The sequence below is a fragment of the Neltuma alba genome, unplaced genomic scaffold (assembly GCF_004799145.2).
Source record: "Neltuma alba isolate B1F8T4 unplaced genomic scaffold, ASM479914v2 tig00004701_pilon, whole genome shotgun sequence".
Lineage (NCBI taxonomy): Eukaryota > Viridiplantae > Streptophyta > Magnoliopsida > Fabales > Fabaceae > Neltuma > Neltuma alba.
Window position 1 is genome coordinate 67,488 of NW_021633826.1, and position 72,089 is coordinate 139,576.

At 32.3% G+C, this 72,089-nt stretch overlaps 3 protein-coding genes and 1 pseudogene across 3 annotated transcripts; 1 reads left to right on the forward strand and 3 right to left on the reverse strand.

The window, feature by feature from the left end:
* The first annotated feature begins 23,404 nt into the window (after positions 1 to 23,404).
* LOC114745516 (probable glutathione S-transferase parC) lies at positions 23,405 to 24,122 on the forward strand (annotated as a pseudogene).
* A 1,704-nt stretch (positions 24,123 to 25,826) lies between these two features.
* Positions 25,827 to 28,574, reverse strand: LOC114745520 (receptor-like protein EIX2). The gene has a single exon (XM_028933680.1). It carries the CDS (start codon positions 28,572 to 28,574, stop codon positions 25,827 to 25,829), a length of 2,748 nt encoding a protein of 915 aa, XP_028789513.1.
* A 19,142-nt stretch (positions 28,575 to 47,716) lies between these two features.
* On the reverse strand, positions 47,717 to 50,401 carry LOC114745522 (receptor-like protein EIX2). The gene has a single exon (XM_028933681.1). The coding sequence runs from the start codon at positions 50,399 to 50,401 to the stop codon at positions 47,717 to 47,719; it is 2,685 nt and encodes an 894-aa protein (XP_028789514.1).
* A 12,245-nt stretch (positions 50,402 to 62,646) lies between these two features.
* Positions 62,647 to 65,483, reverse strand: LOC114745523 (uncharacterized). Its single transcript, XM_028933682.1, has 4 exons — positions 65,252 to 65,483; positions 65,122 to 65,170; positions 62,775 to 64,593; positions 62,647 to 62,664 (listed from the first exon to the last, which is right to left on the reverse strand). Exons 1-4 carry the CDS (start codon positions 65,481 to 65,483, stop codon positions 62,647 to 62,649), a joined length of 2,118 nt encoding a protein of 705 aa, XP_028789515.1.
* Between the last annotated feature and the right edge of the window lie 6,606 nt (positions 65,484 to 72,089).

A 72,089-nucleotide genomic window follows, 5' to 3' on the forward strand; every position in this document is an offset into this window, starting at 1 on the left:
CTTGAGCTACCTTGTTTCCCCCCCCCCCCCCCGCCCCCCGTTTCGGAGGATTGTTGGTATTGAGGCCCAAGTAATTTGTATCGTTTTATCCCTATAAATTAAATAAATTTGGCTCCGTAGCCAAAAAAAAAAGGCTCTTATTCCCCCAAAAAAAAACTTCTCCTCCTCCTCGTTATCTTCATCATATTATTATTGTTATTGTTATGTAAACAATCGTAAAAATGAATAAATTTTTAAGGGTTTAGAACAATTTGAGCTACTGAGCACCACGAATATATTATATTCATTTCATATACCTTTTTATTATATTATTGAATAAGTTGATGGGAAAAAATTTAAATAATAATATTTTTAGATATATTTTAAAATAATATTATACTAATCCGCGTAATAAAATGAAAACGAAAAATAATAGTATTTGAAAAATTATATTTTAAAAATATTCAGTATTTAAGTACTTGTTTTTATGAAAAGTATGTCGAATTCAAGCTTCATTGAAATCGGCGTCAGAATATATTTACATAATTATGCGCAATGATATTAAATAATAATGTAATTAGTTTGATTAACATAAAACTCTTTATAAATTGAGACTGTGTATATAAGAATTGACATACTACCTTCGGTCCTTAATATAAAATTTAATTGACTAATTTGAGTAGATTAAGAAAATTAATTTATTTAGTTATTTATGTTCTTATTAATGATGTGTGTTTGAATTACAAATTGATAGTAACTTCTTATAGGGATTACTAGATGAAAAAATGGATCAACATTGGAGAGAAAATGTATTAGAATTTTATATTTAGAACCAAATTAAAAATTAAACTAATTCTTATATTAAAAACTGGAGTTAGTATTTGATAAGCCTGCAGCAAATCCTGCAAGGTTTGGGTCTAAGAGAAGGCACTTAGCGATAATATTCCATGTATGTTTCCAAATTACTGAGCCTTAAATATTCCATGCATGTTTCCAAAACAACAACGGCTATCTTTGTTTACAATGCACCAAATTGTTTACAATGCACCAGAAATAGAGGTGGCAAAATAGGTTGGTCCATCGGTTACACGCCAGCCTGCCACGGGCTTGAGACCATGTGAGCCGGTCCTAAAAAGACCGCCTCCTAGCAGACTCATATTTTGCTAGCCCGTCCCACTAAGGGGTGGGTTACCTGCCAACCTCCATTCCTTTAAAAATTTTTTTTTATACATATATTTAAAATTTTTTAAATTAAATTATAAATTTGTATAGACCAAATTCTTCTTATTCTTATATTTTTATATAATTATATAATTAAATTAATATCAAAAGTTAAAATATAAACGTATAATTCATTGTTAATAATTATTTTATTACTATAAAAATGATAAACAATAAAAATGAGAAATCAAATTTAGAATCAAAGTCTCTAACAAAATACAAAGTTGTATATAAATTAAATAAAAATGATAAAACTTTTTTATTAAAATTAAAATAAAAAATTGTAAAATTTTTTTTTGAAGAAATGAAAAAATGGGCTGCCGAGCTAACCCGCAGGTTGGTGAGTGCAGGCTGAAAAGGACCGCATTAAAATAGTTTCTATTTTTTTTTTTCAACCTAACCTGCCAATTTATGGCGGGTTGGGACTTAACCCATATTACTGGTTCTAACCCGAAAGCATATGAAAACAAAATTACTGAGTTTGTCTATTAATTGTTGTTAATCTCAATAATTGACCTTTTGTTTTGTCGTTCGTATGGAATTCACGAAATTTAGATAACTAACACTCGTCATTATTGCAGCTCATGCAACAACGTGAAACTCAAAGTAGTACCAATATTTGATAATTAAGAGAATCCCGATAAAATCTGGCTAAAATCTGACATGAACAAGCCCAAAGCCTCCTTATGGATCCTGCGGTGAAGGGAAATCTTGGAGTGATTAATTAATTATAAAACATTATAGTACATTTGATTATTGAGAGAATCCCAATAAGATCTTGCAGAAATACCTAAATCTAAATTAAGACTTTTACTTTTAACAAATTCTTAATGAGATCATGAGACTAGTTTAGGATTTTTAAATGTTATCAAATGACTAAAATGCCTCTCTTTAATTGAAGATAAAAATTGGAAATAATCATAAGAGATGAGGAAAAACTTGAAAAGGTATTAATGAGGAGCATTCTAGTTATTTAACAATATTTAGAAATCCTTACTGACATTTCATGGCTTAATTAGAAATTTATTAAAAATATATACTTTTATTTGGATTTAAGTATTTTAGCCGAAATTTTATTGGGATTCCCCCTTGATAATTTTTAGAAAAAATTAATCTTTGGGTCCCTATAATTTTCACTCATTTGTAAGTCAGTTCTTATATTTTGACTCGGTGCAATTCAATCCTTATAGTTTTGACTCGGTTGTAACTCAGTCCCTGAAATTTGACTCGCTGCAGCTCGATCCTTATACTTTTAACTGTCTTATAATTTAGTCCCTCTTTTTATTATATATATAATTTCATTTTTCAAAAACACAATGAGTAAATTATAAAATGGATAAAAATGTAGGGACAGGGTTGTAGCGAGTCAAACTTTAGGGATTGAGTTATAACCGAGTCAAAACTATAAAGACTGGGTTACACCGAGTCAAAGTATAGGGACCAAAAGATTAATTTTCTCTAATTTCTATTTCTTAATTTTTATGCTCATTTATTACTCCATTCTTCATAATACTTCTTTCGATTTTTTTATATAAAAAGTTTTATAATTAATTGAGAATAATAGGTAAAAATAAAACGTGTTATATCATCAAACACTTACGAAATCTTCATAAAAATGGGTATTATTTGTCATTCAACTCATGGATAACAGTAACAAAAATATACAGCTTCTATGGCGTGCTATACTGTCGTCATTGAATCAACTGAACCTCTCATTTACTAATTGCTATCGGGGAAAAAATTCTTTTGCCTATGTCAAAATGTTCTCTTTCTCTCTTTTTTTTTTTAATTCTTAAACATATTAGAGGCTGATAATTCAACTGGATTTATTAGTAATTACAATAATCTTAAACAATTAGTACTTGTAGTTCCAGGCCTGATCGGTTCCCCCCATCATCGGCTGACCATAAAGATAAACTTTGAAATATTTTTATATATAAATGACATAAAATTTGAAAAGCAAAAAAATTTGTAAAGACTAAATATCCATATAATATATAAAAATGTGACGTGAATATATAAAAACTATGAAATCAAATTTATTACGATATAATGTATTTTATAATTTATCAAACTTCTTTTCAATGTTACAGAGTTATTTATTTTGTAAATTTTTGTGTGTGTTAAAATAGTCAAATTTCCAAGTGGTGAGCACTATCTATTGAATATTTGTCATGAAAAATAGCAAAAACGTATATCATGCTGACGTTATTAAAACTAGCTCATCTCTCTTCTTTTTCTTTTGTTTTTGGGGGGTTGATGCCCCCTCTTTTTATGAGATCACCATACTGAACACGGGCTTAATAATATATCAGCACCACGAAATCATTTTTTCCAACTTTCAAGCGTAGTTGCCCTATACTACTTTTATTTTTGGGAAAATGACATTGAGGTCCCATGGAGAAGAAAATACATCAAATAGATCCCATGAAATCTCATAATTATTTTGAAGTCCCAGAGGGACTTAAATGCAATTTTCAAAATCCACAAATTACTTTTTTGCCCTGCCCCTGCCATAAGAAAAAAAGACAGGAGAAGTTCTTTGGGTGAGGATTTCCTGCGCAAAATTATCATGGTGAAGCTTTTGTAAATGCGAGGATTTCCATGGGTGAAGAAGATGTTGAAGCTTTTATAAATGCGAGGAATATGACAAATCTTCAGGTGTGAAACTTTCTTTTCTCTCCTCTCCTACCTTTCTTGACAGATTGTGCATTTGTTTGGGAATGGGAAATCAAAAAATCGTTTTTGCCTTTGGTATTTCAAAGCTTTTGTTTTTGGTTTAGGATTCAGAAGTTAATGAATGGAAAAGCTGTGTTTTTGGTTGGTGTGTGTTGTGATTTAAGTTGGGTGTGTAGAATGATCATGGGTGCTCTGTTTTTGGGTGATTTTCCTCTGTTCTGATGTTAGTTTAGTGGCAAAGGAAGAAAAAGATGAAGGTTAGTGAGGGTAGAAACCCTTAGCACGAAATGGGATTATGTTGTCAATCAAGCTACTATTATTGTCAATGTGTGCCGCGACACTTGTCAATATAGCTCCTTAAGTTGTCAATGACAATTGCGTGCTTCTTGATGTAGGTTTAAGTTACTGATGACGAGTACGTCTGGAAAACATCTATTTTGCTTTGTTCACATGGGGGGAAAGTTTATAAATGATGAAGAAGATGATATGAGATATGTGGGAGGTAGTGTAAGAACAACCAATGTAAAGGAAGGCACAAGTTATGAAGAATTGAAGGAAATTATATCATCAATTGCTGGAAAAGAAAGCAACTCATTTCTTCTGAAATTCTCAGTTGTATGAAGGGAATTTTTTGTAAATGGATACACACCAATAGTTAGTTTTGTAATTATGTGCAACCCCTATGTTTTTTTTTGGGATGGATTGTGAAATAAATGTAGTTTTATGTATATGAAGGTACAAATGAAAGTTGGCTATGAATTGGCATATTAGATTCTGTTATCATTTCAGTTGTCATTACCTGCACCCTGTATTGTCATTAGACTTGTTATGACTTGTCAATAGAGCACTGTGACTTGTCAATTAATTTGCTGATATAAGTTATCAACAATATGAATTCAAGTTACTTAACCTGTTCTAGTATCATATGATATTTTCAATTACTTTATCATATTATATTTTGGTTATATTGTCATATATAATCATTATTAATGAAGTGTCAATGGTGACACTATGACTTATCAATAGTCGCACTGTGACTTGTCAATGGTAGTACTATGACTTGTTAATAGTGGCACTATGACTTATCAATAGTGGCACACTAACTTGTCAATGGTAGCACTGTGACTTGTTGTTCGCTGAATAACTTCTTAAAACGGTTGGGTGCCACGGCGAATAGGGTCAGGAGCCACGACACCTTACACAGAATGACAACTACTTGGGACAGATGGGGGAGCCATGACGGATATGGTCAGACGCCGCTGCGAATTATTAGTTGTCAATGGTGGCACACTGACTTGTCAATGGTAGCATTATGACTTGTCAATGGTGACACTATGACTTGTTAATGGTGGCACACTGACTTATCAATGGTAGCACTGTGACTTGTTGTTCATCGAATAACTTCTTAAAAGGGTTGGGTGCCGCGACGGATATGATCAGGAGCCGCGGCGCCTTACACAGAATGACAGCTCATTGGAACAAATGGGGGAGCCGCGGCGGATATGGTCAGACGCCGCGGTGAATTATCAGTTATCAATGGTGACACATTGACTTGTTAATAGTAGCATTATGACTTGTCAATGGCGGCACTGTGACTTGCCAATGGAGCACTGTGATTTGTTAATGAAGACACTGTCCCTTATCAATTGAATATAAATTTGAGTAACATCTTCTTCTTAATAATTATATTTTAATGCAAAGATTACTTAACATTATAAATAAATGACACGTTCAGTTGTAAAAATTTTGAATATCAATTGTTAATATTCACACATTTATTTGTTTTGAAATTGTTAATATCACTTGTCATTAACTCCTGTTATATTAATTGTTATTTTGGATAACTCAGGTTGTTAATTTTTACGCTGAGTGCTGTTGAGCTATACAGAACTGAGAATTTCAAAAGAAATGATTTACTTTCTTCTCCGGCAATTGATGATATAATTTTCTTCAATTCTTCATAACTTGTGCCATCCTTTATATTTGTTGTTCTTACACTACCTCCCACATATCTCATATCATCTTCTTCATCATTTATAAACTTTTTCCCTATGTGAACAAAGCAAACTAGATGCTTTCCAGATGTACTTGCCATCAGTAATTTAAACCTGCATCAAGAATCACGTAACTGTCATTGACAAGTCAAGGAGCTACGTTGACAACTGTCGTGGCACACATTGACAACTATCGCGGCCTGATTGACAACACAATATCCCATTTCGTGCTAAGGGTTTCTACCCAGACTAACCTTCATTTTTTTCTTCCTTTGCCCTTAAACTAACGTCAGAACAGAGCAAAACCACCCACAAGTAATCCAAAAACAGAGCACCCATGGTCATCTTACACACCCAAGTTAAATCATCAACACACACCAACCAAAAACACAGTTTTTCCATTGATTTACTTGTTCATCTTAGATCAAAAACAAAAACTTTACAGTACCAAAGATAAAAACGATTTTTTGATTTCTCATTCCCAAACACAATCAATCTGTCAAGAAAAATATTCCAGGAGAAGAGACGAAAGAAATTCCAGACCTGAAGATTTGTGAAGATTCAAATGGAACCTCTTTGGACTTCACTAATGGTAATGGGAAAGATACTTCATTATCAATGGCTCCTTCCTTCTTTCTCTATGTCCTCTCTCCCAGCTATAACAGAGCCACACCTCAGCACCTTCTGTCTCTGATATGCTAGGGCAAGGAAGTCATTTTTAACTTTATGAAAATGGCAGCCAAGTCCCTTTGGGACTTCAGAAGAATTATCACATTTCAGGGGACCTTTTTGCTGTATATTTGCTTGTGTGGGACCTTAATGTCATTTTCCCTTTATTTTTTAATATAAGAATTAGTTTAATTTTTATTTTGATCATAAATATAAGATTCTGGTTCACTTTATCTCTCACATTTATCCATTTTTTCTAATATAGTTTTTGTGATAATAGTAGTTCTAGTAAATGCAATTGATTAGCAATTATAATTTAGGAAAGACAACACCTATTTATTATAAATAACTAGTTCAATTAATTTTTTTAGTCTACTCAAATTAGTCAACTAATTCTGATATTAAAGACTGGAGGTAGTATGATGTAACAGTCTTCATTCATTTTGTGAGAAAACGAGATTTGTGGAATATGTATGATAATCTTTGCAATTATTTCTCCTAATTCCACTAATACAGGCACCCCGTATAGCGCTGGGCAATGAGCTTTTCTTATTTTTTGGGACTTTTCATGCAGATAGTGGAGGATACGAAGTTTAGTCAATTACTCAATTACTACCTCCGGTTTTTTAATTGGCTAATTTGAATATATTAAACATATAATTAAATTAGTTATTTGTAATAAATAAGTATTGTCTTTTCTAAAATATCCTTGTTAATTAAGTATATTGGTCATAATTACTATTATTACAAGGATTATTTTAAAAAAATAGACAAATATATGAGGGACAAAGTGGATTAAAGTCTTATGTTTTAGACTAAAATAAAAATAAAATGAGCTCTTATATTAAAAATAGGAGGTAGTACTTATAAAGCCCTCACAATACCTTTTATGACATCTAATTAACCATTTTACGTGACTTAATAAAATTAATTAGTTATTAGTTAAAAATAAGTTTCTTTCTGTAAAATTTAAAAATGATTCTTAATAAAAGTTATTAGGTAGATGATTTTTGTAAATTAGTCAAGAAATTTTATAATGAATAAGAGATGCTAAGTGAAAAAAAGTTAACACTTTGAACCAGACATGTTATGTTACGAATCGCACGGTGAATTCTTAGAATAAAAATAAAGGAGTTAGTGCCAGTATGATTGTATACACACACGTATAGATATAGGCATTATTTTCATTCAAAGTTATGAATAATATATAGTGAGATCACAAGCTTCAATACTGAAGAATCAGTATCCGGCAAAAAAAGAAAAAGTTACTGAAGAATCAGTAAAGAGAAATAAAATAAAACAAGTAAAATATAGTGACAAATCAAATGTTGACGCCCGTATGAACGTCGTTAGTTTGTGAATTAAACATGTAACAATTAAACTATAATAGCCAAGGATATACACAAAATTTCCAAACTTCTGTTTAATGTAATGAAGTGATTTTTTTTTTAATTTTTCAGCCTATTAAAGTAATATTCAATATATGAATGTAATGAAAATGGTGGATATAATATGAATTAAAAATTAATAAATAAATTCGAAAATGTTCACCCTTGACGTATATTACCCAGCACAAAGCACAGAGAATTTTCATGGTGCTGGGCTCTATCTAGAGGCACCATGCTCAATGTCATTAAGGGTGTGTTTGGATGAAACCAAACCGTGGTTTGGAAAAGTGATTATGGAGAATAGATTCTGGGAAGAATAGATTTTATGAAAAAGTGATTTTGAGAAGTGAGAGTGTTTGGATAGTTGTTATCAGAAGCACTTTTTATATATACAAATTACTAAAAAAAAGACATAAGTTAATATAATAATTACAGAAAAATAGATTCTATGATATATTTTAATTTGAAGGAATAAAATTGTTAATAATATATTTTTTATTAACATAATTAATAATACATAAGATAATATAATTAATAAATAATTAATATGTATATATATTTATAAAATATCAGATTAAATATGTTTATAAAAAATATGTTTATAAAAAAAATAACAAAATATATATCCTATAGGCTCTCACACTCTCCTTTTTTCTCCAAAAGCAAAATTATTTTGCTTTTTTCAAAACCATGGTTTTGGAGCCAAAACCATGGTTTTAGTTTTCGGGTGGGTGTTTGGATGATTTATTCCCTAAACCATGGTTTGGGGTGTCACCCAAACACAGCCTTAGGTAGACTTTTTGTGGGGTAAACAATTACGTGGACTTTAATTTGGAAAACATGACAAGAAAAAACCAGTTAAATTTTAAAATGGTCAATAAGTAATACTGAGTCAAAATCTGTCAAGACCATTTATTTATTATTTTAAAATTCAACAAGTATTTTTTTTTTTGGGTTATTTCTCCCTTCCTTCATGTATAATTTCTTCAATTCAAAAAGATTGAACGCGAGTGATACTTGGTCCCAAAAAAAAATAATCCAGTTTAGTCAAAACTTTTATTTGGACTGTAAAAATATAAAGGTCTACTTTCTGGCCGTGGTCATCCCGCGCCTCGGGGTGTGGGGCTGCGGATTTGGAATTAAAACAAAACCACAAAAGATTCCAGGCGACCAGCCGGCCTACAAAATCAAAGTCTGTCTTAAATTTTATAGATACTTTTTTAATATTTTTAAATTAGTTATCTAAATTTAATATTTAGAATCAGACTAATAAAATAATATTTATGGTGTACTGCTATATTTGAATCCGATTGGTATATAATGTATCTTTATCATTTTTCAAACTGCTGTTTAATGGTACAAAGTAATTTTTGTAAGATTTTTTGTGTGCAATATATATGTGATGACTAATGGTGGATATAATCAATATGAATTGAAATTTCATAAATAGAAATCCAAATTATTTTTTTGAGCAATGATAGAAAAATACCTGTTCAATTTTAAAAAGATAAATAGATCTTGGTAACTATTCTTGTAATGGTTTTGACTACTCAAATTCTATCAAAATCGCCTGTCTATTATTTTGAAATTCAATAGATATTTTTCTGTTATTGTTGCTATTTTTTTTTTGAAATTTTTTAATTTAAGAGCTAGTTTGACTTTTAATTTCATTCTAAATTTAAGACATCAATCCATTTTGTTTTTCATATTTATCTTTTTTCTAAGGTAATTCTTAAAATAGTTGCATATGTTAAAGATTTTATTAAATGGTAATTATAATTAATACACATGATTAGTAAAGATATTTTACAAAATTCAGTACCTATTTATTACAAATAATTAACTTAATAATTTTAATTTATAAAAATTAGTTAACTAACTTTTATATTACACTAAAAATAGATCCACATCACGAGGCACTAGTATTTTGTTGGCTAGGAGCTTACGGTGACCGAGCTCAAGCAGGAGGAAAGAAATTTCCAAGTGAAGGCTGCACTGATTAGTCAAAAGTTTGGTTAGACTATATATAATGTTTACTTTTTTTCTATTGGTCAATAATAATCAAAGCACACTCTGCATAATTTTTATTTTTTAATAAAAATATTTAAAAAATAATTTTAAAATTTTAAATTAGCCTTGTTTATTATATTTTAATAGCAATTGACTATATTTGAAAAGTAAATACACATATTTTTATGGTAATTTGTGATTTGAATTTCTAAAATTTAAGAGTTTTTTTTCAGATTTTCTTGTTTTTTAAATATTCTGTAACTACTTTATGAATGGTTCTCCGTGTGGGCTTGCGGGGGACCCTACCATTTCTGAAATTTGAACAATAGACCCCAAGCAATTATCAAAGTCTTCCGGTCCGGCAAATTTTGTTGATGCTTTCAAAGTGATGAAGTTTCATTTATAACCCTTCTATTTTTTTTCACCAAGCATATAATCTTCTATGCATACAATTTGAATCAATAATATTATTTTATGGTATACTCTCATATTAGGAATATGAAAATATTTTGATAAAAATATACCTTTAATTTTTTAATTTTGTGCAAATTTTTGTTTTAATCCCTTCATTTTGTAATGTGTTCTCTATTGGCAAAATAAAATTTTAAAATCCATCTACCCAAACATGTTCATATGTTTAAAATCTTTTGTTTTTCCTTAGATTTGAAATAGCTAGGTTAGGTTTACCGGGAAAAAATAGGTAGGTTAAAATGAGCATCTAAAATTCTAAAAAATTCTAATAATAAAATTTTGTTTGAATTTAGATCGAATTCATATCAATGAAATTTTATCTAGCTACCAAAATAATGAATTCGACCCAAATTCAAAAACCCAATAATCCAAACACAACATATACTTGCTTGATTCGTGTCCACTTGATCACACAGTCGGCTTTTTCACTGTTGTTTTTGTCATTTTTATTAAAAAAAAGAAGAAACCATTATGTCACTGGTTGAGTTCGAGATTGCGTTTTAAAAAAAACCTGAGATTATGTTCACTTCATTCTTTTTGCTTCGAGTCTGTTTGTTCCTATTTCCTACCCTTCCAAATAGAGATGAAATTTCTGATTATTTGATAATAATTTACTTTAAGAAGTCATGTTTTTATTAGAAAGTACATAAAGCTAATTATACCTAGCTAACTTTCTTTCTATCTTTTTGGCCAACAATCGTACCTAGCTTGCCTAATCAGAGATAGAAGAAATTTACAATCAGTCATCATACCCTTTGTCCCTTGTACGCGCAGCTGTATCTCCATTAAGTACAATGGAAAAGGCTCTTCTTATTCCCAGTCAAGATACTGGTTTGACAAGCAGCCTCAGAATTGATATGGCCAATAACTTTTGCTGAGCAAGATCCCACAGGTAACAATGTTTATCAAAAGAATTGGCGTCAAGTGGAATATAATGACACTGTATGATGTTACAAAGTAATTTTTGTAAGATTTTTTGTGTGCATAACATATGTATGTGACGACTAATGGTGGATATAATCAAATATGGATTAAAATTTAATCAATAGAAATCCAAATTATTTTTTTTGAGAAAATAACATAAAAATACTTTTTTTTAAAAAAAAGGGAAAATGACATTGAGGTTCCACAGAAGCAAAAATACAGCAAAAAGGTCCCCTGAAATCCCATAATTTTTCTGAAGTCCCAAAGGGACTTAGATGCAATTTTTAGAATCTAGAAATTACCCTCTTGCCCTGGACCTGTTATCAGAAAAAGAGACGGGAGAAGTTCATTTGGTGAGGATTTCCTGCGCAAAATTATCATGGTGAAGCTTCTGTAAATGCGAGGATTTCCATGGGTGAAGAAGATGTTGAACCTTGACAAATCTTCAGGTGTGGAACTTTCTTTTTTCTCCTCTCCTACCTTTCTTGACAGATTGTGCATTTATTTGGGAATGGAAAATGAAAAAAATCATTTTTGCCTTTGGTATTTCAAAGCTTTTGTTTTTGGTTTAGGATTCAGAAATTAATGAATGGAAAAGCTGTGTTTTTGGTTGGTGTGTGTTGTGATTTAAGTTGAGTGTGTAGAATGATAATGGGTGCTCTGTTTTTGGGTTGTTTTTGGGTGGTTTTCCTCTGTTCTGACGTTAGTTTAGTGGCAAAGAAAGAAAAAGATGAAGGTTAGTGAGGGTAGAAACCCTTAGCACGAAATGGGACTGTGTTGTCAATCAGGCCGTGATTGTTGTCAATGTGTGCCGCTATACTTGTCAATGTAGCTCCTTAAGTTGTCAATGACAGTTGCGTGCTTCTTGATGCAGGTTTAAGTTACTGTTGGTATTTCAAAGCTTTTGTTTTTGGTTTAGGATTCAGAAGTTAATGAATGGAAAAGTTGTGTTTTTTGTTGGTGTGTGTTGTGATTTAAGTTGGGTGAGTAGAATGATAATGGGTGCTCTGTTTTTGGGTTGTTTTTGGGTGGTTTTCCTCTGTTTTGACGTTAGTTTAGTGGCAAAGGAAGAAAAAGATGAAGGTTAATGAGGATAGAAACCCTTAGCACGAAATGGGATTGTGTTGTCAATCAGGCCGCGATTGTTGTCAATGTGTGCCGCTACACTTGTCAATGTAGCTCCTTAAGTTGTCAATGACAGTTGTGTAATTCTTGATGCAGGTTTAAGTTACTGATGGCAAGTGCGTCTGGAAAACATCTATTTTGCTTTGTTCACATAAGGGGAAAGTTTATAAATGATGAAGAAGATAATATGAGATATGTGGGAGGTAGTGGAAGAACAACCAATGTAAAGGAGGGCACAAGTTATGAAGAATTGAAGGAAATTATATCATCAATTGCTGGAAAAGAAAGCAACTCATTTCTTCTGAAATTCTCAGTTGTGCAACCCCTGTGTTTTTTTGGGATGGGTTGTGAAATAGGTGTAATTTCATATATATGAAGGTGTAAATGAAAGTTGACTATGAATTGGCATGTTAGATTCTGCTGTCATTTAAGTTGTCATACCTGCACCCTGTATTGTCATTAGACCTGTTATGACTTATCAATAGAGCACTGTCACTTGTCAATTAATTTGCTGATGTAAGTTGTCAACAATATGAATTCAAGTTACATAACTTGTTTTAGTAACATATGATATTTTCAATCACTCTATCATATTATATTTTTGGTTATTTGTCATATATAATCATTATTAATGAAGTGTCAATGGTAGCATTGTGACTTGTCAATGGTGGTATAGTGACTTGTCAATCATGTCCTTAAGACTTGTTAATGGCAGCATTGTGACTTGTCAATGGTGGCACTGTGACTTGTCGTTGGTGGCACTATGACTTGCCAATGGTGGCACACTGGCTTGTTGTTGGTGGCACTATGACTTGTCATTGGTGGCAAAATGACTTGTCAATCGTCGCACCGTGACTTATCAATGGTGGCACTGTGACTTGCCAATGGAGTACTGTGACTTGTCACTGGTAGCACTGTGACTTGCCAATAGAACAGAGTGACTTGTTAATTGAACATAACTCTGAGTAACACCTTCTGATTAATTATATTTTAATATAAATATTACTTAACATTACAAATAAATAACACCTTCAGTTGTAAAAATTTTGAATATCAATTGTTAATATCCACATATTCATTTGTTATATCACTTGTCATTAACTCATGTTATATTACTTATTAATATTACATAAATTTGTCGATATCAATAAAGATATAAAACAAAAAAAATAAAAATGTGAGTTGTCCCCAAGAAATTGGTATCATAACATCTGATAACAAAGATAATAATATTATAAACATAATTTGATCAGTTTGTTACAAAAGGATATATTGACCATTAAGCTATTGCCACTCATGGCTCACACCCTTAGGTGCCAATCATCTCATAACACATCCTGGCATAACAGAACAAAAAATTAATGGACTCCTCTATCTCTTCCTCTTGCTCTTGTTGAAGTCCGATAGCATTGACATCACTTCATCCCTATGTTCATTTTGTGGATGGGTAACCAACCACCACAAACAGCCAACCTTCAACTCTTGCAATTCATCATTGGAGTATCGTGGCATGGTATATCTTGCAGCATCACGAACAGTGCCATCCCACTCTTGTAGCCAAGAGAGGACATGAACTTCACATGAATCACTGCCAAGCAAATTCAATATGTAAGCAGCATGCAATTTTTATTGTGAACAAACACAACATAACACAATCAAACAGAACAACTACACTCACGTATCATTTTGCACATAAACTTTATCTCATTTCACTTCGTTGTCAATTTTGTCCTCATTGGCAAACAACTCTAGCTTAACAGCACGCAACATCGTATGGAAACAGTTCATCTGCAAAAAAAAAAAACACATAATCAAAAGGTTTTACTAACAACACAGCATCCAGTGACAAGGGACAGAGCATATTGTGACAAGTAACACAGCATCCAGTGACAAGGGACAGAGCATCCAGTAACAAAAAACAGCATCCACTAACAACTAACAGAGCATCCACTGAGAAATGACAGAGCATCCAGTGTGAAGTAACAGCATCCAATGACAAGTAACAGAGCATGCAGTGACAACTAACAGAGCATGCAGTGACAACTAACAGAGCATGCAATGACAACTAACACAGCATGTTGTGACAACTAACACAGCATCTAGTCAACTAAGCATCCACTGACAACTAACAGAGCATGTGATGACAACTAACACAGCATCCAGTGATAACTAACAGGGCACGTGATAACAACTAACACAGCATCCAGTGACAACTAACACAGCATCCAGTGACAACTACGCAGGCTGCTAGTGACAACTATAAGAGTAGTCATTGACAAGTATAACAGCAGCAAATAAATACACACAGTCTGTGTTGCCATAAAGTGTTTGGGATTGAAGTGCCCTTTATTCGTCCTCTTTTTCAGACGCAATCATCAATATGGAAATAGAAATCCCCACAAAAGAATATAGTAACCACTACAGAGCATACAATCTTCACAAATACTTTGAACTCCAAGCAAGGCATATCAACTATTCAGCCTCATTTTTGTAACTTTAACAATCCACCGTGGTGCTCAAAATCCACTCAGTGTGCCACCATTGACAAGTCACAGTGCCACCATTGACAAGTCACATTGCCACCAATGACAAGTCCGTGTGTCACGATTGACAAGTCATAGTGTCACCAACGACAAGTCAGTGTGTCACTATTGGCAAGTCATAATGCCACCAACGACAAGTCACAATGCCACCATTGACAAGTCACAGCGTCGCCATTAACAAGTCTTAAGGACATGATTGACAAGTCACTATGCCACCATTGACAAGTCACAGTGCCACCATTGACACTTCATTAATAATGATTATATATGACAAATAACCAAAAATATAATATGATAGAGTGATTGAAAATATCATATGTTACTAAAATAAGTTATGTAACTTGAATTCATATTGTTGACAACTTACATAAGCAAATTAATTGACAAGTGACAGTGCTCTATTGATAAGTCATAACAGGTCAGGTCTAATGACAATACAGGGTGCAGGTATGACAACTTAAATGACAGCAGAATCTAACATGCCAATTCATAGTCAACTTTCATTTACACCTTCATATATATGAAATTACACCTATTTCACAACCCATCCCAAAAAAACACAGGGGTTGCACAACTGAGAATTTCAGAAGAAATGAGTTGCTTTCTTTTCCAGCAATTGATGATATAATTTCCTTCAATTCTTCATAACTTGTGCCCTCCTTTACATTGGTTGTTCTTACACTACCTCCCACATATCTCATAGTATCTTCTCCATCATTTATAAACTTTCCCCTTATGTGAACAAAGCAAAATAGATGTTTTCCAGACGCACTTGCCATTAGTAACTTAAACCTGCATCAAGAATCACGCAACTGTCATTGACAACTTAAGGAGCTACATTGACAAGTGTAGCGGCACACATTGACAACAATCGCGGCCTGATTGACAACACAATCTCATTTCGTGCTAAGGGTTTCTATCCTCACTAACCTTCATCTTTTTCTTCCTTTGCCACTAAACTAACGTCAGAACAGAGGAAAACCACTCAAAAACAACCCAAAAACAGAGCACCCATTATCATTCTACACACCCAACTTAAATCACAACACACACCAACCAAAAACACAGCTTTTCCATTCATTAACTTTTGAATCCTAAACCAAAAACAAAAGCTTTGAAATACCAAAGGCAAAAACGATTTTTTCATTTCCCATTCCCAAATAAATGCACAATCTGTCAAAAAAGGTAGGAGAGGAGAGAAAAGAAAGTTCCACACCTGAAGATTTGTCAAGCTTCAACATCTTCTTCACCCATGGAAATCCTCGCATTTACAGAAGCTTCACCATGATAATTTTGCGCAGGAAATCCTCACCAAATGAACTTCTCCCGTCTATTTTCTGATAACAGGTCAAGGGCAAGAGGGTAATTTTCAGATTCTGAAAATTGCATTTAAGTCCCTTTGGGACTTCAGAAAAATTATGGGATTTCAGGGGACCTTTTTGCTGTATTTTTGCTTCTGTGGGACCTCAATATCATTTTCCCAAAAAAAAAGGTGTTGTTCACTATTCTTGCAATGATTTTGACCATACCTGTGATGGTTTTTAGTAGTCAAAATTTATCAAAATCATCTGTTTATCATATTAAAATTCAATAGATATTTTTCTGTAATTTTCGCTATTGTTTTCCCCTGAAAATACTTAATATAAGAATTAGTCTAACTTTCAATTTGATTCTAAATATAAAATCCCAATTCATTTTATCTCTCATATTTATTTATTTTTTTAAGATAGTCTTATAATAATCACACATGACAAAAATAATATTTATTTATTATAAATAACTAACTTAATAAATTATTTTAATTTATTAAAATTAATTAACTAGTTTTTATATTAAGATTAGAAAGAAGTAGTACTACTATAATGTTAATTAGGAGTTAGGAGCTTACGGTGACCGAGCACAAGCAAGAAGAAAGAATTTTCCTAGTGGTGGGCCCTATCTATTGAATATTCATCATTTCATGAAGAGCTTTATTTTATTAGTTAAAGTCACAACAGATATGGTGGCCACCAAGTAATCATTTTTTCCCGGTTTCAAGCATAGTTTCCATATATGATGTAATTGCCTTCATTATCGTTTTATGAGAAAACGGGATTTGTGGAATATGTATAAGAATCTTTTGAATTATTTCCCATGATACCTTTTGGGACTTTTCATGCCGATGGTGGAGGATACAAAGTTTAGTCAATTACTCAATTACCTATAAAGCTCCCATGATACCTTTTATGGCGTTTAATTAGCCACTTTACGTGACTTAATAAAATTAATTAGTTAATAGTTAAAAATAAGTTTCTTCCTGTAAAATTTTAAAATGATTCTTAATAAAAATTATTAGTTAGATAAGTTTTGTAAATTAGTTAAGAAATCTTATGATGGATAAGAGATGCTAAGTTGGAAAAAAAATTAAACATCTATTTGGTGCAAGAAAAATGAAAGAAAATAAAACAGAGAGAAAATTTTGATTAGCTCGTTTTAAAAAATTGAAAAAGTGAAGTTAAAATTTTTTTTATTCATTTTAATTATTCTTTTATCTTACACGTTCTTCTTATCAAAATTTTATAACCCCACTTCTTAAATTTTTTTAAAACAAGCGCATCAAAATTTTTCCTCCCCTCCTTTTTCCTTATACCAAACATACCCTAAGACTTTGAACCAAACATGTTATATTATGAATCATATGGTAAATTCTTATAATAAAAATAAAAGGGAGTTACTACTAGTATTATTGTATACACATATACAAGTATTATTTTCACTCAAAGTTATGAATAATGTTGAGATCACAAGCTTCAGTACTGAAGAATCAGTATCCGGCAAAAAAGAAAAAGTTACCGAAGAATCAGCAAAGAGAAATAAAATAAAACAAGTAAAATATAGTGATAAATCAAATGTTGACGCTCGTATGAAAATCGTTAGTTTGTGAATTAAACATATAACAAGTAAACCATAATAGCCAAAGATATATATATACACACACACGCGCACGCACACACACAAACACACAACACACACAAAATTGCCAAACTTCTGTTAAATGTAATGAAGTGACCTTTTTTTAAAAAAAAAATTTCAGCGTATTCGAATAGCATTTCCTGCTGCGGTTTGAGCCGCAAAAGGTGTCCCCCTTCTTGTACCCTTGAATCCATGTAATGAAAATGGTGGATATAGTATGAGTTAAAAATTAATAAATAAATTCGAAAATGTGCTTTACACCCTTGACATATATTACCTCCGGTCTTTAATATAAGATCTTGTTTGATTTTTGTTTTGGTCTTAAATATAAGACCCCAATCCATTTTGTCTCTCATATTTACTCAATTTTTTTAAGATAGTCCTTCTAATAATTATAGTTCTAGTCAATACATTTGATTGATAAGGATAGGAAATATAACATCTATTTAAGACAAATAATTAACTCAATTTACTTTTTTAATCTCCTCAAATTAGTCAATTGATTTTTATAATTAGAACTAGAGATAGTATTACCCACCACAAGCACGGAGGATTTTCAAGGTGCTGGGCTCTATCTGGAGGCACCATGCCCAATGTCACTAAGTCAAAAAAATTACGTAGACTTTTTGTGGGGTAAACAATTACATGCACTTTAATTTGGAAAACATCACAAAAAAAATACCAATTAAATTTTAAAATAATAAATAAGTGATTGACTCAATCACTTATTTATTATTTTAAAATTTAATTGGTATTTTTTGTCAAAAAGATTGAACGCGAGTGATACTTGATGCAATTGAAATGAGAACACGTTACGAAAAAGAAAAATTGCAAGAAGTTGGTAAGTTGAATTACTTCCCTTAGAATGCATTTGGTATAAGAAATTTGGAGGGGAGGGGAGAGGAGGGGAAATGATTTTAATTATTTCCTCTTGTTTGGCAGCACACAAATTTTAGGACAGGAGAAATTTTTTAAAAAAGTTTTCCCTCCCCTCCCCTCTAAAATTAGGAGAATTTGGAGGAAAAAGACCATATTTTGTCATGTTGTGACTATTATATTTATATTTATTTTTAATATCCCTATACTACCCTAAATTCTTTTCTTCTTGTCTCTAGATGCTGCTCTCTCATTTGCATGACCAAATATTTTATTCAAAGATAGGATATAGTATAAGTTATGAGTAAACATTACTTCTGTCTTTTTTTCAATAATAATTTCTGTTCTAAAGTATATTAGAATTTTGGTATAAATATTACTCAACATATTAAATGTTATTTAAAATTCTATTTTATTAAATATTCTATAAAAAATTTTTAAAAAATCTTAAATAAAATAAAAGTAAAATTGTCTATGTTAAAATATTTTTTCCTCCCTTCCTCTTATGAACCAAACAAGATAATATTAAAACTCCTCCCCTCCCCTCTCTTTTATTAAATCCAAATAAAGTAATATTAAAATTCTTTTACTCTCCTCCTTTTTTTTTCCTCCATTAAAATTCCTTCCTTTTTTTTTTTTCCTCTCGTTAAGCCAAATAGAGCCTTAGTTCCACTGAGTCTAATATAGTTTAGTCAAACATTTATTTGGACTATAAAATAATAAAGGTGTACGTTTTGACTATAAAATAATAAAGGTATACTTTTTGACTGTGGTCCTTCCGCACCACGGTAGTGCGGGGGGCTACCGGCTACGGATTTGGAATTAAAACAAAACTACAAAAGACTCTAAGCGACCAGCAAAAGTCAAAGTCTTACTTAAATTCTACAAATATTTTTTTAATATTTTAAAATTAGTTATCTAAATTTAATATTTAGAATCAGAGATCTAATAAAATAATATTTATGGTGTACTCTTATATTTGAATGCGGTAGGTATTGTACTATTTTTCAGTTATTCCGTTATCTCATAAACTAAATGTTATTATCTTTTCTTTAATATAGAAGTTAAATAATTAACTTATAAAAATTAATAAAATTACTATAATTAGTTATTTGTTGAAAATGCGTATTTTTTAGTCTTTTTAATTATTTGTATTAGAGCTATTTTAGTATAAAGTCTCCTGATATGCACTATTAATAGAAATAATTTAAAAATTATAATAATTAGCTGTATAGAAATACTGAAATTATACAGACACACGTATTAACATGTGAAAATGGAGCATTTTCTTTCCCAATCAAAATTTATTTTAAAATTTGCTAATGCGAGGGATTGTTAGTTCTGTATATACTGGACTCTAAAAGAACTTGAGTTTGGTTTAATACAAAGACTCTAAGAATGAATTTGATTTTTTTTTCCCGCATATTCATTATTTTTTACAGAGCGTTCAAACTTACAACTTCACGCTTTAGAAAAATTTAAGAGAAATGTTTCGTGTCAGTGAGCTACAAGGCTCCTAACAAATTTGGATTTAAATCTTTGATCTATACTCTTGCATTGAAAATCGCACACTTAAAATTAATGTATCTAAAATTCTTTGTTTGGGCAGTATAGAAAATTTCACATTCTTAAATCCATATATCCAAACACATTAATGTATTTAAAATCCTTTGTTTTTGCTTGGATTTGAAATAATTAAGTTAGAGTAAGTATTTGAAATAACGACGTTATATTGAGCATCTGAAATTCTAAAAGAAATTATAGTAATAAAATTTTATATAGTAGAATAAAACATAAAAAATTTAGAAACATAAATCATGCAAATAAAGAGGAAGACAAGAATTGAACAGAACTCGAAGCACCTCAAACACATGAAGGCACTTGCATCAGGACTTTGTTGTGTACGTGTGTGTGTTCATTTGCATGCGCAAGCCTACATGTTGAATTGAAGCCCGAAACTAGTGGGGACCAACGGTCGCGCGAATTTGTTAAAAATTAATTGTTTTAAACACACACACACACACACACACAATTTCTGTGTTTTCAGCCCACTTATTTTCATGTTTTGTGCCCTCTAGGCCCAAACTTGGAAATATTTAGCTCCAAGATTTTTTGAAGAGGAAATTACTGTGGCATTCTAAGTAAAAAATATAGGGCCTGTTTGTTTTTATTCTTTATTTTCTTATTCTCAAAACAATTTTATAAAATTGTTTTTAAGAAAAAGTTTTGGAAACAGAAAACAAAAAAAATTGTTTGGAAAATAATTTTTAAAAAAATTAAATTTGAAAAAAAATAAAAAATTACACTTTGACAAGTAGTAGTTATTACCAGTAGTGATAAATAGTAGATAGTAGAGGAAAAGAAAAGAATATTTCTCCAATTTTTTAAAACAAAAAAAATAAAAACACAAAAACAAAAACGAAAAAACATGTGAAAGTTGTTTTGGTTTTTCAGCTTTTAAAAACATATTATTGTTTTTTTTTTAAAACAATCAACTAAAAACAAATTGCTAAACAAGTTTTTTGTTTTTCTATTTTTAAAAACAAAAAATTGTTTTCAAAACAAGAAACCAAACAAGCTTGTAATCACTAAAAAATCCTAATAATAAATGAGCAGTATGGATTCTGTTATGGTATACGAAGCCAAATATGAATCAAAGTTTATAATTTGCTGCTGAGTTTTAGCGCTTATGCCTAATAATAAACATTGATTTCTCTAATGATTTTCTTTGATGCCGGTACTCACTCTTCTTTTTCGCCGATGCACAAGCACTTTGAACAATAGCTTCATATTGAAAGTAGTCAAACTCAACATATAAAGTTGAATGTGAAATTGCGGCAGAAAGTTAGATAATTATATGTAATTATACTAATAGTTCTTTTTAAGTTTTAGAAATAAATTACACAATTTATAATTTGTAAATAATATAACTTGAATATATTGACATCAGATTCGTTGGTTGACTAATTTAGTCTACGAGTTGGGGGAAAAAATCGACAAATACTTGATAAGTTGGATCTGCATGCATATCCAACAATTTCTGCATTTGATATCTATTTTTGCCTTTTTTAAGAGGGGGAAAAACCTCTCCTCCTCCTCGAGTCCTCCTCCTTCTCCCTCATCATCATCAATATCACAACACTGCTGCTGCTGCTACGATTCTTATTTAAATAATCATAAAAAATGATACCACAAAAAATGAATTTTTTTTTTTAGTGCTTAGATCTTTTTGAGCCACTGAAAACCATGAATATGTTTTACTCGTTTCATATACATTTAGGATTATATTATTGAGGAGATTATTGAAAAAAATAAAAAATATTTCGTCCAATATATTTAAAAATAATATTATACTAACAGGTGTAATAAAAATGAAAGCAAAAAATATTAGTATTTGGAAAAAAATTGTATTTTAAAAATATTCCGCATTTGATGCTCATGAAAAGTGTGTCGAATTCAAGCTTCACTAAAATCGGGGTAAAATTTTTTACATAATTATATGCGTAATGGTATGAAATAACAATTGTAACTTGTTTGGTTCACATAGAATTCTGGGAAAATGACCAAAAAAAAATGAAAATTGTGAAATCCAAAAAAAAAAGTATCTGATATGGTATTTTGTAAATATAGTTAAATGACTAAAATATTTTTTTTTTCAAAAATTTATTAATAACTTGTAAACTGATAATGACACGTGTTAAATAGCAAATGATAAGAAATTTACTGATAGTAACAAGTTTAAAATAAGGAATTTTTAATCATTTAACTATATTTACAAAATACCAGATCAAGCACCACTTTCTTTCTTGGGATTTTGAAGTGTTAAGAATCTGAATTAGAATTTAACAATATTCACTCTTTTTTTGGTCTTTTTTCCTAGAATTCTTTAGGCTTCATAAATTGAAGTCTGTTCATGTAAGAATTGACGTTTAATAAGCTGCACAGCTTTAGAGAGGGGAAAAAGAAAAGCTGCACAGCAAATCCTATGTAGTTTGGGTGGGTCTACCAGAAGACACTGACCCAAATCGAACTCGTAGAGACTGGTAAAACTGGCCCAATAAGATTGGATCCTTAGAAAAATCCAAACCCAATCAGTCTCAGGGTGAGCCTTGTTAATTCACTTTTTATTTTCCTGTGCTTGTTATCATTTTCCCCCCCTATTTAAAATGGTAAGCACTAACTGTTTGAATCTACAAGGGAGATCGAACGGGCAATTTTTCGCTTACAAAAAGCTCTCATACTACTACATTACGAGGTAAGTATTTTCTGTCAAACTCTTGAAAACCAGAAAATTTCATCCACACATTAATTGCATATAATAAACAAACTCATAGCTCAAAATCCTATATGCACGTGTTAGGTGATCAAAATCTTTGACTCTTGATTGAAAAAAGAGAGATATAGAATGAGCGCCGGGGAGTCGAAGGGATCTGCCAGAAACAGAGCAGCAGATGAACATAGAATAAATAAGAAGGAAAAAGAGAACGAATGGCTGTTGAGATCTATCGCCGATAATTTCTTCCTCGTACTCGTTCTGTTCTGCAGAAAGTGACAGATTCATCAGAGTTGAGCAATGGCGGAACAAGAGGTAGTGTTATTGGACGAGTGGCTGAGCATGTTTGGGTCGAGAGCCAGAATAGCGTTGGCTGAGAGGGGAATCAAATGCGAGTACAGGGAAGAAGATCTGAGCGACAAGAGAGCTCTCTGCTTCTGCAAATGAACCCAAATCACAAGAAGATTCCAGTTCTTATTCACAAAGGCAAACCCATTTGTGAATTGCAATACATCGATGAAGTTTGGAAAGAAACAGCTCCTTTACTTCCCTCTGATCCTTATGAGCTCAAGCCAGATTCTGGGCTGATTTTGTCAACAAGAAGGTAATTTCCTAATTTTTCAGCACTTCTCAATCTCCGTCTCTCCCTTTTAATCACGGTCATTAAATGCAGGTGGGAGATGTTGGAGGAAGGATATGGGCAGGAAAGAAAGAAGAACACGAAGAGGCAAAGAAGGAGATAATACAGAACTTGAAGCGATTGGAAGAGAGACTTGGAGACAAATCTTTCTTTGGAGGTGAAACCTTTGGGTTTGTCGACATTGCTCTGGTTCCATTCTATCCCTGGTTTTACACTTACAAGGCATTATGCAACTTCCAGGTGGAAACACATTGTCCTAAGCTCATTTCCTTGGCTCATAGATGCATCCAGAGGCAAAGTGTTTCCAAATGTCTTGCTGCTGAGAAGGAGATCTACGATTTTGTTGTTGACTTCAGAAAGAAAAGTCAATGGGACTAAAGAACCACATGAAGAATACAAAACTTGTGCCAAGAATAAACAGAAACAATAAGTGTCTGATACAAACACTGTGTTCTGAAGTTTGAGTTTTGCTTGGTGGATCCTTAGGTGTGTCAGAAGGTGAAATCAACTTGGTTGTGTCTGGTGATTATGCAGTAAAATAAGTTGTTTGCAAGAATATGTTCTTGATGTTTTACGATGAAAAAACTCGGTTGTGTCTTGGACATTTGTTAACGTGTGGTTCCTTAAATGTGGAAAAAGGCAAACCATGGACTCACCCAAACCCACTGCATTCTCCATGAAATGTGTGCTCTGGATGATTTATATAGCTTTTTTTTTTTTGGCCAATGGATAATTCATATAGCTTTTAGTTGCTAAATTTATGCTTGCTTGAGAATTCAGCGGACACAACTTAATAAAAATTTTAATCTTGTGATTTTGCATTTTTTTGATTTATATATCCATTATATGAACTGCAGATATTTAATTGGCTCTTACTCATCTTATAATCCCAAAATACGTTTAAAAATAGTAAGTTTTCCATTTTTATAAAATCTCTTATTAATTAACATGAAATCATGAATACGTCCCAAACTTAAATAACGAAGGATCATTAATTTTCTTAAACTCATCTTATAATTCAATCAAATGTTGATTTGCTCAACCTAATTAAGGTAGACGTGGTCTGAAAATAAATAGGAAAGATCGGAGAAAAGTTCTCATTCAAAATTTTATTAGTAGTAGTAGTATGACTTAAATCAGAATACAAGTATTCTATGTGCACAAAATTTATAGAGTATTGATACTTTGTGTGCATAAATATTTATCAGGCTTTCTTGTCAATAAAATCTCTAACAGAGGAGCTTTCTCAAGAGCATAATCTCTATTACTTTCGATCCTAATTATAAGACCTTATTTGTAGATTACAAATGAGATCTTATAATTAGGACCGGAGATAGTATCTCGCATACTCTTTCAGAAAAAAATCAACTTTTTTTGTCCTTCATTTATGTCAATTCCACACTTTTTAATGAACTACTATAAAATCTTGTATCAGGCGCAGTATGCTATATAATGGCATCGTTTGAAAAATCATATATATATATATATATATATATTTCTGTGCAGAAAAACCATACACGATGCCTCCAAACGACGAGAAGAGTTATTATGGTGTTATTGATGATGATATAAATAACGACGAGAAGGCCATGTGAAACTCGTATTCATACACCAGCAAAGTAACAAGCCTGTGCTTCAACTCCAACCTGGCATTCTTAAGATTCCACCTTTTTTTTCTGCTCATGGTTCCTCATGAATCCGTCACAATCTAATATAATTTTTAAATACTGGTAGTATGATAATGAAATTCATAACACCATAAACTAACAACAGATTCATCAGTAAAGATTACAATAAAATTATTCTTCTCGCCTATTAGTTTCTACACACCAATGTCCACTCGCATAGACTATTATGTCATAGATAATATTGCATCCACTAATGTATGTCACAGGTGGCAGAATCCGACAAACAAGAGTTGTATGTGAGCTGTTGCAGATAAACCCCATGCTGACAAGCTCCAGCTGATATGATGACAATCAGTAACAAAATAGTTAAATCTTACAACTGATATATCATTGAGAAAGAAACACAAAAGTAATGTAAATCTTTTGTTGATAGTAATTAAGAAAATATTACCTTTTAGTTGGGGAGCCACCTGCGCCACCTCGCCACAAGAAGCATTGTTGCCACATATATATAGTTTGACACCTTGCCTACCAAATTGAAGGAGGCATGCCTCCATGATCGAATAGCTAACAATGAGCCAAATACTATCCAAAATCCAACAGCAAATCCCACACCCAAGCTTTCATAGAATCCTTTCATGAAAGTGTCATCTTCATGAGCAGGTTGGTTAGCTTGCGTCTCATTCCCAAATGGATGATCTTCAGAAGGACAGAGCTTGTCCAACGGTCTCCCGCAGAGGTAAGGGTTTCCTTCATAGCGGGAGGGCTCAAAAGATTGCAATTGCGTTCCTATGGGAATTTGTCCTGTCAAGTTGTTGTTTGATAAATCCAAAGTGTTTAGCGAAGATATTTCAGCAAGGCTCGAAGGAATTTCTCCATCAAAATGATTTCTTGAGAGATCCAGAGTTTCTAGCGATTTTAGTTGTCCTATTTCTGAAATGATTTTTCCACTCAACTTATTTGATGATAGATTCAGAAATCTCAACTCGGCCAATTTTACAATTCCTATTGGCATTTCCCCCTCCAATTGATTGTTAGAGAAATCAATGTTCACAAGCCCATAATGGTCTTCATACACCAATTCTCTTCCTTTCCACACCATAGGCAACTTCCAATAAAAAATTCCACTTTCTCGAACTGTTCCGTTCTGAATGAGGTTGATATTATAATCAGAATCATTTATAACATATTTCTGAGACATTGCAACCAGCTTGTCAAGGCAACTTGGTATTGGTCCTATAAACTTGTTAACAGAGAGATCCAAAACCCTGGCCTTGGGTAAATAACATAGATGCAAGGGCAACTTTCCATCTAATTTATTCATACGTAGACTAAGAGTTTCCAACTCTTTTAGATTGTCACTTGTCCAGGAAGGTGGTATTGGTCCTGACAAGTCATTTTTTTCCAAATCTAACATGGCCAATTCAGTTGCATTTTTGAGCGAAGGCAGTCCACCATTGAAGCAATTGTTTCGCAAAACTAACTGCTGAAGTTGACTTAAGGACCCCATAGAGTCAGGAATCCTTCCTAAAAGTTGGTTATTGGATAAATCAAGAATCCTTAAAGATTTGAAATGATCCCAACAATCAGGAAGTTCCCCTAATAAATTATTATTTGAGAGATTTAAATAAACCAAATTTTCAACAATTGCACTTTTACCCTTGCCACTTGGTGGAAGAACAAATTTTGAAATTAGATTTTCTGAAATGTATAAAAATTGGCTCTTTAGTAGGAACGGTGGAATAAAGCCTCTAATTTGATTGGAAGCCAAAGATATGTGATAAAAATTAAATTCAAGTGGCAAATCTGGAATTACACCTGTGAGATTGCTTGACTCTATACGAAGTGAATGTGCTCCCTCTATAAGTCTCCAAAACCACTCTGGTATAGAATCGTTGATTTCAGCATGAGAAAAACTTACACTTTGTAAATTATTTTGAGTGCGAAGCCATCTAGGAAATCCAGGGCCCAACTTGCAGTGCTCTAACCATAAGTGTTGTAACTGAAACGGAGGAATCCAGTCGTTGCTGAATTTGAGAGTCAACAAATTATCAGATAAGTACAAATCTTCTAACTCGGTGAGATTATCAAAATGGATGTCACTGATTGTTCCATTTAGGTCATTATAGGAAAGGTCAAGAGTCACTAAAGAGTTCATGTTTTTTCCCAAATCAACCGGAATGGGACCACCCAAGTGATTGTTGGACAAAGAAAGGTATGCAAGATTAGAGCTTAGATTGAACAGCCAAGGGAATACTGATGATGTCAGCTTGTTTTCACCAAGATCAAGAGTTAAGAGAGATCTAGAAAAATTCAAATGAGATGGAGGAGTTAATAGAATATTATTGTCTGTCAAGCTACAATTTGCAAGCCGTAGCTCTCTCAGGTTTGGAAGCTTCCCAATAATTGGCAACAAGTTGTCAGAGTAATTAAGATTAGAAACATAGCTTAAATCAAGCGAAGTTAACGACCGAAGATTGGAAAGCCACTCAATGGCATCCAAGCTCTTGTCATCAATTTTCAAACCATCATTGTAGCCAATCTGGAGTATCTCCAAGCTTGACAGATTACCAAGTCGGCTAGGAATATTGCCCACTAAATGATTCCAATCTAGACGGAGCTCTTGCAGACTTGAAAGGTTGGCAAGATGGAAAGGCATACTACCAACTAAATCATTGAAGGAAATATCTAGAACCAACAAGTTTGCAAGCTTGCAAAGTTCGATTGGTATTTTTTCACCAAAAAAAGAACTAGATAGATCAAGGTATCGTAATTTGGTGAGAGAACCAAAAAATTTCGGGATTTGACTCTGATTGAAATCATTGGAACTGAGATTCAAATAGTTTAAGTTTTGCAAGTCCATCAATGATGGGCTAATCTCACCTCTTAAAGGCCGCCAGGAGTCATAATCACCATAAAGATCGAGCATCTCAACATGGCCACTGTGAGGATTACAGAGAACACCACTCCAGCGGCAACAATCTGGAGAAGAGCCCCATGAAGACAGACGACCATAATCGTCCACAAAGGCATTCTTCATGCCGAGAAGAGCTCGTCTTTCCTTGTGCAGGCAACTAGCGTTGGCATCTCCCATTCTCCAACATGACCCTATCATGAACAACTCAGCCTGCAAGTGCAGCATCATGAGTATGATGATTGGTTGAGGCAGTTTCACAAGGTTTAGATAACTCACGCTCATCATTATTGCAGCTAGCTCATGCAACATGAAACTCAAACAAGTACATGAGATGAACAACCCTGGCCTCCTTATTTATAACTCAAGGTCTTCCTTATGATGTGAACAATAATTGCGTGTCTACAACAGACGTACACTATAAGTCAAGGTCTCCCACGAATAACACGATTGGAAGGAATTCAAATTGAGTTTTTGCTCTCTTTTAATGGCTTAACATTTAAAACAGTGTACTATCCTAACATTCAGCCGTTTACCTTTTCCTTTTTCAATATTTGACGTTACTCCGGCTTTAAATATAAGACTCATTTTATGATATAATTTGTACTACAAAATATATCTTATATTTATAATCGAAAGAGTATTATTTTTATGAAAAGTATGTCGAATTCAAGCTTCATTGAAATCGGCATCAAAATATACTTACATAATTATGCATAATGATATTAAATAATAATTGTAATTAGTTTGGTTAACAAAAATTCTTTATAAACAGAGTCTGTGCATATAAGAATTGACGTATATTTGATAAGCCTACAAGGTTTGTGTCTAATAGAAGGCACTGAGACATAATATTCCATGCATGTTTCCAAAACAACAATGGCTATCTTTGTTTACAACGCACCAGAAAGCATCTGAAAGCAAAATTACTGGGTTTGTCCATTAATTGTTGTTGATCTCAATAATTGATCTTTGTTTTGTGGTCTGGAATTCACTAGTTTGTCTGTTTCTGTAAACTAAAATTACAATGAAACGAGTGGCAAAAAGAGAAAGCCAAAGCTTTAAAAAAAAATGAATATCTGTGCATTCTCCTACCTTTCAAAAAGAGAAAGCCAAAGCTTTAAAAGAGAAATCACTAGTTTGTCTCGATTGTATGACTTCAAATCCTACCTTCACGTGTTAGGTGATTAAAATCGTTGGCTTTTAATTGAAAAAGAGAAAAATAGATTGAGCAACGTGGAGTTGAAGGGATCTGCTAGAAACAGAGCAGCAGATGAACAAAGGATGGATAAGAAGGAACAATGAGAAAGAACGACACGTGTCTTTCAGCTGTTGAGATCTCCACAGCTTCTATGGCGTGCTGTACTGTCGTCATTGCATTAAACTTCAATGTAGTTGCTATGGGGGAAAAAATTCTTTTGCCTATGTCAAAATGTTCTCTGTCTCCTTTTTTTATTCTTAAACATATTAGAGGTTGATCGTTCAACTGGATTTATTAGTTATTACAATAATCTTAAATAATTAGTACTTGTAGTTCTATAAAGATAAACTTTGAAATATTTTTATATATAAATGACATAAAATTTGAAAAGAAAAAAATTTGTAAAGAGGAAAAGTGAACGTAAATATCTATATAACATATAAAAATGTGACGTAAATATATAAAAACTATGAAATCAAATTTATTACGATATAATGTATTTTATAATTTATCAAGCTTGTTTTCAATGTTACAAATGATTGGTTATTAGCTATTACAATAGTGTTAAATAATTAGTACTTGTAATTGGTTCTCCCCATCATCGGCTGACCATAAAGACAAACTTTGAAATATTTTACTCCTTGTTCGGATAAATCTGTCTTTTTCAAAAGCAACTTTTTAAAAAAAAAATTGTTCACAAAAGTCAATAATTAAGCGTTTAACCTGTATACGCGTCCTTCCTCCTTATTAATTTAATCACGAAAATTATAAATATATCCTTTTTTCAAAAAATTTCAAAATAAAACTAAAATAAAATAAAAGCCTACATATGATAATGATGATTGAGTAACCAAAATCAAAGTTACCCTCCGCAAAAGAAAAAAGAAAGACTAATCTAAAGTTACCACTATCATTATAAAAAGAAGAAGAAAATATGAAAAGTAGATCCACCATTAAGTGATATACATTCATGCATGCTTCACTTTGGGAATTAAATAACTAATAACTATTTTCATGATCAGGAATAGAGCATCGTTGGCCCCATAAGAATTTTTGTAATAATCTCCCTTTAGTACAATAATTGCATGTTTGTAAGACGTATATAAGTCAAGGTCTTCCATTAGTATAGTGCCCGGCATATATTTGCCCCCTGAAAAACCATTTTTTAACACCTTGTCCAAATGTTTTTTTTAGGGGGAAAAAATTGGGCATGTCGCTTTATGCTTTTATAAATTCGCCATATTCCTTAAATTAAGTATAATTAGATTATTTCGATTGTTCTTGTGTGTTTGTTATAGCAATATTTCAAAAATAAAATGGTACATTATTTTTTTAAATTAAATTTCATATTTATGGGAAAATGATATAAAAAATAAGAACAATTATTTCATGAGCTAAAAGATCCCATTTTCGGAATACGCTTAAAATATATGTAGTTGTGAATTCAGCAATCATGATTTACTAGTTGCTTCAAGTGTGGTTGTTAGGAACTGAGTTGAGAAAAAAGTTGCTTGTTAGAAGAGTTCATGATTTACTAGTTGCTTGTTTTTAAGTAGTCCTTGCAATAATGATAATTCTAACCAATACACTTGATTAGTAAGAATATTTTAGAAAAGATAATACCTATTTACATCCATTGACCAGCATAAAACGTGTCTCCTCTGCTTTGAAATATTTTACTCCTTGTTCTCGTAAATCTAGCTCTTTGTAAAAAAGCAGCTTTAAAAAAAAAAAGACAAAAGTGAATCCCAATTTTCTTTCACCATCAAAATTTATTTTAAAATTTGCTAAAAACTATAATTATAAGACCCTAACTTATTTAGTTTCTCATATTTATCTATTTTTACAGACCTTTTCTGATTTTTTTTTAATTTAGCCTGAACAAAATAGAGCCTTTCGAAATTCCAATATTTGTAACAAAAAAAGATGGATATAATTTAAAATAAGACTCAAACAAATAAACATCTAAAAGAAATAATAAGTTAACGATAAAACCGTATTAAATTAATAATAATGTAATAATAATTAATTTTATTTTTATAAATAAATGACACAAATTTGAAAAGAAAATGAAATTCTGTAAAGAGGAAAAGATGAACGTGGATATCCATATGTTACCTCTAGTCCTTAACATAAGAGTTAGTTATAAATTGAATTTAGTCATAAATATGGGACCACAATGCTTTTTTTTTTTTTTTTGGTGTGTTACAGTAGTATTCATATGCTTGAGCAAAAAATAGCGGATATAATAGGTATGTGTTAGGATTATAGTTTTGATGATAACAAGTCAGAATATCAGGGTTAAGTATTTTGATCGATCAACTAATCGAACAATCAGTTATCGCTAAGATTTCAGATAAATGATCAAGTGTAAATCAGGTCTATAGTAGTCTTTTTGATCGAAGAACTATTCGATGAATAGTTTATCGATAAAGGGATCGATAATCGCTAGTGTAAAAATCACATAAGAGTATGGAAATTATCGATAAGCTGATCGATAATATCAGGTAAGCAATCGAGTTACTGATAAGAAACCGAGTGCATTTATCGATCAAGTTATCGATAAATCAGTCATCAATAACGACTTCGATAAAAGGTAACACTCTCTACTTGTTCTGCACATTAGTTCAGTTACAAATTTATCGATCATATTTTCGATCATTTGTTTATCGATTACGTACTCGAACTTTATGCTCTAACTCTCTGAATGCAGGAGATCAAATTCACTGATAGATCGATAATTTTATTGATCACAAAATTTTCGATTACATGATCGATAATCAATGTTCTTTTTAACTCTTACTCAGTTTTGCTACAGCTAAATTATCGATAACATTATCGATAATTTTAACTTGTTTGCTTAAATAAGTTTTTCACATAACGTGTTCGATAAAGAGTCTGAGAATTGACATATTAGCATTAAGTTATGATGAACTAATTTTCGATCAAGTTATCGATCACTGGATTTTCGATAAAATGATCGATCATTCAATTCCCCGAACTTCATGTTTTCACAAAACGTGATCGATAATCATTTTCCTTACCTTACAGGATCAAACTTCTTTCTTCACTATTATCGATCACTTGTTCGAATAGTTAATGATCGATCAGCTGTTCGATCATTTCAAATAGCATGTGTCTTCCTTTGATTATTTACATAACCATGTTTTATCGATAATATTATCTATCATATATTTATCGATAAGATGTTCGATCATCAATGACTGAAGCTTCATTTTAATAACATCTAAATTATCGATAATCTGTTCGGTCAATTATATGATCGATCACTTGTTCGATCAAGCAATGATTTCCTCTTTCTATGAAAATTCTTGGAGCCGATGATCCAACACTTGATCGATAACTTTAGTGATCTATTTCGAAAAGTCTTCATTCCGTTTATCGATAACTTGATCTATCATCAAGTAATCGATCATCTTTTCGATCAAACCAAACCGGAATGACACTCTGTTCTTGTTACTGATAAATGATCTCGTCACAAATCTTGAATGATAAATTAGCCTTCCTTCTGTATTCAAGGTTAAAGCACTCACCACAAAATTCTCACTTGTTCTAAGTTTGAAATATGCAGATTAATGAAAACGAGTGCAACGGCTCTTCAATGGGATTACGTAGACTGCGACCTACAGTGTCAGAAACTCAGACGCATTAATGGCGGAGCTGTTAAAACCAGTGAAACACGCAAACGAAGTCACAACGGCTAGAAGCCTTCCGTCTAACGGCTATTTAACGATATCAACTATAAAAGGCGCGAAGAGGCATTAATGAAGAGAATTGAATACCGGAGCTACCATCTGCTATTATTTAGTTACGCATTCAATACTCTGTTTTTCACTTTACTACTGAGCATCAGTGTTTATCATTGAATTCACTCTGTAAGAGAGCCATTCACTACTTTCATTAAAAACTTGAGAGACACTCAAGAGTGTGGACTCTTGAGAGGGGTTGTATCCTTACGGGAGTAAGGGGAGTGATTGAGCGATTCAATTACTGTACCGAGGCACCAAGAGCCCTGTCGATCTTGGAAGATAGTGAAATACTCAGAGGTGTTCTGGGGACTGGAAGTAGGTCACGTGGTTGAGACCGAACCAGTATAAATCTTGTGTCTCTTCTCTGCGGTTAAATTTCTCCTTACTCTGACTCTCTGTTTCATTCAATACTTGCACGCATTTAATTCTTAAGTTTTTGTAACTCACCCAATTCACCCCCCTCTTGGGTGAGATTGTTTCTAACAGTATGTAATTTTCTCTTGTTGAGTTAATAATGAAAAAAAATGAAAAGTAATAAATATTTCATTTCTAACTTTAAAAATAGCCCCAAAAAAAAAAAACCAGAAGAAGAAGAAGAAGAAAAAGTAAATCATGTTGATATTTTAAAACTTTTGTTTTTTTTTTCGTGATGCCCCTTTTTAATACTATATGGTATGGTCTCCGCAACGTAATAAGTGGAAATAAAGGCTCTAGAAGGAGAAGAAGTTTCAAGTTTCAAAGATAGTTTGTATATATATGATGAATGGGTCTTGATTATCGTTTCATGAGAAAACGAATTTTGTGGAATATGTAAATTATCTCTGCAATTATTTCTCTTAATTCCACATATACAGACGCCCATTTGGGCCCACTGTGGAGGGAATGCTCTTTTGTACTTTTATGGAAGGTTTGCATCTTGTATTCTAGCGTCTTCAGTGAGAAATTTCAAACAACGAATATATTAACATATGTTGACCCACGTGTGAAAATCGTCATGTAAACATCTAAAATCAAACTATAATAACCATGAATCCAAATTTATACAGATTGTAATTTATTTATAAGTTTCCAATTCTCCTGTTAAATGTAATGAAATGATTTTTTAAGATTTTTCAGCGTATTAAAGTGGTGTTTAATATATGCAATGGAAGTGGTGGATATTGCTGGTTGGCATAGTAAGAAAGAAAATGATGGATATAATGTATTTTTATGATTTTTCAAACTGCTGTTTAATGTTACAAAGTAATTTTTGTAAGATTTTCTGTCTGCAATATATGTGATGACAACTGGCGGATATGATCAATATGAATTAAAATTTAATAAATAGAAATCCAATTTTTTTTTTTGAGAAAATGACAGAAAAATACCTGTTAAATTTTAAAAAGATGAATAGGTCTTGTTGATTATTCTTGTATCACTATGCTTGTGATAGTTTTACTACTCAAAATCTATCAAAATCACCCATGTTTATCGTTTTCAAATTCAATAGATATTTTTCTGTCATTTTCACTACATGTTTCTTGAAAGTCCTTAATATAAGAGTCAGTTCGACTTTTAATTTTATTTTAAGTATAAAACCCCAATCTATTTTATCTTTCATATTTATCTATTTTTTTAATGTAATCCTTATAATAGTTGTACATAACAAAGATTTTATTAAATAATAGTTCTAGTTAATAGATATTTAAAAAATACATATTTATTATAAATAATTAACTTAATATATTATTTTAATTTACTAAAATTAGTTAAGTAGCTTTTAAACTAAGAATAGGAAGAAGTGGTATATTGTTAATTAGGAGCCTCCGGTGACTAGGCACAAGCAGGAAGAAAGAAGTTTCCAAGTGGTGGGCCCCATCTATTGAATGTGGGCCCCATCTATTGAATAATCTTTATTTCATGAAGAACTCAATTTCATGAAAGTCACAAAAAATATTGGCCTCCTCCACCCATTTTCTTTTGTATCTATCAATGCAATCATCATGACGAAATTAGAAGATGTTTGGAAATTGGAATACAAATTAAATAAAATAAACTTATATAAAAAATAAGGATTATTTCATTTATACTTTTAAAAAATATAGCAAAAAAATATAAATCATGCTCGCTTTATTAAAATTATTTCATCTCGTTACTATCCTTTATGTGATGCCCCCTCTTTTTATAGGATTATCATTCCAAGCACAGCTTTAATAACGTATCGTCTCCACCACGTAATATTTTTTTTCCATAGTTTGTTATGCGATGTAATAGTAGTCATGATTATTGTTTTATGAGAAAACGAGCTTTGTGGAATATGGATCATATTTTTGGAGTTATTTCTTTTAATTCCACGTATACAGACATCCACATAGATATACATCTACGTGTGTGTGCGGAGCCGCGCTAGTGAAGGATGCACTGATTAGTCAAAAGTTCGTTTGGACCGTATATAATGTGTACTTTTTTCTATTGGGTATGATAATCAAAGCACGCTCTACATAATTTTGATTTTTTAAGAAAAATCTCAAAATAAAAAAGTTCTTATTATAAAAGTTAGTTTACTAATTTTAATAGATTAATAAAACTAGTTTAAGTTATTTATTTGTAATAAATAGGTATTACTTTTTATAAAATATCTTTATTAATCAAGTGTATTAGCTAGTAATTTCATTATTATAAGAATTTCCTCTAAAAAATGAATAAATATAAAAAAAAAGTGGGTTGGGTCTTATATTTAAAATTAAAATAAAAGTCAAATGAACTCTTATATTAAGAATCAGAGCTAGTGTTAATTTTAAAATTTTATTTGTTTATTACACTTTAATAGTAATTGACTATATTTAAAAAGTAAATAACAACATATTTTTATAGTAATTTGTGATTTGAAATTCTAAAATTTAAGAAATATTTTTCCATATTTTCTCTCTTTTTTTAAATATTTTGTAATTACTTTATGGATGGTTCTCTGTGTGGGTCTGCGGGGGACCCACCACTTTTGGAATTAGAACAATAGACCCCAGGCAATTATCAAAGTCTTCCGGTCCGACCAATTTTATAGATGCTTCCAAAGTGATGAAATGTCATTTATAACCCTTCCATTTTTTTGACCAAGTATACGTGTGATGACAAATATGATCAATATGAATTAAAATTTAATAAATAGAAATCCAAATTATTTTTTTGGAGAAAATGACAGAAAAATACCTGTTAAATTTTAAAGAGATAAATAGGTCTTGTTGATTATTCTAGTAATGATTTTGACTATATTTGTGATAGTTTTTACTACTCCAAATATATTAAAATCACCTGTTTATCGTTTTGAAATTCAATAGATATTTTTCTATCATTTTCGCTATTTGTTTCTTGAAAGTCCTTAATATAAGGCCCTATTTGATTTTTATTTTGATCCTAAATATAAGATCCCAATCCACTTTGTCTCTCATATTTATATATATTTTTTTTCAAAGTAGCTCTTCTACCAATAATAATTCTAGTCAATACACTTGATTAGCAAAGATATTTTAGGAAAGACAACACATATTTAGGACAAATAACTAACTAAACTTACTTCCTTAATCTCCTCAAATTAGTCAATTAGCTCTTATAATAAGGACCGGAGGTAGTAAGAACTAATTTGACTTTCAATTTCATTCTAAATATAAGACCATAATTCATGTTGTCTATTATATTTATCTATTTTTTCAAGACACTCCTTATGTTCCATCAAATAGTAATTATAACTAATACACATGATTAGTAAGGATATTTTAAGAAACGCAACACCTATTTATTACAAATAACTAGTTTAATAAATTTTTTTAATTTACTAAAATTAGTTAATTACTTTTTATATTAATAATAGATTAGGGGCAGAAGGAGGAGGCATATTGTTAACCAGGAGCCTACGGGGGCTAAGCACAAGCAAGAAGGAAGAAATTTCCAAGTGGTGGGTCCTATCTATTGAGTTATCCTTATTTCATGAAGAGCTCAATTTCATGAAAGTCACAAAAAATATTGGTCTCCATCCATTTTCCTCTGTATCTATCAATGCAATTACCATCACGAAATTAGATGACGTTTTGAATACAAGTTAAATAAAATAAATTTATATGAAAAATAAGAATGATTTCATTTATACTTTAAAAATGTAGCAAAAAAATATAAATCATGTTGACATTATTAAAATTATTTCATGTCATTACCATCTTTTTCGTGATGCCCCCTCTTTTTAGAGGATCATCATTCCAAACACGGCTTTAATAATATATCGTCTCCACCACGCAATATTTTTTTCCAAGTTTCAAACATACTTTGTTATGTGATGTAACAGTAGTATTGATTATTGTTTTATGAGAAAACGAGTTTTGTGGAATATGGATCATAATCTTTGGAGTTATTTCTCTTAATTCCGCATATACAGACGCCCATATATATATATGCTTAGTGAAGGAGGCACTGATTAGTCAAAAGTTTGTTTGGACTATATATAATGTGTACTTTTTTCTATTGGTCCATAATAATCAAAGCACACTCTAGTACTCTACCTAATTTTTATTTTTTAACGAAAATCTCAAAAAAATACTAATTTTAAAATTTCAAATTAGTCTTGTTTTCATTCTTAAACATATTAGAGGTTGATCGTTCAACTGGATTTATTAGTTATTACAATAATCTCAAATAATTAGTACTTGTAGTTCCAGGCCTGATCGGTTCTCCCCATCATTGGCTGACCATAAAGATAAACTTTGAAATATTTTTATATATAAATGACAAAAAAATTGAAAAGAAAATAATTTGTAAAGAGGAAAAGTGAACGTAAATATCCATGTAATATATGAAAATGTGACGTAAATATATAACAACTATGAAATCAAATTTATTACGATATGATATGTATTTTATAATTTATATATCAAACTTCTTTTCAATGTTAAAAAGCGATTTATTTTGTCAGTTTTTGTGTGTGTTAAAGTAGAAAAATGATGCATATAATTAGTGTGAATGAAAATTTAATAAATAAAAATCCAAAATGTGTTTGCTTCCTTTGAAAGATATCGTTATATAGGGACCTACGGTGTCTGAGCACTGAGGAGGAACAAATTTCCAAGTGGGGAGCACTATCACTCTCTATTGAATATTCGTCATTTGAAGAGCTCTACTTTATTATTTAAAGTCCCCCAATTTTCCATTGCTGTATCTACCAATGCAGTTACGTGTTGGCATAAAAATTAGATAGATATGAAAGGATATTAAATTAGATGAAAATAATGAACATTCGATTTTTCTACTTTTAAAAAATAGCAAAAAGTACAAATCATGCTGACATTATTAAAACTATAATAGCCTAAGATATATACAAAATTTCCAAACTTCTGTTTACTAATGGTGGATATAATATGAATTAAAAATTAATAAATAAATTCGAAAATGTGTTTTCTCCCCTTGACATATATTACCGAGCACAAAGCACGGAGAATTTTCAAGGTGCTGGGCTCTACCTAGAGGCACCATGCTCAATGTCCCTAAGTCAAAAAAATTGCTCCTTCGATCCTTAATATAAAATCTATTTAACTAATTTGATTAGGTTAAGGAAATTAGGTAGGTTAGTTAATTATATGAAATATGACATGTTTTTCCTAAAACACTGTAATTATCTTCCTTAATACCCTCTCTTCCTTTTCTACTTGATTATGGTTGACGGAGATCCGTAGGGGTAATTTAGAAAAAAAAAGATAAATATGAGAAATAGGTCTTATATTTAGAATCAAAATTAACTTAACAATTAGGTCCTATATTAAGAACCAGATGAATACATAGACTTTTTGTGGGGTAAACAATTACATGGACATTAATTTGGAAAACATGAAAAAAAAATACCGATTAAATTTTAAAATGATAAATAAGCAATACTGAGTCAAAATCTGTCAAAACTATTTATCTGTTATTTTAAAATTTAACAAGTATTTTTTTTTTTGTTATTTCTCCTTTCCTTCGTGTATAATTTCTTCAATTCAAAAAGATTAAACATGAGTGATACTTGATTTAATTGAAATGAGGATAAGTCACGAAAATGAAAAATTACAAGAAGTTGGTAAGTTGAATTATTTCTCTTAATTCCCCTAATAGTCTAATACAGTTTAGTCAAACGTTTATTTGGACCATAAAAATAAAAAGGTGTACTTTGTGGCCGTGGTCATCCCGCTCCGCAGCGTGTGGGGCTGCGAATTCGGAATTAAAACAACCCACAAAAGACTCCAAGTGACCATCAAAAGTCACGGTCTTACTTAAATTTTATAAATACTTTTTTAATATTTTTAAATTAGTTGTCTAAATTCGATATTTAGAATCAAAGATTTAATAAAATAATATTTATGACGTACTCCAATATTTGAATCCGGTAGGTATATAATGTATTTCTATGATTTTTCAAACTTTTGTTTAATGTTACAAAGTAAATTTTGTAAGATTTTTTGTGTGCAATGTATATATGTCATGACTAATGGTGGATATAATCAATATGAATTAAAATTTAATAAATATAAATCCAAATTATTTTTTTTTTGAGAAAAAAAAAAATACCGGTTAAATTTCAAAAAAAAATAAATAGATCTTGTTGACTATTCTTGTAATAGTTTTGACCACTCAAATATATCAAAATCATCTATTTATCATTTTAAAATTTAATAGGTATTTTTATGTCATTTTTGCTATTTTTTTCTTAAAAGTCTTGAATATAAGAGTTAATTTGACTTTCAATTTTGTTCTGAATATAAGACCAGAATTCATTTTATCTATCATATTTATCTATTTTTTTAAGGTAGTCCTTTTAATAGTTATAGATGTTAAAAGTTTTATCAAATGGTAGTTATAACTAATACATATAATTAGTAAGGATATTTTAATAAAGACAATACATATTTATCATAAATAACTAACTTAACAAATTTTGTAATTTACTAAAATTAGTTAACTAATTAACTCTTATAAATACAGATTTAGGAGAGGAGGAAGTAGTGTATTGTCATCTAGGAACCTACGGTGACCGAGCACAAGCAGGAAGAAAGAAATTTCTACGTGGTGGGCCCTATCTATTGATTGAATAATCCTTATTTAATGAAGAGCTCAATTTCATGAAAGTCACCAAAAAAAAAAAGGTCTCTTCACCCATTTTCCTCTCTATCTATCAATACACTTACCATCACGAAATTAGATGACGTTGGGAATACAAATTAAATAGAATAAATTTATATAAAAAATAAGGATTATTTCACGTATATATACTCTAAAAATACAGCAAAAAAATATAAATCATCCTGACATTGTCAAAATTATTTCATCTCATTACCATCTTTTTTGTGATGCCCCCTCTTTTTATAGGATCATCATTCCAAACACGGCTTTAATAATATATCGTCCCCACCACGCAATATTTTTTTCCAAGTTTCAAACATACTTTGTTATGTGCTGTAATAGTAGTCTTGATTATTGTTTTACGAGAGAACGAGTTTTGAGGACTATGTATAATAATATATACGGACACCCACAAACACACACGTACGTATCTGTGCGCTTGCGCTAGTGAAGGAATGCATTGGTTAGTCAAAAGTTTTTTTGGACCATATATAATGTGCATTTTTTTCTATTGGCCATGATAATCAAAGCACACTGTACATAATTTTTTAAGGAAATATCTATAAAAAAAAATTCTTAATATAAAAACGAGTTTACTCATTTTTAGTATATTAACAAAATTTGTGGGCCCCCGGGGTACCTACCATTGTTGGACTTAGAACAATAGACCCCAAATCAAAGTCTTCTGGGCCGACAAATTTTGTAGATGCTTTCAAAGTGATGGAATGTCATTTATAACCCTTCTATTTTTTGGACCAAACATATAGTCCTTCTATATATGCCATTCGAATCAATAATATTACTTCCAGTCTTAATTATAAAATTTTATTTATAATCTATAAATAAGGTCTTAAATTTTTATTTTAATCCCTTCATTTTATAATGTTGTTCTCTATTGGCAAAATAAAATTCTAAAATCTATATACCCGAACATGTACTTTTTTCTATTGGGCATGATAATCAAAGCACGCTCTACATAATTTTGATTTTTAAGAAAAATCATAAAAAAAAGTTCTTATTATAAAAGTTAATTTACTAATTTTAGTAGATTAATAAAACTAGTTTAAGTTATTTATTTGTAATAAATAGGTATTACTTTTTATAAAATATCTTTACTAATTAAGTGTATTAGCTAGTACTTCCATTATTATAAGAATTTCCTTTAAAAAATGAATAAATATAAAAAAAAAAAGGTGAGTTGGGTCTGATATTTAGAATCAAAATAAAAGTCAAACGAACTCTTATATTAAAAATCAAAGCTAGTGTTAATTTTAAAATTTCATTTGTTTATTACACTTTAATAGTAAGTGACTATATTTGAAAAGTAAATAACAACATATTTTTATAGCAATTTGTGATTTGAAATTCTAAAATTTAAGAAATATTTTTCCATATTTTCTCTCTCTTTTTAAATATTCTATAATTACTTTATGGATGGTTCTCTGTGTGGGCCTGCGGGGGACCTACCACTTTTGGAATTAGAACAGCAGACCCCAGGCAATTATCAAAGTCTTCCAGTCTGACAAATTTTATAGATGCTTCCAAAGTGATGAAATGTCATTTATAACCCTTCTATTTTTTTGACCAAGTATATATGTGATGACAAATGGTGGATATGATCAACATGAATTAAAATTTAATAAATAGAAATCCAATTATCTTTTTGGAGAAAATGACAGAAAAATACCTGTTAAATTTTAAAGAGATAAATAGGTCTTGTTGATTATTCTAGTAATGATTTTGACTATATCTGTGATACTTTTTACTACTCCAAATATATTAAAATCACCTGTTTATCGTTTTGAAATTCAATAGATATTTTTCTATCATTTTCTCTATTTGTTCCTTGAAAGTCTTTAATATAAGAACTAGTTTTACTTTAAATTTCATTCTAAATATAAGACTATAATTCATTTTATCTATTATATTTATCTATTTTTTCAAGACATTTTTTATGTTTCATCAAATGGTAATTATAACTAATACACATGATTAATAATGATATTTTAAGAAAGACAACACTTATGTATTACAAATAACTAGCTTAATAAATTTTTTTAATATACTAAAATTAGTTAATTAGTTTTTATATTAATAATGGATTAGGGGCAGAAGGAGGAGGTATATTGTTAACCAGGAATCTGCAGTGGCTAAGCACAAGCAGGAAGGAAGAAATTTCCAAGTGTTGGGTCACTGGGTCCTATCTATTGAGTTATCCTTATTTCATGAAGAGCTCAATTTCGTGAAAGTCACAAAAAATATTGGTCTCCTCCACCCATTTTCCTTTGCATCTATCAATGCAATTACCATCACAAAATTAGATGAGGTTTTGAATACAAGTTAAATATAGGGAAAATTTCACTGTAGGACCGCAGAAGACAATTAATCTCAAAAAGCCCCCAAAACTTTCTGAAATCTCACTGCAGGACCAAGGGGCCAATCTGATATTAATTCCACAAATGAAATGACGCCACTGCCCCTAGTAGGAGGGAACAAGTGCGGGAGAGTGCATTTGCAATGAGAACTAGCCAATTTGCAGAATAAATACATATGTTCACACGTGGAATCAGTCCGTTCACATGTGGACTGGTTCACCTGATGCATGCGTTCGTGAGGGAACAAGTGTGGGAGACGCATTTGCAAGGGGAACTAGCCAATTTGCAGATGAAATACATATATTCACACGTGAAATCAGTCCGTTCACATATGGACTGGTTCACCTGATGCATGCGTCCGTGAAGGAATAAGTGCGGAAGAGCGCATTTGCAAGGGGAATTAGCCAATTTGCAGAATAAATACATATATTCACATGTGGAATCAATCCGTTCACATGTGGACTGGTTCACCTGATGCATGCGTCCATGAGGGAAAAAGTGCAGGAAAGCGCATTTGCAAGGGGAACTAGCCAATTTGCAGAATAAATACATATATTCACACGTGGAATCAGTCCGTTCACATGTGGACTGGTTCACCTGATGCTAAGGGTAGTGGCGTCATTTCGTTTGTGGAATTAATATCAGATTGGCCCCTTGGTCCTGCAGTGAGATTTCAGAAAGTTTTGAGGGCTCTTTGAGATTAATTGTCTTGTGCGGTCCTACAGTGAAATTTGTCCTTAAATATATTACCGAGCACAAAGTACGGAGAATTTTCAAGGTGCTGGGCTCTATCTAGAGGCACCATGCCCAATGTCTCTAAGTCAAAAAAATCACAGAGACTTTTTCTGGGGTAAAAAATTACATGCACTTTAATTTGGAAAACACGAAAAAAAAATACCGGTTAAATTTTAAAATGATAAATAAGTAATACTGAGTCAAAATCTGTCAAAACCATTTATTTATTATTTTAAAATTCAACAAGTATTTTTTTGTGGTTATTTCTCCATTCCTCCGTGTATAATTTCTTCAATTCATAAAGATTAAACATGAGTGATACTTTGAAATGAGGATAGGTCACGAAAATGAAAAATTACAAGAAGTTGGTAAGTTGAATTATTTCTCTTAATTCCACTAATAGTCTAATACAGTTTAGTCAAACGTTTATTTGGACTATAAAAATATAAATGTGTACTCCTATAAATATTTTTTGAATATTTTTAAATTAGTTATCTAAATTCAATATTTAGAATCAGAGATCAAGTAAAATAATATTTATGGTGGACTCCTATATTTGAATCCGGTAGTTATATAATGTATTTTTATGATTTTTCAAAGTGCTGTTTAATGTTACAAAGTAATTTTTGTAAGATTTTTGTGTGTGCATTATATACATATATGTGATGACTAAGGATGGATATAATCAATGTGAATTAAAATTTAATAAATACAGATTATTTTTTTAAGAAAATGACAGAAAAATACCTTTTAAATTTTAAAAAGATAAATAGATCTTGTTGACTATTTTTGTAATGGTTTTGACTACTCAAAATCTATCAAATTCACATGTTTATAATTTTGAAATTTAATAAATATTTTTCTATCATTTTTTTTTATTTTTTAATATAAAAGCTAGTTTTATTTTTAATTTTGTCATAAACATAATATTACAATCCATTTTATCCCTCATATTTATCTATTCTTTTTAAAATAGTATTTGTAATAGTTACACATATTAAAGGTTTTAGCAAATAATAGTTATAACTAATATATATGATTAAAAAATATTTTTTAAAAAATAATATCTATTTACTATGAATAAGTAACTTAACAAATTTTTGTGATTTGTTGTATAAAGACATACTAGGGACACGACGAAGTGGTGTAATTGTCAGCTAGGAACCTACGGTGAGCGAGCACGAGCTAGAAGACAGAAATTTCCAAGTGGTGGGCCCCATCTCGTGAATAATCCTTATTTCATGAAGAGCTCAATTTTATGAAAGTCACACAAAAAAAATTGGTCTCCTCCACCAATTTTCCTCTGTATCTATCAATGCAATTACCATCACGAAATTAGATGACGTTTGGAATAAAAATTAAATAGAATAAATTTATATGAAAAATAAGGATTATTTCATTTAAAAATATAGCAAAAAATTATAAATCATGCTGACATTATTAAAATTATTTCATATCTTTACCATCTTTTTTGTGATGTCCATCACAAAAAAACAGCTAATTAGCGATGGAATTTGCGACGAAAACAAATTCCGTTGCTAATTTTTTTGACAGATTAGCGACGGAATTTCGCTAAATTCCATCGCTAATCAGCTGTTTTTTGTCAGACAATTCCGTCGCTAATTTCGTCACTAATCCATCAAAAAAAATTAGCGACAGAAATTCCGTCGAAATTCCTTTAGAAATCAGCGACGGAATTTCAATTCCGTCGCTAATCAATTAGCGACAAAGGAATTAGTAACGGAACAAATTCTGTCACTAATTCAGTCGCTAATCCGTTCCGTCGCTAATCCGTTGTTAATTCCGTTGCTAAATAAAAAATTCCGTCGCTAAAACCATGTTTTTTTTGTAGTGGCCCCCTCTTTTTAGAGGATCATCATTCCTAACATGGCTTTAATAATATATCGTCTCCACCACGCAATATTTTTTTCCAAGTTTCCAACATACTTTGTATACGTGATGTAACAGTAGTCTTGATTATTATTTTATGAGAAAATGAGTTTTGTGGAATATGGATAATAATCTTTGAAGTTATTTCTCTTAATTCCACATATACAGACGCCCATATATATATATATATGCGCTTAGTGAAGGATGCACTGACTAGTCAAAAGTTTGGTTGGACTATATATAATGTGTACTTTTTTCTATTGGCCAATAATAATCAAAGCACACTCTACATAATTTTGATTTTTAAGAAAAATCTAAAAAAAATACTAATTTCAAAATTTCAAATCAGTCTCATAGTAAGAATATGAAAATATCCTGATAAAAGTTTACCTTTAATCTTTTAATTTTGTACAAATTTTTATTTAATTCCTTCATTTTGTAAAGTGTTCTTTATTGGCAAAATAAAATTACAAAATCCATATACCCAAGCATATTCCTCGAATGACAGGAGATTGTTAATCTCCATCTTTTTAACTAGGGTCCTTCAACCATGGTTATTTATTCAATTCCTGCTCCGTTTTAATTTACTGACAATAACAACCAATAACCTTACTTTTTTTTTTAACTAATGATTTGTTTGGTATGAGAGAAATGGACGGGAGGGAATGGTAGGGAAATTTTTGATGAGTTTGATATAAAAAATTGGATAAGTAAACTTAAAAACTTTTAATTAATTTTTATTACTCTTTTATTTTATATTTTTCTTTTATTAAAATTTTATGACCCTACTTCTTTAATTTTCCAAATCGAGCTCGCGAAAACTTTTTCTCCTCTTTCTTCTATTTCCCTCGTACTAAACATAGGGTAATTCTGAATTTTTAAGTCATTAAAAATGTTTTCAAATCCGCCTTATTACATTGAAAAGTACCTTCTTGATTTACTGGCTTGGCGACTGATTGAACAAATTTAGTGGATAAATAATATTGAAAGAAAAAACAGAAAGTAACTCTTCTATTTGCAAAATAATAACGGCATGCTGCTAGCAAATGATTTGTCCCCAGTAAATGATTTTCCACAGAAGGTGGGTTAGATTATTAGATCATTGTCATGTGCTTGTGATGTTTGAACCTTAATTGGAACCAACGTAGTCCTTTATAGGACTAATATAATCATATCAAGAAATATCTATCATTTACCACAAAGAATGCCAATCGTAAGCTAAGGATACAATATGAATAGCAAGAAAGAGAGAGCATGCGAAGAGAACTTAAGCAGAGTACAGAAACAACAACCCGACTTTATTAGAATAAATAGTCTATCATCTAATATATCAAATATATATGCATATATAATCCTGGTCGCTGCTAATTAATTTATCACATCCAACGTTGCAATATCTTGATAGATATACTCCTGTACTTTGAGGGGGTTGCTCCAATTTCTCTATTAGCATGATGATTGATTAGGCAAATACTACCTCCGGTCTTTAATATAAGACCCCGTTTGACTTTTATTTTGATCCTAAATATAAGACTCCAATCCACTTTGTCTCTCATATCTATACATTTTTTTCCAAAGTAGCCCTTCTAATAATAAGAATTCTAGTCAATACACTTGATTAGCAAGAATATTTCAGGAAAGACAATACCTATTTAGGACAAATAACTAACTGAACTTACTTCGTTAATCTTCTCAAATTAGTCAACTGGCTCTTATAATTAGGACTAGAGGTAGTATCTATTTGGCAGCCTTACAATGAGGAATCTTCCAATTTTCAAAGATAAAATAAAAAAGTCAAGCGTTAAGAGGGAAATGCGACTTATTATTATCATAAGAGTTAGTTTCACAACTCATGAATCGCTTGTGAATGACTCTGCTTAGTAGAAGAAAGCTTGTGTCTAATGGCCGATGACTCACATGAAAATGAAGGTATGATAATGAAATTCATAACACAACCAAACTAACAACAGATTCATGCTAATAAAGATTGCAATAATATTATAGGCCCAATACAGAATACATACTCCGATCCCAAAACTAGAAGAAGTAACAAAAGAGGATGATACAATAAAATTTCTTATTCTTCTTGCCTTCTATTAATTTCTACCACACTATATGCCCACTTGCACAGACCATTATGTGACACTCGCTACAGAATCTGATAAGCAAGAGTTGTGTTTGGGCTGTTGTAGATAAACCCCAAAATGCCAAGCTCCAGCTGATATGATGACAATCAGCAACGAAACAATTAAATCTTACAATTGAGATGTAACAGAGAAAGAAACACATGAGTAATGTAAAGATTTTGTTGATAGATAACAACCGTAATTAAGAAAATATTACCTTTTAATTACGGAGCCACCTCCGCCATCTTGCCACCAGAAGCAATGTTGACACATAGATAGAGTCTGACACCTTCTCTATGAAATTGAAGTAGGCATGCCTCCATGATTGAGTGGCTAACAGTGATCCAAACACTATCCAAAATCCAACAGCAAATCCCACACCCAAGCTTTCGTAGAATCCTTTCATGAAAGAATCGTCTTCATCAGCATCTTGGTTGGCTTGTGTCGCATTCCCTAATGGATGTTCTTCAGAAGGACAAAGCTTGTCCAATGGCCTCCCACATAGGTAAGGATTTCCTTCATAGCAGTAGGGCTCAAAAGATTGCAATTGTGTTCCTGTTGGAATTTTTCCTGACAAGTTGTTGTTTGATAAATCCAAAACACTGAGTGAAGATATTTCAGCAAGAGTTGAAGGAATTTCTCCATCAAAGTGATTTCTCGATAGATCCAGAACTTCTAGAGATTCTAGTTGTCCTATCTCTGAAATGATTTTTCCACTCAACTTATTTGACGATAGATTCAGGAATCTTAACTCAACCAATTTGACAATTCCTGTTGGCATTTCCCCCTCCAATTGATTGTGAGAGAGATCAATGTTCATAAGCCCATAGCGGTCATCGTAAACCAATTCTCTTCCTTTCCACACCATAGGCAACTTCCAATAAAACAGTTGAACTGTTTGAACTGTTCCATTCTTAAAGACAGTGATATCATATTCGGAAGCATTTAGAACATATTTCTGAGTCATTGCAACCAACTTGTCGAGACAACTTGGTATTAGTCCAGTAAACTTGTTAAAAGAGAGATCTAAAACCCTGGCCTTCGGTAAATAACATAAATGCAAGGGCAGCTTTCCATCTAATTTATTCATCCGTAGGCTAACAGTTTCCAACTCTTTTAGATTGTCTCTCGTCCACGAAGGTGGTATTGGTCCTGACAAGTTATTTTCTCCCAAATCTAACATTCCCAGTTTAGTTGCATTTTTGAAGGAAGGCAGTCCACCAGTGAAGCAATTGTGTTGCAGAACTAACTGCTTAAGTTGACTTAAGGACCCCATAGAGTTAGGAATCCTTCCTGAGAGTTGATTATTGGATAGGTCAAGAATCTGTAATGATTTGAAATGATCCCAACAACCAAGAAGTTCCCCTGATAAGTTGTTGCTTGAGAGATTTAAAACTACCAGATTTTCAACAATTGCACTCCTTCCCTTGGCACATGAATGAACAAATTTTGAAATTAGATTTTCTGAAATGTCTAAAATTTGGCTCTTTAGTAGGAACGGTGGAACAGAGCCTCTAATTTGATTAGAAGCCAATGATATGTAATAAACATCAAATTCAATTGGCAGATCGGGAATTACACCTGTGAGATTGCTTGATTCTATTATAAGCCAATCTGCTCCTTTTACAAGCCTCCAGAACCACTCTGGTATAGAATCATTGATTTCAGCATCATGAATGGATAAATATTGTAAATTATTTTGGGTGCGAAGCCATCTAGGGAATCCAGGGCCCAACTTACATTGTCGTAACCATAACTCCTTTAATTGAAATGGAGGAATCCAATCGGTGCTGAATTTGAGGGTCAACAAATTGTGAGATAAGTGCAAGTCTTCTAACTTGGTGAGATTATCAAAATGGATGTCACTGATTGTTCCATTTAGGTCATTATAGGAAAGGTCAAGATTCACTAAAGAGTTCATGTTTTTTCCAAAATCAATCGGAATGGGACCACCCAAGTAATTACTGGATAGAGAAAGGTATGTGAGATTGGAGCTTAGATTGAATAGCCAAGGGAAAAATGATGACGTCAACTTGTTGTTATCGAGATCAAGAGTTAAGAGAGATGTAGAAAAATTCAATTGGGATGGAGGAGTTGATAGAATATTATTGTCTATCAGGCTACAGTTTGCAAGCCATAGCTCTCTTAGGTTTGGAAGCTTTCCAATAATTGGCAACAAGTTGTCAGAGTAATTAAGATTGGAAACATAGCTTAAATCAAGCGAAGTTAATGACCAAAGATTGGAAAGCCACTCAATGGCAGCCAAACTCTTGTCGTTAATTTTCAAGCCATCATTGTAGCCAAGCCAAAGTATTTCCAAGCTCGAAAGATTACCAAGTTGGCTAGGAATATTGCCCACTAAATCATTCCCACCTAGATGGAGCTCTTGCAGACTTGAAAGGTTCGTAAGATGGAAAGGTATGTTACCAACTAAACCGTTGGAGGAAAGATCTAGAACCAACAAGTTTGAAAGCTTGCAAAGTTCAGTTGGTATTTTTTCACCAAAAGAAGAACCAGATAGATCAAGGTATTGTAATTTGGTGAGAGAACCAAAAAATTTTGGGATTTGACTCCGATTGAAATCATTAAAACTGAGATTCAAATAGTTTAAGTTTTGCAAGTCCATCAATGATGGGCTAATCTCACCCCTTAAAGGCTGGGAGGGCCAGCCACCATAAAGATGGAGCTTCTCAACATGGCCAGTACGAGGATTACAAAGAACACCACTCCAATGGCAACAATCTGGAGAAGAGCCCCATGAAGACAGACGGCCATAATCATCCACAAAGGCATTCTTCATGCTGAGAAGAGCTCGTCTTTCCTTGTGCAGGCAACTAGCGTTGGTATCTCCCATTCTCCAACATGACCCTATCATGAACAACTCAGCCTGCAAGTGCAGCATCATGAGTATGATGATCGTTTGCGGTAGTTTCACAAGGTTTAGGCAACTCACGCTCATCATTATTGCAGCTAGCTCATGCAACGTGAAACTCAAACAAGTACATGAGATGAATGACCCTGGCCTCCTTATTTATAACTCAAGGTCTTCCTGATGATGTGAACAATAATTGCGTGTCTACACCAGACGTGCACTATAAGTCAAGGTCTCCCCCGAATAACACGATTGGAAGGAATTTAAATTGAGTTTTTGCTTTCTTTTAATGGCTTAACATTTAAAACAGTGTGCTAACCTAACATTCAGTTGCTTTCCTTTTCCCTTTTCAAGTCAACTCCTAACAGCCACTTGAATTAACCTCCTCCTCCGGTTGAATTTAAGTCTTTGCTTTCACCTGAGCTTCTTTGGTTTTTTCCCTCTTCCTATTTCGGAAGATTGGTTGCATTGAGGCCCCAGTAATATGTACCGGTTTATCCTAATAAATTAAATAAATTTGGCTCTTATTACCCCAAAAAAAAAAAAGACTCTTCCTCCTCCTCCTCATCAGCATCTTCATCATACTACTACTATTATTGTTATGTAAATAATCGTAAAAATGAATAAATATTTTAGGGTTTAGAACGATTTGAGCTACTGAGCACCATGAATATGTTTTATTCATTTCACATACCTTTTATATTATATTAATGAATAAATTGATGGCAAAATTTTAGATAATAAGATTTTAAAATATATCTTAAAATAATATTATACTAACGGGCCTAATGAAAATGAAAACGAAAAATATTAGTATTTGAAAAATTATATTTTAAAAATATTCAGTATTTGATATTATTTTTATGAAAAGTATGTCGAATTCAAGCTTCATTGAAATCGGCGTCAGAATGTATTTGCATAAATTATGCGTAATGATATTAAATAATAATTGTAATTAGTTTGGTTAACATAAAATTCTTTATAAACAGAGTCTGCACATATAAGAATTGATGTATATTTGATGAGCTGCAGCAAATCCTGCAAGGATTGGGTCAAACAGAAGGCACTGAGTCATAATATTCCATGCATCTTTCCAAAACAACAACGGCTATCTTTGTTTACAATACACCAAAAAGCAACTGGAAGCAAAATTACTGGATTTATCTATTAAATGTTGTTAATCTCAATGATTGACCTTTGTTTTGCCGTTTGGAATTCACCAACTTGTCTGTTTCTGTGAACTAAAATTACAATGAAATGAGTGGCAAAAAAAGCAAGTCAAAGCTTTGAGAAAAAAAGATGAATATATGTTCATTTTGGTGAAAAAATGTCGGCGCATGAGTGGCATAATTAAGTCTTGTCTCGATTATATGACTTCAAATCCTACATTCACGTGTTAGGTGATTAAGAGTTTTTTTAGATTCACTTATAAATAGCTTTTCAAATATAATTTATAGAATACGAAATAAATATGTAAGTAGAATTTTTTCTTAAGTTACATAAACTTGTTTAAAAGTTCTTTTTAAATGGAAGTGTAAACAAGCCCTAAATTGTTGACTTCTCATTGAAAAAGAGAAAAATATATTGAGCAGCGTGGAGTTGAAGGGATCTGCCAGAAACAGAGCAGCAGATGAACAGAGGATAGACAGGAAGAAAAAATGAGAAAGAACAACACGTGTCTTTCAGCTGTTGAGATATACAGCTTCTATGGCGTGCTGTACTGTCCTCATTGCATTAAACTTCAATGTTCAGCTGAGCCTTTCATTTGCTGATTGCTATCGGAGAAAAAAAATTCTTTCGCCTACGTCAAAATGTTCTCTGTCTCTTTTTTTTATTCTTAAACATATTAGAGGCTGATCGTTCAACGATTTATTAGGTATCACAATAATCTTAAATAATTAGTACTTGTAGTTCCAGGTCTGAACGGTTCTCCCCATCATCAGCTGACCATAAAGGTAAACTTTGAAATATTTTTATATATGAATGATATAAAATTTGAAAAGAAAATAATTTGTAAAGAGGAAGAGTGAACGTAAATATCCATATAATATATAGAAATGTGACGTAAATGTACAACAACTATGAAATCAAATTTACTACGCTATAATGTATTTTATAATTTATCAAGCTTCTTTTCACTGTTACAAATGATTTATTTTATGAGTTTTCGTGTGCGTTAAAGTAGTAAAAAGATGAATATAATTAGTGTGAATTAAAATTTAATAAATAAAAATCCAAAATGTGTTTGCTCCCCTTTGAAGAATATCGTTAAATGGGAACCTAGTGACCTACCGTCTCAAAGCACAAGGAGGAAGAAATTTCCTATCCTGGTGGGGAGCACTATCTATTGAATATTCGTCATTTCTTGAAGAGCTTGATTTTATTAATATATTAATGTCACAAAAGATATTAATTTTTCTGTATCTATTGGCTATTGCAATTGTTACCATCAAGTACTTTTATTTTTCGTATTTATAAGTAATCTTTTATATTTCACTGGGAAAAAAAACTTAGATTACGTTAACTATGTTTTGAAATTAATAATTCTCTAACTTTACTTTTATTTGATATATATATTTTTTAAGAAAATAATAATCTATAGGATAGTTATATACATTCATGCTAGATATTAAATGATATGACTTAGAAATAAAATTAAGTAAAATGGTTTTGGTATCTAATAAATAGAACCAAAGGAATATGTAAATGATCTTTGAAAGTATTCCCCTCAAATCCTCAATTCCATTATTACATTCACCCAATATGCGCCTAGTGAAGGGTGCATCGTTTAGTCAAAGGTTATTTGGACTACAAACGCACTAATTTTTTAATTAGCTAATTAATAACCAAATCACACTTTACAGAACTTTTATTCTTTTAATTTTAATATTCTGTAATTACTTTTTAACAGTATATTTAAAGATTTAGTTTTACATATAGCTGAATGACGTCACGCGAAACCGACCTCATCTAATAAAATAAGTCTTTATTATTATTGTTGCATTCTGCAATTACTTTAGGGGAAATTGCAAAAAAAAACCTTGGAATTGCAAAAACGCAGATAGGGACCATTGACAACTTCACTTTGGGTTTTGACAACTTCAGGGCATATTATTCTTGTCAAAACCCAAAGTGAAGTTGTCAAGGATCCCTATCTGCGTTTTTGCAATTCCAAGATCTTTTTTTGCAATTTTCCCATTACTTTATTGCCGTGGTCACCTCACTCTGTTCTTGGGCCCACGGATTTGGAATTAAATCAGAAGACTCTCCAGTCCCCATCAACAAACAAAAATCATTATTCAAATAATATATAAATATAATTAATTCGGTCAAATTAATCCAACACATAATTTCCGCATGTCGCCAACCTAAATCAATTACTGATGGAGCCGCCGAACATTCTTGGCAATTTCTTTATTATTATTATTACTATTTTTGACCTGATTGGCAATTTCTTTATAAAACTATATAATCCAACCTTTTTTAAACGCGTCATAGTGGCTTTTGTAATTGGAATGGAAAATCCCCATAGAAGTTTGGTAATTAGAAATTCTCCGATCTAGCTTAAAATTATATTTAAATAATAGTAATGATAATTACTGCTTATGAGACTTATCTTAAATTATATTTCTCCTATTAACCTGTGTTGCTTTTTAGTAATTATATATGTCCAAACATACTCCTTTGATTCTATTTATAAAACACTTTTATCATGTTTCACACAAATTAAGAAAAACTTTAAATTTTATTAAATTTTATTTAAAATTTAACGACTTCTCAACTTTATCCCTATTTAATATATATTATACATCGTATAAACAAAGTTAACACAATGATAAATGAGGGGTAAAATTATACATCCATATAAAAAAAAATTTCTTAGTACCTATAAATAGGACAAAAAAATACCTTCTTTCTCTATCCTATAAATAGGATCAGAGGAGTAATATTATCAAAGTCTAAAAAAAGTATTCAAGCAAGAACCACCATTAACCAACGTAATTTTTAATCATTATCACTTATAAAAATTACAATCATTTAAAATCACAATTATTCACTGTTAATCCAAATAAGAACTATATTTTACACACATAGTTTTGGCCAGAAATTTTGCAAACATATTTAACGCTTACGAATGTAGACAAATTATACAACATAAATAAAATTCATTATTCACCTGTCAAAATTTCAAAAATTATTTTCAAATTATTCGCTAATGCAAAGGTTATTGCGAGAATCTGTATAAACTGGATCCAACAGAACTTGGGTTTAGGTATAACAAATTATTTGATGATAGATTCAGGAAAGTTCAATGTGAGAGAGATCAATGTTTATAAGCCTATAACGGTTATTGTACACCAATTCTCTTTCTTTCCACATGTAGGAAAGTTCCAATAAAAAATTTACCTGTTTGAAATTTTCTGTTCTCCACCAGTCTGATAAAACGATCAGAATCATTGATAACATATTTCTGAGCCATTGCAACCAACTGAGGCAATTTGGTATTGGTCCTGTAAGCTAGTCAAAAAAGAGATCCGAAACCCTGGCCTTTGGTAAATAATACGGATGCAAGGGCAACTTTTCATCCAATTTATTTATTCGTAAGCTAAGAGTTCCAACTCTTTTAAGTTGTCTCCTGTCTATGAAGGTGGTGTTGTTCCTGACCTATCATTTTTTTCCAAATCTAACATTCCCATTTCAGTTGCATTTTCAAACGAGGATAGTACACCACTAAAGGGATTGTTTTGCAAAACCAATTGCTTAAGTTGACTTAAAGACCCTATAAAATTAGGAATCCTTCTGAGAGTCGATTATTAGATAAATCGAGAATCTTTAAAGATTTAAAATGATCCCAACAATCAGAAAGTTTTCCTAATAAATTATTATTTGAGAGATTGAAAACTACCAAATTATTAACAATTGCACTCATTCCCTTGCCACATGAATAAACAAATCTTGAAACTTGATTTTCTCAAATGTCTAAAAATCGAATCTTTAACAGGACAGGTGGAACAAAGCATTTAATTTGATTTGAAGCCAATGATATACCATAAATATTAAATTCATCAAGTGGCAGATTTGAAATTACACATGTGAGATTGCTGGATTCTATTTGATGTTACGAATAATGGTAATATACCGCGCCCATGACATACTATACTGTCGTCATTACATTATGTTTATATTGCAAACTACGAAAATGGCAATTTAAACTTCAATGTTTTGCTGAACGTTTCGTTTATTGGGGGAAAAATAGAAAAAGAAGCCTGAAACTGTCATATCTCAATTCAGGCATGTAACACTTCAAAATAACAGATAAAAAAGTAAACCCAAATTAAGATTTTAAAATTACAAAAATTACAAAAATGCTCCTTTATTATTCTTTAAGGAAAGTTTGGAATCCCAAATTGAGCCTTTATTTTAATGGGGCATATTTGTAATTTTTTTAAATTTTAAAATTTTAATTCGAGTTTACTTCCTTCCCCATCATTTTCAAGTGTTAGGTGTCTGAATTAGGATATCATAATTTCAGACTTTTTTATCTATCATTTTCTTTTTACTAATTACTATTAGGGGAAAAAAATTCTTTGGGAAAATTGCAAATAAAGACCCCCCAATATATAAAATGGCAATCAAGGACCCTGAATTTGAGAAATTGCTCCAGAGGACCCGGTCCCAATTTGCAATTATGAAATGTGTGTTAAATGGCTGAAATGCCCCTCACTCATTTGAAAAAAAAAAAACCTGTCCGCGCTCTCCTTCCCCCCAAAACGCGCGATAACTTCCTTTGTATATCCCCCCGGCCATTCTTTGCGGTCTGCTGTGTTTATTTGTGCGCAAGAGTTTGTTTCCATTTTGCGGCGAGAGGAGTATTGTGTGAGAGAAAAGTGTATTTGCTGTGGGAGAGGAGAACGGAGTCGTGCTGGAATAGTGATCTATCGGCATTATCAAAGGCAAGGGAGGAGGTAGAGGCATCGTGACAGTCGTGTGTGGCTATCAAAGTTAACAGCGGCATTTGGCGACAAAATCTGGTGGTAAGTTTCAAGCTTTGGTTTGTTTGTGTTCGTTGCTGCCTGTGTGATACATTAACGAGAGGGAAGGGAATGCGTTTAGGGCAGGAACGTATATATATGTTTTTTCTGTTGAATATGCTGTGACTGATTGGCGAAAAATGGTTATCTGTGGAAGAAGATGGGCGAATGGGTTTGGGTGGGAAGGGAATTAGAAGATCAGTTAGGAGGATGACAAGATTAGTTTGGGAAATGACGACACTTGAATGGGTAAAGTGCAAATTGAATTGGTTAACTATTAATTGATCTGAAGAGATGTTAAAGTGATAGTGTCGTTTAAAATGACAAAATTGAAGTAGGGGGATTGACAAGTTGATAATGCAAAATAAGAATGTGTAATTGACAAGTTGGTAATAGAAAATAACAAGTTGAATATAATGAATAACAAGTTATTGAGCAGTTGGGAATAAGAAGGTTGCCATGGGTTCCTAACAAGTTAACAATAGGAAATGACAAGTTTAAAAATGACAATAAGAAGTTGGGAATAAGAAAGGCGATTATGACAAATGGAGAACTTTATAATGTAAAATAACTAGTTGATAATTGTAAATGACAAGTTAATGATGAGAAATAACAAGCATGAGAAGTAGTTGAGAATAACAAGTTTACTTTGAGAAATTAACAACTTGCTTATATGAAATTACAAGTTCATGTTTCGAAATAAGAAGTCAATGGTGGTGATGTAAGAAGGCTGTTGGTTACAGAATAGGTTGTTAACAGAGGTGATAGTTAGTTAGTAAATGTGGTTGTGAAGGATTGTATGTTGAATATTTTGCAGGAAGAGGAAGATGGCATCAGAAGGAGCCTCTAGATCAAAAAAGGCACACAACGGTTGGTTGTTATTCAGAAGTGAGTTTATGGCCACAATAGCTGACCCTGACATGACAGCCAAACAAAAAAGAGATGCTGCGTCAAATGCATGGAAAGCTCTGGCCGCTGAAGAGAAGATGAGGTACACCGAGGAGGTGAAGAAAAGAAGGCCACAAAAGGGAGAAGAGGAGAAAAAGAAACATGTCCCATCATTTCTAACCCGGGTGTCCCTGAAGGGATTAAGAAAATTACTGCACTTTGTGAACAATAATGAAGACTTAAGGGAGAGGGTTGAGAGGATGGGCTTCGGGAGGCTGTTGAAGGTTGGATTAAAGAGACTACCCCGTGATCTCATTGTGACCATGCTGAGATCATATGACCCGCCAACGCATCAATTTACAATCAGGGGCAAATCAGAGGAAATAGGAGCAGAAGATGTTGAGCAACTGCTAGGAATCCGTCACGGTGGGGAGGAGGTGAAAACTAAAGTTGATGAGAGTGATGCTACGTATCAGGAGTTGAGAAATGAATATCGGAAAGTGTCATTCAGCAAAATACTAAAAGACATTGTTTCAGGGGAGGAGGATCACAGATTCGAGTTTTTATTTGTGCTATACACCCTGGGTACTTTTCTATGTCCGAATTCAAGCTCAGAAGTGAGTGAGAAGTTGGTTAGAGTCATGCGCTGCACAATGGATGACTTTGGAAAGTATGATTGGGCTACCTATATTATAAAGGACCTCTGGAAAGAAATGGGAGACTATGTCAAAGGGTACAGGCGGGGCAATGAAGGGCAGGGGAGCAGCACTGTTGGTGGCTGCATATACTTACTTCTGGTATTACTATTTTATTTGTCATTGTGTTTGCATTTGATTACCGATGTGCATAACGTTAATGTTGTATATATGTGGCTGGCTTGCAGCTTTTTTTTTGTGAGAATTTTAACCTGAACACGCCTGTTGGCCGAGAGTCCACTACTGCAATTGAATACTGGACTGATGAGAAGATAAAAGAATTGGCCAGCAAGGAGAGGAAGAGTGTTAGGGGAATTATGTATGGAGGAAAAGGCAGTGAAGCTGTGACAGGGAAAGAAGAGAGGATAATTGTAGAGTTTTTGGACCCGGTATGTGGTATAATTGGTAAACTGAAGTTTTTATTTCGTAACCTGAACTTGTTATCTGCCATAGTATTGTTGTCATTTCCTATACTGAAGTTCTGATTTGCTATAGTGACATAGAGCTTTGTCATTGTTAAGTTGTAATTTGGCAAACTTAAGTTGTTATTCGCAATACTTATGCTGTGATTGGCCATATTGAACTTATCAATGGTAGACTGACTTGTGATTTTGTATATTGAACTTGTCATTCGGTATAATGAACTTGTCATCTGCGATACGTGAGTTGTGATATGGTTTACTGAACTTGTCATTCGGTATAATGAACTTGTCATATGCCATACGTGAGTTGTGATATGGTTTACTGAACTTGTCATTCGGTATAATGAACTTGTCATCTGTCATACCTGAGTTGTGATTTTGTTTACTGAACTTGTAATTCTGTATAATGAACTTGTGATCTGCCATACCTGAATTGTAATGTGGTTTACTGAGGTTGTCATTCGGTATAATAAACTTGTGATCTGCCATACCTAAGTTGTGATTTTGTTTACTGAACTTGTAATTCTGTATAATGAACTTGTGATCTGCCATACCTGAATTGTAATCTGGTTTACTGAGGTTGTCATTCGGTATAATAAACTTGTGATCTGCCATACCTAAGTTGTGATTTTGTTTACTGAACTTGTAATTCTGTATAATGAACTTGTGATCTGCCATACCTGAATTGTAATCTGGTTTACTGAACTTGTCAATATGTCATAGTGAAGGTGTCATTTCCCATAGTGAACTTGTTGTTGTATATACTTACTTGATTAATGTCTTTTACATGCAGGAGCTGAAGAAGTTACGTGAGCGCCTAATGAAGAGGATAGAGGAAGGGCAAAAGATGCTAATGAAAATGGTGGATGAGGAGTTGGTGAAGGTGCAAATCCCAAGACAGGGAGATGGTGGGAAGGGTAAATCAAGAGGAAAGGCTCGGGTTGAGACAGTGCCTACAAATAGAAGTGACTCTGAAGATGATGAGGAGGAGAGGCGCAACAATGATGACACAACTGAGGAAAAGGAGAAGGATGAAGTAAGCAGTGAAGATGGAGACAGTCATGGGAAGGGCGACACAGAGAATGACAGCGACAATGAAGAGATGGAGGAAGAGGGTCAAGGGGATGGTGATGACAGGAGCGAAGGGGAGAGGGAATACAAGGGTGATGCAGAGGGTGACATACCTACAGCCAGTCCCCCTAGGGAAGTGTCACCCACCATTGAAGGTGATGAGGCAGAAGGTCACTCACCGATGGAGGTATCCCCCCTGGCCATTGTTGAATATGTTGGGCCTGATCCAGAACCTGTATCTGTGGAGGCACAACAACTAAGGAGATCTACTAGGGTTCGGTTCAGCAAGATCAAGTCTCCTTGGTTGGAGTTGAAGGCACAATCAAGAGTGAAGAGGCCTATGGAGCCCAAGGATATTTTTTTCAACTTAGTCAGCCGAGCTGTCAAAGGTGATGACGGTGAGATGTAAGTGAAAATCTTTGCTTATGTGATCTTATTTGTTGACTACATGTTAACATAACACATCTAGTAACTCACTTGAATATGTTTCAGTCCTTTGATCAGAATGTTTGATGAAGACATCCCCCGACGGTTGCTGCATTCGCTTGGTGGAAATAACAGGGTGAGTAACCGAGTGATGTCGTTGGTCTGTAAGGCTTTGGTGCAAGAGCAGCAGGCAGTTGAAGGCCGAGTTAGGAGGCATATATTTGATGCAGACTTCATGGTGAGGTTTCTGTATTACTAATAGGCTTTGTTGATTTACAAGATTGGAAATGAAAATGACAGAATAAAGTGTGTTACAGTGAATAAGAACTTGGTTTTCTGCATTTCACAGGCCATAATGACCCGTGATCCAGCTCGTTGGGATCCTAACCAGCATGCACGACAAATACTTCCGCATTATGTTGGCTACAACATAGGTGACTGTGACTTGATTCTGGGTCCTGCTCTAGTTGGGGAGCATTGGTTCTGTTTTGCATTCGAACCAAAGACCCAAAGTTTAATGTCCTTGATTCCATGCGAGCAAGTTTACAGCGTAAGAAGACCACCTCCAAGCAGAAGAAGGCAGCCACATATGACCCCCAAGAAATGGCCATCACCGGATGTGTAAGATGTTACTGACCTGTGCATGTTAGATAGGGAAATGACAGTTTTATATTATTATCCTTTTGATGAATATGGCATATGTGCAGAGGGATCGGTTTGAAGACATACTTCACATGGTCAGACCAGATTTTAGTGATAACTTGGAAATTGTCTGGCCTGATGTACCACAGCAGAAAAATTTGTGAGTGTCTACACCCTACTCATGTGATATGTTATTTGGCTGTGTTGGTTTGAGGAGCTGAAACTGTTAGGGTGGTGTTGTGGGCAGGAGGGACTGTGGTGTGCATGTGCTCATATGGCTCAAGAAATGGGAGCCTGATGTTTCCCTTGAATATACCGAGGTATTGACATTACCTTATTTATTGTGCAATCAAGAGTGACCACGTGTGACTTGTTTGGTGGTAAACTTGCTGTGCAGGCTGATGTGTCCTCTTTTCGGCGCGAGCTGATGTGGTGGCTGGTGAACCATGATGACAATGAATGCCGTCAGAAGGTGTATGATCTTATCTCACAACCAGAGAAGGGCCGAATGACCAAGAAGAGGAGAATGTCTTTATAGAGAGCATTTAAATTAGGCTGTGACTTTTACTAACTTTGTCAATTGATTCATTTGTTGAAATTGTATGCCAATTATTGTAATGGTTATGATATGCTTGGATTGATGGTATAACAGCACTTATATTTGGAATGACAAATTTCCCTTTAGTCAGGCCAAATGGCCAATGACAAGTTTAGTACAGGTAACGACATGTTCATTATGGCCAATGACAACTTGTGAAAAGGTTTTCATACAAATTTGTGATTCTGTATTAAAGGTGGCTAAATTTGCACATTGATTCACGGAATGAGAGGTTGACAAAGGAAAATGACAAGTTGACAATGCCAAATCACTAGTTCCCAAGATGTTTTCATGCAAGGGAAAATTTCTGTTCCAATTAGTGGAATTCCACTTATGACAATCACGGAATGACAGGTTCACTAAGGAAATTGACAAGTTGACTAGTGAAACTTACAAGTTCCCATAAGGTTTTCGTGAAACCGAGATTGTCTGTTGAGATGAGTGGATTCCCACTTATGATAATCACGGAATGACAAGTTCACTAAGGAAATTGACAAGTTGACTTGGAAATTTACAAGTTCCGATAAAGTTTTCATGAAACCGAGATTGTCTGTTGAAATTAGTGGATTCCCACTTATGATAGTCACGGAATGACAAGTTCACTAAGGAAATTGACAAGTTCACTTGGGAAATTTACAAGTTCCGATAAAGTTTTCATGAAACCGAGATTCTCTGTTGAAATTAGTGGATTCCCACTTACGATAATCATAGAATGACAAGTTCACAAACGAAAGTGACAAGTTCACTATCGAAAATTACAAGTTCGAATAATGTTTTCATGAAACGACTGGATTTTCACTACCGGTGAACACAAAGTTACAACTTCAGAAAGGGAAATGACAAGTTTATTATGGAAAATGACAATTTCCCAAAAGGTTTTAATACATTTTCATACTTTTGAAGACAGTGATTACATTGCACATTTCCTAGAGCAACCACTTCTAATCAACGCAGAATGACAAGTTGACATTGCCAAATGACAACTTTACTATGGCACATGACAAGTTCCTATAAGGTTTTGACACATTTCGTTTTCTGACAGCAACCACTTCTGATAAACACGGAATGACAACTTCATATTGCCAAATGACAACTTTACTATGCCACATGACAAGTTCCTATAAGGTTTTGACACATTTCGTTTTCTGACAGCAACCACTTCTGATAAACACGGAATTACACTTTGCACATTTCTGACAGCAACCACTTCTGATGAACATGAAATTACAAGTGCACAAAAGCAAATGACAACTTAACTATGCAAAATAACAAGAAGTGACAAGTTCTGATTTCTTTCACAGCAACAAGTTCTTTACAACATTCAATGACAAGTGCACATTAACTTACATCTTCCACTTAATGTCCCTTTGTCCCAAACATAGAAGTAACAAAAAATATATGTGCACATCTACTAACATCCTGCTCCCAAAAAAATTAAGAAGGATGAACCCTATATGTGCCAAAAAAATTAGTTGTCCCATTTGTAAGTGGAAGTCAACTTGGGTTAGGATTTTTGCATGTCCTGTTTGTATGTCCAGGATGAAGACATCTAGTGCAATGATATATTTTTTTGTTGTGGAATTGTGATTCCTTTCTATTTCTTCTTGGTCTTCCAGAAGGCCTAGCAGTGACTGGGGGTAAAAGCAAGGGTTGAGCAGTAAGATTCTCAAACGTATAGTCATTCAGGTGAGGCATATCAATTGTCACCACTGGAACCATGCTCCGGGCATAGATTTTTTCTTGGGATGAACGTTTGTAACACTCTTCAACATAATCATAAACGTTTCCCCCTATGGTCTTAATGGCTGCACAAGCATGTGAGCATGGAATCCCTAACATTTGCCAAGTTCCACAGCTACATTTGTGTAGGCCAAGGTCCACTCTTTGGTCTCCACGTGATGTGTGCACGCATATTCTTCCCCCTCCATAATTCTCACAGTGCATGTACCTACCGAAATACACATGCTCCAATACTTTTGCCTCTATTTTTGGCCCAACGCAATTACTCCACTTAGTCATTGCTGCATATGATGCATGCATCTTTCTTGCTACTTTCTCCCGGTGCTCATGGATCATTTGGGCCACGTTATGCTTCCTCTCCCTTACCATCCAAGCATTAAAAGATTCAGCTAAATTAGTTGTTATGTTGTCCCACCTTCTATATGGGAACTTGCTCAATGCCCACCTATCCACATCACCTTGATTGATAACCCACTCATATAACTCATGAGACATGGTTCTGAGATCATCCAACGCATGATCAAACTCATCCGCAAGTCTTGCATAAGCCACTTTATCCAGTACCTTTAATGCATCTTCCTTTGAATTTTCACTTGTCCTTCTCCGACCTCTGTTTAATTTCATATATTCAGAGCTAAAGTTCTCCTTCACATGCCTATAACAGTATGCATGCCTTTCACCCCCAAATATTGCTTGCACAGCACCAATTATAGAATTATGTCTATCTGACACAATAGTCAGTTGCATTGAACCAACTATTTGTTTAATCTTGTGAAAAAACCACGTCCAGTCATCAAGATTCTCTCCCTTCACCACTGCTATTGCAAACGGCAACATCTCATTATCCGCATCATATGCCGAAGCTGACAGTAACGTCCCCTTATATGGACCACTTAAATGAGTACCATCAACATATAATATAGGCCTTGCACCGTTCAAAAAACCCTCAACACATGCACCGTATGCAATGAACACACGCTCAAATCTATTACCAATGGAGGCCCATTCAGCAACCGTTTTGTCATCAGTTTCCTTCAACCTTTCACATAACCATGGTATTAACATATAGGACTGTTCCGGTTTCCCATGTATTTCTTCCATTGCCTTTTCCTTTGCTCTATATGCCTGACAATATGTAAGCCTCACACCATACTCCCTCTCCAACATCTTCCTTATCTCAGTGGGCCGTTTTTCAGCATGGTCCCTTATCTCTTCAACTATTACTGATGATGTCAACGCAGCACTCCCACCATAAGTCACAATCAAATTGTCTTGGGCTGAATGAATGTGCTTATTGCAAAATGTAGTCACACGTAATAGATGACTGTTCTTTCCAACAGCATTTGCACATATCTTCCAAGGACACCCTTCTACTTTACACCTCACATTCATCTTCTCCTTACTATTCCTGATATATCTCGCTGCAAACTTCTCTGCAATACTGAACCTGTACACAGCTTCCCTAAAAGCAACAGCATGTGGAACATATTGGCCCACTCCTACAAACACTCCTGCCCATTTCGTACAATTCATCTCGCCCGTCAGTCTTCCCTGACTCTCTGAACCACTACACTTGCTTCTCTGACTTGATCCGCCTCCTTCAAAAGTTAGGCATTCAACTCCATTCTCAACATTCACTGGCTCATGTTCATCACCAATGGTCGTTTCAAATGTATTCATGTATTGTGAAAGTCCAAATAAATTCTCACTCCTGCCACCATAATACCAAGTTAGGACAGCTATATTCAAACGACAGGTTTGAATAAAATAACATGTCTACATATCTAAATAACAAGTCCGCATATGGTTATTACAACTTTACTAACTAAAATAACAAGTCTACATCTACAAACAATTCCTTGCTCAATTAACAAGTCCGTATATGGTAATTACAACTTGAGTTACTCATATAACAAGTTTCCATATAGAAACTACTGGTTAGTAAAATAACATCTACAGATCTAAATAACAAGTCCGTATATGATAATTATAACTTCAATACGTTGAATTACAAGTCTACATATGGAAATCTCTGCTTATGTCTAATAACAAGTCTGCATTTCTAAAACACAAGTTTACAAATAGAAATGACATGTCCACTATGTTCAATAACATGCTTGCATTTACTAATTACAATTTAGGACTGCAACACCATTAGCTTCGTTACAATATTTCTATACGAATTACCAACAATATATTAGTAAATAACAAGATTCAATTGGAAAACATAACCACTTACACGTCTGGATCATTCCTTGCTCTAGGTTCCCTATCATTCCCTTTCCCTCCTACATACACATGACCACTGCTGTCATTATATCTAAACAAGTTGCTGATATCACCATCATCACAAAGATCAATCAATGTACTCTCATCAAATTTAACTTTATACTTAATCTCATATCCACCACCATCATTGCCTATCCACTGTGAAATTATTCCACACAACTCGTCTACTGTTATCCATTCTTTTATACTGGTTACCCTTACACTCCCTCCAATATATTTAACTATCCCTTCACCATTTGCTTCAAAATGTCCACCAATGTGCACGTAACAGAACAACTCCTTCCCACAGCTTCTTCGGTTATTGAAATCCATTTTTCATACTAATCTGCAGCAAAAATTTACGTTTAGTCAGTACGTTAGCTTCACTAATAAATATTTACTCATTAAAAACCAGTGACCTCCTGTCTTCCCAACATCACTTTAGGGCTTCACAACTTCACTTTAGGGCTTGACGACTTCAACACCGAAAATCATGGTATCGTCATTCCCTCATTCCGCGGCAACACCTCAACGTTCACGGTCAAACTAACAGCCATTATCCAACCTACACTCTGCCAAACCACTACACTCTGACCCCTTCCCCATCGCAACCAGCACCGTGCACTACAAATGACAGATGACCGTTCAGACTACGAAAACAAAAATATCCCACCTCCAACTAACCACAACCTCCTACATTGTGATATCTTTCATCTTCAACTACACCTCCCATTCCCTCCCTTCCTCCAACCTACTCACCCACACAACAGAGATGAAGATGGAGAATGTGACGATGTGTAACTCTTACGGGGAACAATACAAGAAGGGTTTACTCAGTAAGTTACTCGCATTATTGCCAATGTTAGAAGATCCCAATATCACACATACTCGTTCGGCTCATCCTACTCCACCAGCTCTCCCGCCACCCATTAAAATCCTGGTCTCTGCTTTCATTAACAGTGATGATGAGTGAGGGGCATTTCAGCCATTTAACACACATTTCATAATTGCAAATTGGGACCGGGTCCCTGATTGCTATTTTATATATTAGGGGTCTTTATTTGCAATTTTCCCAAATTCTTTTCCCTTGTCAAAATGTCCTCTTTCTTTTTTTAATTCTTAAACACATCAGAGGCTGATCGTTCAACTGGATTGATTGGTCATTAGTTATTACAATAATGTTAAATAATTGGTACTTGTAATCGGTTCTCCCCATCATCGGCTGACCATAGGGACAAACTTTTAAATATTTTACTCCTTGTTCAGATAAATCTGTGTTTTTCAAAAGCAACTAAAAAAAAAATTGTAAATCTGTGTTTTTCAAAAGCAACTTAAAAAAAAAATTTGTTCACAAAAGTCAATAATTTTGCGTTTAACCTGTATACGCGTCCTTCCTCCGTATTAATTTAATCAGGAAAATTATAAATATATCCTTTTTTGAAAAAAAATTCAAAATAAAACTAAAAATAAAATAAAAGCCTATTTATGATAATGATGATTGAGTAACCAAAATCAAAAGTTACCTTCCGCAAAAGAATAAAAGCAAGACTAATATAAAGTTACCACTATCGTTATAAAAAGAAGAAGAAAATATGAAAAGTAGATCCACCATTAAGTGACATACATGCATGCATGCTTCACTTTGGGAATTAAATAACTAATAACTATTTTCATGATCAGGAATAGGGCATCGTTGGCCCCATAAGAATTTTTGTAATAATCTCCCTTTAGTACAATAATTGCATGTTTGTAAGACGTATATAAGTCAAGGTCTTCCATTAGTATAGTGTCCGGCATATATTTGCCCCCTGAAAAACCATTTTTTAACACCTTGTCCAAATGTTTTTTAGTTGAAAAAAATTGGGCACGTCGCTTTATGCTTTTATAAATTCACCATATTCCTTAAATGAAGTATAATTAGATTATTTCGATTGTTCTTGTGTGTTTGTTATAGCAATATTTTAAAAATAAAATGCTACATTATGTTTTTTTAATTAAATTTCATATTTATGGGAAAATGATATAAAAAAATAAGAACAATTATTTCATGAGCTAAAAGATCCCATTTTCGGAATACGCTTAAAATATGTGTGTGTGTGTGTGTGTGTGTGGTTGTGAATTCAGCAATGATGATTTACTAGGTGATTCAGGTGTGGTTGTTAGGAACTGCGTTGCCAAAAAAGTTGCTTGTTAGAAGAGTTCATCGTTTTAAGACATTGATTAAAGCAAATTAATCTGTTTTAAGTCATAACAACCAACTTTTCTTTCTATGATTTTATTAGTTATTACAATAATACTGCCCTCAATCCTTAATATAAGGGCTCGTTTGATTTTTATTTTGATCATAAATGTAAGACTCTAATCTACTTGATCTCTCGTATTTATCTATTTTTTTTAAATAGTCCTTGCAATAATGATAGTTCTACACTTGATTAGTAAGGATATTTTAGGAAAGACAATACCTATTTATTATGAATAATTAAATTAACTAATTTTTTTTAATATACTCAAATTAGTTAACTAGCTTTTATATTAAGGACTGGAGTTAGTATTAAATACTTAATGAGTACTTGTTGTTCTAGACCTGATCTATTATTATCTCATCCGATCCATTGACCAGCGTAAAACTGTTTCCTCCACTTTTTTTTTTTTTTACCAGAATTGTTTCCTCCACTTTGAAATATTTTACCCCTTGTTCTCGTAAATCTATCTCTTTGTTAAAAATCAGCTTTAAAAAAAAAAGACAAAAGTGAATCACAATTTTCTTTCACCATCAAAATTTATTTTAAATTTTGCTAAAAATTATAATTATAAAACCTTAATCTACTTAGTCTCTCATATTTATCTATTTTTGCAGACCTTTTCCGATTTTTTTTATTTAGCCTGAACAAAATAGAGCCTTTCGAAATTCCAATATTTGTAACAAAAAAAGATAGATATAATTTAAAATAAGACTCAAACAAATAAAAATATAAAAGAAATAATAAGTTAACGATAAAACCGTATTAAATTAATAATAATTAGTTTTATTTTTATAAATAAATGACACAAAATTTGAAAAGAAAATGAAAATTCTGTAAAGAGGAAAAGATGAATGTGGATATCCATATGTTACCTCTAGTCCTTAACACAAAAGTTAGCTAGAAATTGAATTTGGTCATAAATATAGGACCACAATGCTTTTTTTTTTGTGTGTTACAGCAGTATTCATATGCTTAAGCAAAAAATAGCGGATATAATGGGTATGTAAGTTTCTCTTGTTGAGTTAATAATGACAAAAAAATGAAAAATAATAAATATTTCATTTCTAACTTTAAAAATAGCCCCCAAAAAAATAACAGAAGAAGAAGAAGAAGTAAATCATGTTGATATTTTAAAACTTTTTTTTTTTTCGTGATGCCCCTTTTTCATAGGATGACACCAAAACACGACCTTAATACTATATGGTATGGTCTCCGCAGCGTAATAAGTGGAAATAAAGGCTCTAGAAGGAGAAGAAGTTTCAAAGATAGTTTGCATATATGATGAATGGGTCTTGATTATCGTTTCATGAGAAAACAAATTTTGTGGAATATGTAAATTATCTCTGCAATTATTTCTATTAATTCCACATATACAGACGCCCATTTGGGCCCACTGTGGAGGGAATGCTCTTTTGTACTTTTATGGAAGGTTTGCATCTTGCATTCTAGCATCTTCAGTGAGAAATTTCAAACAACGAAGATATTAACATATGTTGACCCACGAGTGAAAATCGTCATGTAAACATCTAAAATCAAACTATAATAACTATGAATCCAAATTTATACAGATTGTAATCTATTTATAAGTTTCCAATTCTCCTGTTAAATGTAATGAAATGATTTTTTAAGATTTTTCAGCGTATTAAAGTGATGTCTAATATATGTAATGGAAGTGGTGGATATTGCTGGTTGGCATAGTAAGAAAGAAAATGATGGATATAATGTATTTTTATGATTTTTCAAACTGCAGTTTAATGTTACAAAGTAATTTTTGTAAGATTTTCTGTCTGCAATATATGTGATGACAAATGGCGGATATGATCAATATGAATTAAAATTTAATAAATAGAAATCCAAATTATTTTTTTGCGAAAATGACAGAAAAATACCTGTTAAATTTTAAAAAGATGAATAGGCCTTGTTGATTATTCTTTAATAGCAATTGACTATATTTGAAAAGTAAATAACAACATATTTTTATAGCAATTTGTGATTTGAAATTCTAAAATTTCAGAAATATTTTTCCATATTTTTTCTCAATTTCATTCTAAATATAAGATTATAATTCATTTTGTCTATCATATTTATCTATTTTTTCAAGATACTCCTTATGTTTCATCAAATGATAATTATAACTAATACACATGATTAGCAAGGATATTTTAAGAAAGATAACACCTATTTATTACAAATAATTAACTTATTTCATGAAGCACTCAATTTCATGAAAGTCACAAAAAATATTGGCCTCCTCCACCCATTTTCCTCAGTATCTATCAATGCAATTACCATAATGAAATTAGAAGATGTTTAGAAATTGGAATACAAGTTAAATAAAATAAATTTATATGAAAAATAAGGATGATTTCATTTATACTTTAAAAATATAGCAAAAAAATACAAATCATGTTGACATTATTAAAATTATTTCATCTCATTATCATCTTTTTCGTGATGCCCCCTCTTTTTATAGGATCATCATTCCAAACACGGTTTTAATAATATATCGTCTCCACCACGCAATATTTTTTCCAAGATTCAAACACACTTTGTTATGTGATGTAACAGTAGTCTTGATTATTGTTTGATGAGAAAACAAGTTTTGTGGAATATGGATCATAATCTTTGGAGTTATTTCTCTTAATTCCACATATACAGACGCCACACACACACACACACACAAACACACATATATATATGTGCTTAGTGAAGGAGGCACTGATTAGTCAAAAGTTTGGTTGGACTATATATAATGTGTACTTTTTTCCATTGGCCCATAATAATGAAACTATCAAAGCACACTCTACATAATTTTGATTTTTTAACGAAAATCTAAAAAAAATAATTTTAAAATTTCAAATTAGTCTTGTCTTTATTCTTAAACATATTAGAGGTTGATCGTTCAACTGGATTTATTAGTTATTACAATAATCTTAAATAATTAGTACTTGTAGTTCCAGGCCTGATCGGTTCTCCCCATCATTGGCTGACCATAAAGATAAACTTTGAAATATTTTTATATATAAATGACAAAAAAATTGAAAAGAAAATAATTTGTAAAGAGGAAAAGTGACGTAAATATCCATGTAATAAATGAAAATGTGGCGTAAATATATAACAACTATGAAATCAAATTTATTACGATATGATATGTATTTTATAATTTATATATCAAACTTCTTTTCAATGTTAAAAAGTGATTTATTTTGTCAGTTTTTGTGTGTGTTAAAGTAGTAAAAATGATGGATATAATTAATGTGAATGAAAATTTAATAAATAAAAATCCAATTGTGCAAATCATGCTGACATTATTAAAACTATAATAGCCAAAGATATATACAAAGTTTCCAAACTTCTGTTTAATGTAATGAAGTAATTTTTTTAAAATTTTTCAGCTTATTAAAGTAATATTTAGTATACGCATGTAATGAAAATGGTGGATATAATATGAATTAAAATTAATAAATAAATTCAAAAATGTGTTTTCTCCTCTTGACATATATTACCGAGCACAAAGCATGGGGAATTTTCAAGGTGCTTGGCTTTAGGGGTGTTCAAGGCTGGACCAGTCGGTCCCAATCGACTCGTTCCGGTCCTGGTCTTATTGGGACGGAACAGACTCGTCCCGAAATTTTTTGGAATGGGACAAACCAGGACGGGACAAAAAAGGGACTGGGACGAGACAGGACACATGACGGGATCGTTCCGTCCCGATTCCTGTTTTTTTTAAAAAAAATTTATCCTATTTATATAATTTTATTTTTTATATTTTTTAAAGATTTGAGAATATTATATGAAACTATAGATATATTTATTTAGAACTTTTATATTTGTTGATGATTTGATATTATTGATTATTAGAATTTTTAGCAAGTTTTTATTGTGTTAAAAGCTTTTGTTTAGAGTTTTTAATGATTATTATATGTAATATTTTAGACTTTTGTTGAAGAGTGTCCAAACAAATAAAAAATAAAATAAAAAGATGTTTTTATAAGGCCTAAGCCCAAAAAACTATAATTTAAAAAAAATCAGATTTTATTAAAAAAATTAAAAAATTTTAAAAAATAATATATATATAGGGACCGGGACAGCACCGAGACGGATCGGGACATAGGACAGATTTTCTATCTTGTTACTATTTATCGGGACAGAACCGGGACGGGTCTATCCCGGTCCCGATCCCTCCCGTGAACAGCCTTACTGGGCTCTAACTGGAGGCACCATGCTCAATGTCCCTAAGTCCAAAAAATTACTTTTTCGGTTTTTAATATAAGATCTATTTAACTAATTTGATTAGATTAAGGAAGTTAGGTATGTTAGTTAATTATAAGAAATATAACATGTTTTTTCTAAAACACTATAATCATCTTTATTAATATCCTCTCTTCCTCTTCTACTTGATTATGGTTGAGGGAAATCTATAAGTGTAATTTAGGAAAAATGGATAAATATGAGAAATAGATTTTATATTTAGAACCAAAATCAACTCAACAATTAGGTCCTAAACGAACAGAACTTGTTGACTATTCTTGTAATAGTTTTGAACACTCAAATCTATCAAAATCACATATTTATCATTTTAAAATTTAATAGGTGTTTTTATGTCATTTTTTCTATTTTTTCTTGAAAGTCTTTAATATAAAAACTAATTTAACTTTCAATTTTGTCCTGAATACAAGACTAGAATTTATTTTAT

Coding starts and splice junctions, on each gene's coding strand:
- LOC114745520 (XM_028933680.1), bottom strand. CDS start 28,574: ATGATGAGCGTGAGTTATCTAAACCTTGTGAAACTGCCTCAACCAATC.
- LOC114745522 (XM_028933681.1), bottom strand. CDS start 50,401: ATGATGCTGCACTTGCAGGCTGAGTTGTTCATGATAGGGTCATGTTGG.
- LOC114745523 (XM_028933682.1), bottom strand. CDS start 65,483: ATGGATTTCAATAACCGAAGAAGCTGTGGGAAGGAGTTGTTCTGTTAC. Junction 65,171..65,251: donor TAAAGTTAAATTTGATGAGA/GTACATTGATTG, acceptor ATGTGTATGTAG/GAGGGAAAGGGAATGATAGG. Junction 64,594..65,121: donor GCAAGGAATGATCCAGACGT/GTAAGTGGTTAT, acceptor TTATGGTGGCAG/GAGTGAGAATTTATTTGGAC.